Source organism: Chelonia mydas, chromosome 23 (assembly GCF_015237465.2).
Source record: "Chelonia mydas isolate rCheMyd1 chromosome 23, rCheMyd1.pri.v2, whole genome shotgun sequence".
Classification (NCBI taxonomy): domain Eukaryota; kingdom Metazoa; phylum Chordata; order Testudines; family Cheloniidae; genus Chelonia; species Chelonia mydas.
Genome location: NC_051263.2, coordinates 14,134,180 through 14,196,102, shown reverse-complemented (window position 1 = coordinate 14,196,102; position 61,923 = coordinate 14,134,180). Strand labels below are relative to the sequence as shown.

Below are 61,923 nucleotides of genomic sequence, written 5' to 3'. Positions count from 1 at the left end.
AGCACTGCAAAGCAACATACAATTATGTTAAGGCCCCTTCTTGCATCATGTGCACCAATCACCTCCTAGCCTTACAAGCATTGCAATCCCGAGCATAGCAACAAATATTAGTGGCTTTCAGCTTCAAATTTCTGCCTCAAAGCATCCCTGATCCTTATGGCCCCGCGCTGTACCCCTCTAATAGCCCTGGTCTCTCGCTGGTCAAACTCAGCCTCCATGCACTGAGCCTCTGCGGTCCAGCTCTCAGGGAAGCTTTCACCCTTCCCTTCACAAATACTATGGAGCGTACAGCACATGGCTATAAGCATAGGAATATTGTCATCGGCCATGCCCAGCTTCCCATACAGGCTTCACCAGTGGCCTTTTAAACAGCCAAATGCACACTCCACAATCATTCTGCACTTGGTCAGCCTGTTGTTGAACTGCTCCTTACTGCTGTCAAGTTGCCCTGTGTATGGCTTCATGAGCCACAGCATTAAGGGGTAGGCGGGGTCTCCCAGGATCACAATGGGCATTTCGACTTCCCCTGTGGTGATCTTTCTGGGGAAAAAGTCCCTGCTTGCAGCTTCTTGAACAGGCCAGTGTTCTGAAAGATGCCCGCGTCATGCACCTTTCCAGACCAGCCTGCGTTAATGTCTGTGAAACGCCCACGGTGATCCACAAGCACCTGGAGAACCGTTGAGAAATACCGCTTGCGATTAATGTACTCGGTGGCTAGGTGGTCTGGTGCCAGAATTGGAATGTGCGTGCAATCTGTCGTCCCTCCACAGTTAGGGAAGCCCATTTGTGCAAAGCCAGCCACAATCTCACGTACGTTGCCCAGAGTCACGGCCTTTTGGAGCAGGATGCCATTAATGGCCCTGCACACTTCCATCAACAAAAGTCCAATGGTCGACTTTCCCACTCCAAACTGGTTAGCGACTGATCGGTAGCAGTCTGGAGTAGCCAGCTTCCACAGTGCAATCGCCACGTGTTTCTCCAATGGCAGGGCAGCTCTCACTCTCATGTCCTTGCACCGCGGGGCTGGTGAGAGCTCATCACACTGTCCCATGAATGTGGCTTTCCTCATGCAAAAGTTCTGCAGCCGCTGCTCATCATCCCAGACGTGCATCACGATGTGATCCCACCACTCAGTGCTTGTTGCCTGAGCCCCAAAGCGGCGTTCCGCTGTGGTCAGCACCTCCGTGAGTGCCACAAGCATTCTCAGGTCATAGCTACTACGTGTGGTGAGATCGATGTCGCACTCTTCTTGCCTTGGTAGTTTAAGGAATAACTCCACTGCCACTCGTGACGTGTTGGCCAGTGCGAACAGCATTCCTGTCAACAGCTCGGGATCCATTCCTGCAGCCAGAAAGAGGCTTGCGCAGTACACAAACCATTGAAAGATGGCGCCAAATGCGGACGGAAGCACAGGGATTTCTGGGATGTGAAGCAATGCATCATGGGGCATTGGGACAGGATGCACGATGCCCCGCGTCCCCTTCCGCCTTCCCACAAGTCTTAGCGGCAAAAGAGAAAGAGATGCTCTGTGGGGTTGCTGCCCAGAGTGCACCGCTTCGAATAGCGCCGCAAGTGTGAACATGCTATTGCACAGGCAGCTGCCAGTGTGAACATGTGACGCAGCAGGGAGGGGGGAGTGTTGACCTGGGAATGTGCCCTGGGGATGGGAGACCTGAGAGCCTGTAACCTGAGCCAGGAGGGGGAGGGGAAGGTAACACCTCTGCCCGGGAATGTGGAGAGAGGCTGCAGGACAGAGCCTGCTGGGGGATTTGGTTTTCAGTTTGGTGCTGGGTGGTGGAATGCAGGGAACCCCAGGGCTGGGGTCTGAGCTCCCTGCTCCCGCAGAAGGACTTGACTGAGGGGGTCCTGGGTGTACCCACAAGCTCTGTTTTAGACTGTGTTCCTATTGTCCAATAAATCTTCTGTTTTACTGGCTGGCTGAGAGTCACAGTGAATCCCAGGAAGAGGGGTGCAGGGCCCAGACTCCCCCACACTCCGTGACAGAACATACAACAGCGGTTTTCCTTCGGCGCTATCTGAGAAGCGCTGTAACTGCCAGCTCTGTAACTTTGTAGACGTGACCTTAGAATCAAAAGCATTGAGATACAAGTACATAGTCAGTATTCATAACTTCAAATACAAAAATGATACACACATACAGACAGCATAATCATAACCAGAAAATTGCAACCTTTTTGTAGACACCTTACTTGATCTCCTTTGTACAAGATTTTGGGCAACCATAGGACCTTGGTTGCAACACTGATCTATATGGTCACCGTTCATGTCAATAACATCACAGAGGGCCAATGGATTTGTAACACACAGCGACTCCCACCCCTGGGATTTGAGCAACTAACCTTGCGGAGAAGGAGATGTGGTTGAACCAAACCCAACAGGGCCTTTTGCGGGGGGGGGGGGGGGGGGAGGTTGGCAGTGAGATTTGGCCAGCCATGGTGGGCAAGTTCCTGCATTTTAACACCCAAGAAAAACCCTACCAGGAAAAAAGCAAAACATCCCGGCTCAAATGCCAACAGCCCTGGGTCACGGAGCCACAGGTCCAGAGCTCAGGGAGGCCCCTTCTTCACTGTGTCCCTAGGGGAAAGCGCATGGGTTCTCCACCTCCTTGGACCAAACCTCTGAGCCTCCAGCCCCCTGCCCTGTGCCCTGTCACCACCACCTACTACTGGCCCCCTTCCCTTGCCATACCCACCCCCTGCACTTCCCACAACATTCTGCTGTCACTGTCTGCCCCCAAGATCCAAGACCCAACCATACCTCACTCCCCCAGGGAATGGGGCCTTCCCCAGCTCCAGCCTGGCCCTCCTGCCCCAAACCAGCCCCCCTGTGGGTCTGGGACATCCTGTTCCCCCCGCCCTGGGTATATGGAACAGTACCTCCCCAGCTCTCCCAGACCACAGCACACCAAGTGTGGGGGAAGGCTAGGGCTGCTCACCCCATTGTGCAGGGAGGGAAACTGAGGCAGAAAAAGTGAAAGGGCCTGGCACAGCAGGGAATAGAACCCAGGAGTCCTGAGAACCAGGCTCTCACCTCTAGGCCACACTGCCCCCTGGATGGCTGCTAAAGGTGGCTTAGAAAGGGGCAATCCCACTGCCCGCCCCTTGCCAGGGTGCTTGGTTCCTCTCATTTCTGCCCACATGAGGCACCCATTTTCTGCCCTCCACAGTGCTAGAGGACCCTCCAGGGTCACCTGAACACCCACCATGGACCCAGTTCTGCTGCGTGCCCCTGGGCAGGGCCCTGATCCATGCCTCAGTTTCTCCATCTGTCAAATGGGCATTGCCAGCCCAGCCTCCTTTGTGAAGAGCAGGGAGAACCTTGGGATGAACAGTCAGGGCTCTAGCCACTGGGTGACACCACCCTGCATTGCAGGGGGTGAGGGGGTGGTTGGGCGGAACAGAAATCAGATGTTTAAGGGCTGAAGTCAGGCTCCCCGCAGAGCCTGGAGTGGACTGATGAGATCACAGGGCTGGAGAGGGGGAGAATGACTGGGGGATGGACTGGTTGGCTGATTGATCGATTGATTGGAAGCTCCTACAGCAGCCATAGATTATTGACCCAAGGGGGATATTGATGGGGGATTGATTGATTGTTAGCTCACATGGAAGCCATGGATTAAAGACCTGAGCAGGTTACTGCGGCAGGGATTGATTGATTGATTGATTGATTGGGTAGTGCACCCAGAGCTCATGGATTACAGACCCAGGGTGGTTATTGATTGATTGGTAGCTGATAAACAAACTATGGATTACAGAAGGGAGGAAGTTCTTCGGGCAGGGAGAAATTGATTGGTGGTGTTAGAGGGCTTTCCCTTCACCCTCTCTCCTGGTTCGTGTCACTCAGACAGAAAGCAAAAGACCAGGAGTGCAGGCAATGCAATGTTTATTGAGGTTAGTTTCCAGCAAACAGGTGTCCCATAACTCCAACGCCACAGAGCCTTGTTTCCCAGTGTCCCATCCCCCGCTCCTTAGCAGGCCTAATTATACCTGAAATATGCCCTGCGACACTCTGTATTTCAGGGGAACACCAAGCACCCCATGTTCATCCACGTAAAATGATTGTGTGGTATCCAATGCAAAGTTTGTCATGTTGGGTGTCTTCGGAAGGCTCATGATGCACTGAGCATGGTTGTTATAATGATGTTAATCATTGTTACAGTAATGTTATCGGCTGTAATTTCATGAATATAGTTATGAGGCTGAAAATGTGTCTTCATGACCTAAAATAAGCCCAGGCAAAAACTCTCCAAGAACAGAGAGACAGTTCACCCCTCACCAGGACATATATGGGACAAACCCAGCCCAGCCTCGCCTCACAGGAACAAAAGGATCTGTTGGACTCTCGAGTGAGTCACCCCCCTTCCTTTGGTCAGCTTGGGACTGCAATGAGGTAATGCTCACCTGACTCTGAAGCGGAGCAGGGGCGGGGGGGTTGAAGCCAAGGGGGAAGAAAGAACATGATAAAAGGAGAGACGTTTTCCATGCTCTTTCTCTCTCTTCCACCTCCATCTACAGACACCACCACCAAGTGACAGATCAAAGAGGACAGCCTGGCTGAAGGACAACCAGCCTGCCTGTGGTGAGAAGCATCTAAGTTTGTATGACAGGTTTCAGAGTAGCAGCCGTGTTAGTCTGTATTCGCAAAAAGAAAAGGCGGACTTGTGGCACCTTAGAGACTAACAAATTTATTTGAGCATAAGCTTTCGTGAGCTACAGCCCACTTCATCGGATGCATTCAGTGGAAAATGCAGTGGGGAGATTTATGTACCCAGGGAGCATGAAACGATGGGTGTTACCATACACACTGTAAAAAGGGTGATCACTTAAGGTGAGCTATTACCAGAAGGAGAGCGGGGGGGGGGGGGGAGGGGAGGGAGCTTTTTGTAGTGATAATCAAGGTGGGGCATTTCCAGCAGTTGACAAGAATGTCTGAGGAACAGTGCGGGATGGGAGGGTGGGGGATAAACATGGGGAAATGGTTTTACTTTGTGTAATGACCCATCCACTCCCAGTCTCTATTCAAGCCTAACTTAATTGTATCCAGTTTGCAAATTAATTCCAATTCAGCAGTCTCTCGTTGGAGTCTGTTTCTGAAGTTTTTTTGTTGAAGTATTGCCACTTTTAGGTCTGTGATCGAGTGACCAGAGAAATGCCCTGTGCTAGGAGGAAGCAGGCAACCAATAGCTCATGTTAGTCCTGCTGTCCTCACCACAGAACCCCCCCAAGCAATTGAAACCTACTATATTGGTTCTCTGAGGGTAGCCTCTGCAGAACCAGATATGGAGCTTGTTAAGGCTGTCCAAATTAACGGCAGGGAGTACTTGGGGCAGAAGGATACAGGGGCCCAGAACTCTCTGGGTAAGCAGAGTGTGGTCCCAAAGGCCCATATGTTACCTGGCCAAATGGCAGAGATTGTGGGGGTGGGCGAAAGCAGATTCCTTGTATCACTAGCTAAAATCTATGTGGTGTGGGAAGGTTTGGAAAGTGTTTTGACTGTGGGGGTAATGGAACACCTCCTATTTGACCTGCTCCTTGATAATGATTTTTTTCCATGGAGCTCAGGTTAAAGTATTTGCCTGCAGCAGGAGGGAGTTTTATGCTGGGACCCCTGAGAGAAAGGGTAAGGTCTCAGGAACTGCTGAGAGAATGGGAGAGAGTCTCCTTGATTCTTCTACAGCAAGGGGAAGCCACATGCTTCCAGGTGGGAGGTGGTTGAGACCAACTCCTGCACTGCAGCTGGAGGCAACACCACATCTGGAAGAGATAAGGGTGTAATGCCTGCCAGGGAAAGAACTGTCCGGTCTGTTAGCTGCCAGCAGGTTGCAGCTGAACCAGACACAGACCCCACTTTAGGGAGCATAGGGAAATGTGTCCCAGAGGAGAGCCCAGAGAAGGGGCAGGGGATCTCAGAAACCACTTAGGTGGATGAGGATTCCTGTGACCCTGTAACACAGGGAAGCAGTATGCTTCCAAGTATGGGAGGGGCTGAGACTAACTCCTTTCCAGCAGAAGGCAACATGACCTCAGGCTCAGGGGAAGGAGAAATGCTGTCAGGGATTAAGGAAACTGTCCCAGTTGTTAGCTGGCAGAGTTTTGCAGATGAACAAGGAATAGAACCCTTCCTAGAGAGCACAGAGAAATGTGTATTAGGAGGTGGCCCAGAGGAGGAAACTGGGGAAGGAATAGTGGGGGTACAGGAATGTCTTCTCACTAGTCATTTGGGGCAGGATGCCCAGGACACTATGAGGATGGCTGGGTCAGCATCTGTGCACCCAGGCACTCAGCCTGTGATCCAGGTTTTGAGAAAGAACTGTGTAAATGACCTCCTGGAGGGGAGCAGTCACACAGCTGACTTCTCAGGGACAAAGCAAGGGGTGGCAGAGGATACCCCAATCCAGGTTCCAGTTTTTCAGGGTGCTATTTCTGTTAAGTTTTTGGAAAATAACTGTGTCTCTTTATATCAAGATGCATCTCCAATGCCTGTGACAGCAGAGGAGTTGAGACCAGGATACTGCCAGGTGGTAGTTTGCCAGAATACAAATGACCCAACTGTGGGGGGGGGGGTGTTTTCCCCCAGGCTGGTGGGAGACAGGGAGCAGGTATGGGAAAGCTGCTGGGAAAAGGTGAATCTGATCGAAGGGTAAACACACCTAGCCCAGAGAGCACTGATCACAGCCCTCTAGGGGGCAGGGAAGGACTCAGTGCTGGGAGGGAGAAACACAGGGTAACCCCAAAAGGGGAGATGGATTTTCTACATATGTACAGTCCTGGGGTTGGGAGACCGCACCGCAAAGGGCCAGCCAATGTGCAGGATCCCCCTGAACACCTATCTTGCCCGACCCTGAGGCACCAAAATTCTAGAAACATGATTAAATTAAGAGCTCACACAGAGGGGAACACTGGAGGGAAAGAAAAGCCAGTGTTCTCAGTGGTAGCTGATGACAGAACAAGGAGTAATGATCTCAAGTTGCAGTGGAGGAGGTTTAGGTTGGATATTAGGAAAAACTTTTTCACTAGGAGGGTGGTGAAACACTGGAATGTGTTACCTAGGGAGGTGGTGGAATCTCCTTCCTTAGAAGTTTTTAAGGTCAGGCTTGACAAAGCCCTGGCTGAGATGATTTAGTTGGGGATTGGTCCTGCTTTGAGCAGGGGGTTGGACTAGATGACCTCCTGAGGTCCCTTCCAACCCTGATATTCTATGATTCTATGACTGATTACATGGGAGAGAGTCAAAGAACAGCATGGGTAAGGAACAAACTAACCTCAAACCAGACTATCTGAACAGAGGGCATGGCATCATAAAGATACTTGTAAATGCTCATCTGTGATAAAAAATTTTGGTATTAATGTTAAGTTTTGGGGATAAGAATTTTGACACGGATATTTAACCTTATGATAATGCTATTGTTCAATTAATACCTGTAAACAGGTTTAAAGCCTATCACAGCAGAGAAACCATAAAAACCCTGGTTTGCTGTGTGAATGGGGAAACTGAGGCATGCTGCCTCATGGTCTTAATGGCTGGATGCCAAGAGAACTATAACACAAACTGCCTTCGAGCTAGTCAGTGACTAACCCTCTTGCAGTAAACTAAGGGGGGAGGTGTGATGCTCTGTATCTCAAGGGAACACCCAGCACCCCCACGTTCATCGTTGTAAAATGATTGTGTGGTATCCAGTGCAAAGTTTGTCATGGTGGGTGTCTTCGGAAGGCTCATGATGCACTGAGCATTGTTGTTATAGTGATGGTATAGTAATTGTTGTTCCAGTAAGGTTACAGTAATGTTATAGGTTGTAATTTCATGTATACAGTTATGAGGCTGAAAATGTGTCTTCATAGCTTAAAATAAGCCCAGGCAAAAATTCTCTAAGAGCAGAGGGGCAATTCACACCTCCTCGGGGCAGGTATGGGACAAACCCAGCCCAACCTCACAGGAACAAAGGATGCTGGCCTAGGCAGCAACAAAGGGATCTGTTGGACTCTCGAGTGAGGGCATGGCTACACTTGCAGAGGTAGAGCGCTCTGAGTTAAACCAGCCCTCGGAGACCGCAGCAGGGAAAGCGCTGTCATGTGTCCACACTCTCAGCTGCAAGCTCCCTGGCGTGGCCACATTTGCGGCAGTTGCAGCAGCACTGGGAGCGGTGCATTATGGGCAGCTATCCCACAAAGCACCTCTTTGTGCTTCCATCCATATTTGGCGCCATCTTTCAACATTTTTTGTACTGCACACTCTGTCTTCCCTTTCAGTCTGCGAGAATGGATCCCGAACTGCTGAGTAATATGCTGATGGGTCTCACCAGCACGTCACGAATTGCAGTCGAGTTACTCCTTAATCTACAAACTGACAGTGAGGAGTCTGATGATGATGTTGACTCGCATAATGCATATGACACGAGATTCCTTGTGGCATTCATGGACATGCTCACTATGATGGAACGCTGCTTTTGGGCTTGGGAAACAAGCACTGAGTGGTGGGATCACATCGTCATGCAAGTCTGGGATGACGAACAGTGGCTGCAGAACTTTCGGATGAGAAAAGCCACTTCCATGGGACTGTGCGAGGAGCTCGCCCTCACCCTGTGTCGCAAGGACACGAGATTGAGAGCTGCCCTGCCTGTGGAGAAGTGGGTGGCTATTGCAATCTGGAAGCTGGCCACTCCAGACAGCTACTGATCGGTCGCTAACCAGTTTGGAATGGGAAAGTCGACTGTTGGAATCATGTTGATGCAAGTTTGCAGGGCCATTAATCACATCCTGCTCAGAAGAACCGTGACTCTGGGTAATGTGCATGACATTGTGAATGACTTTGCACAAATGGGTTTCCCTAACTGTGGAGGGGCGATAGATGGGACACATATTCCAATTCTGGCACCAGCCCACCTAGCCTCAGAGTACATAAATCGGAAGGGGCATTTCTCTATGGTTCTCCTGGTGCTTGTGGATCACCGTGGGTGTTTCATTGACATTAACGCAGGCTGGTCCGGAAAGGTGCATGACGTACGCATCTTTCAGAACACAGGCCTGTTCAGGAAGCTGCAAGCCGGGACTTTCTTTCCAGACCAGAAGATCACCGTAGGGGAAGTCGAAATGCCCACTGTGATCCTTGGAGACCCCCTTACCCTTTAATGCCGTGGCTCATGAAACCCTAAGCAGGGAGCCTTGACAGCAGCAAGGAGCGGTTCAACAACAGGCTGAGTCAGTGCAGAATGACTGTGGAGTGTGCTTTTGGCCATTTAAAGGGCCGCTGGTGCTGTCTGTATGGGAAGCTGGACCTGGCCGATGACAACATCCTCACGGTTATATCCATGTGCTGTACGCTCCATAACATTTGTGAAGGGAAGGGTGAAAGAATCACTCAGGCATGGACCTCAGAGGTTCAACACCTGGAGGCTGAATTTGAACAGCCAGAGAGCAGGGCTATTAGAGGGGCCCAGCATGGGATTGCAAGGATTAGGGATGCCTTGAGGGAGCAATTTGAGGCTGAAAGCCACCAATAATGTTTGGTGCCCTGCACGGGAGTGAAGTGAAGTGGTTCCAACGTTAGTAGGAATCTGTGTTTGCTACTTATGATGCACTGACTTTCAGTGCCTGTTGCTTTCCTCGGCTACAGTGTCTTTTACTTAATGCAATAAGGAAAATTGAAAGGTGGATAAGGAATTGGTCAAAGGGGAGACTACAACGGGTCCTACTGAAAGGTGAACTGTCAGGCTGGAGGGAGGTTACCAGTGGAGTTCCTCAAGGATCGGTTTTGGGACCAATCTTATTTAATCTTTTTATTACTGACCTGGGCACAAAAAGTGGGAGTGTGCTAATAAAGTTTGCGGATGATACAAAGCTGGGAGGTATTGCTAATTTAGAGAAGGACAGGGATACCCTACAGGAGGATCTGGATGACCTTGTAAACTGGAGTAATAGTAATAGGATGAAATTTAATAGTGAGAAGTGTAAGGTCATGCATTTAGGGATTAATAACAAGAATTTTAGTTATAAGCTAGGGACACATCAATTAGAAGTAACGGAGGAGGAAAAGAACCTTGGAGTATTGGTTGATCATAGGATGACTATGAGCCGCCAATGTGATATGGTTGTGAAAAAAGCTAATGCGGTCTTGGGATGCATCAGGAGAGGTATTTCCAGTAGAGATAAGGTGGTGTTAGTACCGTTATACAAGGCACTGGTGAGACCTCACCTGGAATACTGTGTGCAGTTCTGGTCTCCCATGTTTAAGAAGGATGAATTCAAACTGGAACAGGTACAGAGAAGGGCTACTAGGATGATCCGAGGAATGGAAAACTTGTCTTATGGAAGGAGACTCAGGGAGCTTGGCTTGTTTAGCCTAACTAAAAGAAGGTTGAGGGGAGATATGACTGCTCTCTATAAATATATCAGAGGGATAAATACCAGAGAGGGAGAGGAATTATTTAAGCTCAGTACCAATGTGGACACAAGAACAAATGGATATAAACTGGCCACTAGGAAATTTAGACTAGAAATTAGACGAAGCTTTTTAACCATTAGAGGAGTGAAGTTTTGGAATAGCCTTCCAAGGGAAGCAGTGGGGGCAAAAGATCTATCTGGCTTTAAGATTAAACTCGATAAGTTTATGGAGGAGATGGTATGATGGGATAACATGGTTTTGGTAATTAAATATTCATGGTAAATAGGCCCAATGGCCTGTGATGGGCTATTAGATGGGGTGACATCCGAGTTACCCAGGAAAGAATTTTCTGTAGTATCTGGCTGATGAATCTTGCCCATATGCTCAGGGTTTAGCTGATGGCCATATTTGGGGTTGGGAAAGAATTTTCCTCCAGGGCAGATTGGAAGAGGCCCTGGAGGTTTCTCGCCTTCCTCTGTAGCATGGGGCACGGGTCACTTGCTGGAGGATTCTCTGTTCCTTGAAGTCTTTAAACTACGATTTGAGGACTTCAATAGCACAGATATAGGTGTGAGGTTTTTTTTGTAGGAGTGGTGAGTGAAATTCGGTGGCCTGCATTGTGCAGGAGGTCAGACTAGATGATCATAATGGTCCCTTCTGACCTAAATATCTATGAATCTATGAAAAAGAATGTTTTCAAAGCCAAAAAATTCATTTATTGAAAAGAAAATTCATTTAATGAAAAGAAACACAGCTGCTTGGGAAACAGAAAGGGCATGACAAATCTGGGCTGTTTGGGATGAGGGAAGGGGTTGGGGTGGGGAATGGGACAATCACAGATTTGCGTATGTCCTGTTATCATACTCAGCCTTCCTGTCTGGAGTGCCGTGCAATGAGTGCTGCACTTCAGGCTGGCTAAAATGCATGGTGATAGGGGTTGAGTGCACTGGGTAAGAGTCGTAGTTTGCAGGGCTGGGTGGTGAAGCTACAGGTGTTGGAGGCAGCTGGTAGCGATAACAACCTGGATGTTGGGGAAAGTGGCTTGGCAGTGACATGGGGGCACAAGGGAAAGAGTTTTGGGACAAGGGCTGCGGGGGAGAGGGGCGGGGGCGCGGAAGTGCTCTGCCTGCATTGCTACAAGCGCCTGTATCGAGTCTGCTTGGCGCTCCATGATGCTTAGCAGCTACTCCGTGCTTTGGTGCCGGTGATCCGCATTCTGCTGGTGGATCCTCCTTTCACTTTCCCGCCACTCCTGGACTTTTTGATTTTCATTAAGGGACTGCTGCATTATTTCATGCAGCAAGTCCTCTTTGCTTCTACGCAGCTGCTTCCTGATTCTTTGGAGTCTTTCGGCCGGCGATAACAAGGATGTCTGGGATCTCAAGGTTGCATCTGTAAAGCCAAAATGCAACACTTAACAGGGGCAGCATTGATTCAGCCGTACTTAAAGACAAGCACAGTGTACATAATAGCAGAAATATCCTGTCCCAAAGCGAGCACACATAACCCACAGGAACCCCAAAATGGTGAGTAAGCACAGGGGCAGGGGGACGGATTGTTTCACGGCCGTACTGTCCTTTGGGGATCTGTGACTTGGGAAGAAGCAACAGCTGCAGGGGGCACCTATACTGAACACTGTCCCCACATTTTCCACAGGATGAGTTTGTCCTGGAAGATATCTCGCTGCTGAGGGTGACCTAGGAAGCAAGGGAGGGTCTTCTAGTACAATGCGGCTTCTGCCCTGGCCCATATGCAGCTTGTCTGTGTGCAGCAATGGTCCCCCCACCTGTCACAGCACAGTGGCGCGGACATGTTAGCCTTTCTGGGACAAGGAGCATAGTAGCTCTGCCAAGGAACCTGCACAAGCGGATTGCCCAGCTTCTGCATGAAATCTTTGAAGAGATCACTGAGGCCGATTACTGCGATTATGCCCTATTCCGTATCTAGGCATGCATGCGGCCCTAACCCTCCTTGCCCCAAGAGCCTGCACCGAACAACTTCCTCCCCAAAATAAAAGCCGCTTACCAGGCACCTCCTCTGGTGTCTGTTCTTCCCCAAGCACTGTCTGCTGTGACTGGCTACCTTCCTCCTGGCTTGAAAACAGATCCTGGATGCATGCGTCTAGGGATGCTGGGCTGTCTCCCTCCTCCTCAGCACCCTCGCTCCAGCTTTCCTCCTCCTCCTGCCTTGTTGCACTGGGCTCTGAAGTGTCCATGGTGGTCCCAGCAGTGGAGGTGGGGTCACCCCCAAGTATTGATTCCAGCTCTTTGTAGAAACGGCAGGTTGCGGGGGCAGCACTGGAGCAGCAATTTGCCTTGCGGGCTTTGCGGTAGGCATTCCGCAGCTCCTTCACTTTAACCCTGCACTGCAGTGCATCCCGGTCATGGCCCCTTTCCATCATGTCCCTTGATATCTGCCCGAAGGTATCATAATTCTTATGGCTGGAGCGCAGCTGGGACTGGACAGCTTCCTCCCCACAAACGCGGATGAGGTCCAGCACCTCGCCATTGCTCCATACTGGGGATCACCTGGCACATGGAGGCATGGTCACCTGGAAAGTTTCGCTGAGAGCACTCCACGCTTTGCTGAGCAAATGGGAAGAGGATTTTCAAAATTCCCAGAGAATTTAAAGGGTGGGTCTGATGGTTGATCACCTGAGGGCAGGGCAGTAGAGTTCAAAGTGATGACCAGAGTGGCTAGAACAGGCATTGTGAGACACTTCTGGAGGCTGATCAGAGCGCATCAGTAGACCAGGACATCCACATGGGAGCCATGGTGCCCCAGCCAGGGCGCAGCGAGTGTTATACTCCTCATGGAGGTGGTGAGAAGCATCTAAGTTTGGAAGGGCACTGAAAGTGTTAAGATCAGCTTAGAAAGTGTTTGCTTTTATTTCATTTGACCAAATCTGACTTGTTATGCTTTGACTCATAATCACTTCATTTTTTTTAAACTTAATAAATCTGTTTATTCTACCTGAAGCAGTGTGTTTGGTTTGAAGCGTGTCAGAGACTCCCCTTGGGATAACAAGCCCGGTACATATCAATTTGTTTGTTAAATTGACAAACTCATATAAGCTTGCAGCGTCCAGCGGGCATAACTGGACACTGCGAGACGGAGGTTCCTAGGGTTGTGTCTGGGTCCAGAGATATTGGCTGGTGTCATTCGGTTGCACAATCCAAGCAGCAGCTGACATGCCAGAGGCTGTGCGTGAGCAGCCCAGGAGTGGGGTTCTCACAGCAGAGCAGGGTAAGGCTCGCTCCAGGATTGGAGTGACCTAGCAGATCACTGGTCCAGATAACACCAAAGGGGAATGTCACCCGCCCTTGGTCCCACCCTTACAACTTATGGTCATGTTCCATTTTGGGGGGTCGTGGGTCTGGGGTCCTCTTTGTCCCACCGCTTTTGTACCCCATGGGAGGGGTAAGGAAGGAGGTTGTGCTATGGTCAGGGGCAGGCATTTATCTGGCCTTTTAATGTTTTACCTTCCCCCCAATCTCCCCTTGCCCCTCCCGACTCATTGCTTGATCTTAGAATCATAGAATCACAGAACTGGAAGGGACCTCGAGAGGTCCTCTAGTCCAGTCCTCTGAACTCAAGGCAGGACTAAGTATTATCTAGACCATCCCTGACAGGTGTTTGTCTAACCTGTTCTTAAAAATCTTCAATGATGGAGATTCCACAACCTCCCTAGGCAATTTATTTCAGTGCTTAACCACCCTGACAGTTAGGAAGTTTTTCCTAATGTCCAACCTAAACCGCCCTTGCTGCAATTTAAGTCCATTGCTTCTTGTCCTATCCTCAGAGGTTAAGGGGAACAATTTTTCTCCCTCCTCTTTGTAACAACCTTTTATGTACTTGAAAACTGTTATCATGTCCTGTTCTCTTCTCCAGACTAAACAAACCCAATTTTTTCAATCTTCCCTCATAGGTCATATTTTCTAGACCTTTAATCATTTTTGTTGCTCTTCTCTGGACTTACTCCAATTTGTCCACATCTTTCCTGAAATGTGGTGCCCAGAACTGGACACAATACTCCAGTTGAGGCCTAATCAGTGCAGAGTAGAGCGGAAGAATTACTTCTCCTGTCTTGCTTACAACATTCCTGCTAATACAGCCCAGAATGATGTTTGATTTTTTTGCAACAGTGTTACACTGTTGACTCATATTTAGCTTGTGATCCACTCTGACCCCCAGATCCCTTTCCGCAGTACTCCTTCCTAGGCTGTCATTTCCCATTTTGTATGTGTGCAACTGATTGTTCCTTCCTAAATGGAGTACTTTGCATTTGTCCTTACTGAATTTCATCCTATTTACTTCAGACCATTTCTCCAGTTTGTCCAGATCATTTTAAATTATAATCCTATCCTCCTTGCAACCCCTCCCAGCTTGGTATCATCCACAAACTTTATAAGTGTACTGTATGCCATTATCTAAATCATTGATGAAGATATTGAACAGAACCGGACTCAGAACCAATCCCTGTGGGACCCCACTCGTTATGTCCTTCCAGCACAACTGCGAACCATTGATAACTACTCTCTGGGAATGATTTTCCAACTAGTTATGCACCCACCTTATAGTATCTCCATCTAGGTTTTATTTCCCTAGTTTGTTTATGAGATGGTCATGTGAGAGAATATCAAAAGCCTTACTAAAGTCAAGATATACCACATCTACTGCTTCCCCCCATCCACAAGGCTGGTTACCCTGTCAAAGAAAGCTATCAGGTTGGTCTGACATGATTTGTTCTTGACAAATCCAAGCTGACAGTTACTTATCACCTCATTATCTTCCAGGTGTTTGCAAATTGATTTCTTGATTATTTGCCCCATTATCTTTCTGGGTACAGAAGTTAAGCTGACTGGTCTGTAATTCCCCAGGTTGTCCTTATTTCCCTTGTTATAGATGGGCACTATATTTGCCCTTTTCCAGTCTTCTGGAATGTCTCCCATCTTCCATGACTTTTGAAAGATAATTGCTAATGGCTCAGATATCTCCTCAGTCAGCTCCTTGAGGATTCTAGGATGCATTTCATCAGACCCTGGTGATTTGAAGACATCTAACTTGTCTAAGTAATTTTTGATTTGTTCTTTCCCTATTTTAGACTCTGATCCTACCTCATTTTCACTGGCATTCACTATGTTAGATGTCCAGTCACCACCAACCTTCTTGGTGAAAACCAAAACAAAGAAGTCATTAAGCACCTCTACCATTTCCACATTTTCTGTTATTGTCTTTCCGCCCTCATTGAGTAACTCTGTCCTTGGATTTCCTCTTGCTTCTAATGTATTTGTAGGCTGTTTTCTTGTTACCCTTTATGTCCCTAGATAGTTTGATCTCGTTTTGTGCCTTGGCCTTTCTAATCTTGCCTTGAGATAAGAGCTGAGGCAATCTGCAAGTGTGTGCTCATATATTACACTCCCACCATGTCCAGTAACTCTTTAATTGCTCTTATCTGTAACAAACCCATCTAGCCAGGCAGAAGCAACATACACAGTCTCTTTGTCCTTTGTTTGCATATATTAGTAAGCTTGTAAAAAATCAAAAGGCAAGCAAACTCAAAGTTCAGGAAAGTTTCCATCTGCCAGCTGCCCCACATGTAACAGCCGCCACCTGACCCCTCCTCAGTCCTTTGGTCTTCCAGGGAAACCTGTCCGGCTTCCTGCAGCGGGATGGGCCAGCCATGGTCCTTAGTTGCTAGGTACCAAATGTCCGGACAATTGGCCTGACCATTGTTTTTGCTTACTCTCCATAACCTTAGGGCCCTGGCCATCTGGGCGTCCAGCACACCTGGGTCTCTGCAGAGAGTAACCAACCTTTTCCCACCACCTAGTTAATGCTGCATACAGGGGAAACTGAGGCAGACAGGCTATTCATACAAAATATTACAAGAAATCCCCACTTCATCACCCCCCATCCCTCCCGCATGGATCCGGCTGGGTTCTCTGTCAGGTTCTTCAGGTGGGGGCAGTATATATATCCCATCAGCTCCCGCAGTGCTCTCCCTATGTGGGTGGGCTTTAAGACAGCTGATTCTACTCTTCTAGCAAGTCACTGTCTGACCGTGAGCAGACTGCAGATCCCCAAAAGGAATTAGGCACCTGGATTGCATGGAAACCAATGGGATTTAGATACCTAAGTGCCTTTGAGGTTTGAGGCTGCAGTGTGCCTCAGTTTTCCCCACAGCAAGAATTGATTTCTTGGTTGTGATGTAGAAGATCAGGGCTCAGCTCCCAGCACCACAAGACCTGGACAAGTCCCTCCACGTCCCCATAGCCCCTGTTCTTCAACTGTAGTAGGGGGAGGAGAGTTTTCCTTTCATCCTAGGTGCTGCCCATTAAAACTGTGAAATTCTGGGGTCAGGGACTGTCTCTGTACAGCACTTAGTGTGATGAGGCCCCGATCTCAGTGACTGTGTCTGGGCGGCGCCTGGCCTGACGGGGCCCCGATCTCAGTGACTCTGTGTCTGGGCAGCACCCAGGGCGACGGGGCCCCGATCTCGGTGACTCTGTGTCTGGGCGGCGCCTGGCCTGACGGGGCCCCGATCTCGGTGACTCTGTGTCTGGGCAGCACCCAGGGCGACGGGGCCCCAATCTCGGTGACTCTGTGTCTGGGCAGCGCCTGGCCTGACGGGGCCCCGATCTCAGTGACTCTGTGTCTGGGCAGCGCCTGGCCTGACGGGGCCCCGATCTCAGTGACTCTGTGTCTGGGCAGCGCCTGGCCTGACAGGGCCCCAATCTCGGTGACTCTGTGTCTGGGCAGCGCCTGGCCTGACGGGGCCCCGATCTCAGTGACTCTGTGTCTGGGCGGCGCCTGGCCTGACGGGGCCCCGATCTCGGTGACTCTGTGTCTGGGCAGCACCCAGGGCGATGGGGCCCCAATCTCGGTGACTGTGTCTGGGCAGCGCCCGGCATGAGGGGGCCCTGATCTCAGTGACTTTGTGTCTGGGCTGCGCCCGGTGTGACGGGGCCCTGATCTCAGTGACTGTGTCTGGGCAGCGCCTGGCCTGACGGGGCCCCGATCTCGGTGACTCTGTGTCTGGGCAGCGCCTGGCCTGACGGGGCCCCGATCTCAGTGACTGTGTCTGGGCAACACCCAGTGCGAGGGGGCCCCGATCTCGGTGACTCTGTGTCTGGGCTGCGCCTGGCCTGACGGGGCCCCGATCTCAGTGACTCTGTGTCTGGGCAGCACCCGGCATGACGGAGCCCCGATCTCAGTGACTCTTTGTCTGGGCAACACCCAGTGCGAGGGGGCCCTAATCTCGGTGACTCCGTGTCTGGGCTGCACTCGGCATGAGGGGGCCACAATCTCGGTGACTCTGTGTCTGGGCAGCACCCAGTGTGAGGGGGCCCCGATCTCAGTGACTCCGTGTCTGGGCTGCACTCGGTGTGAGGGGGCCGCAATCTCGGTGACTCTGTGTCTGGGCAGCACCCAGTGTGAGGGGGCCCCGATCTCAGTGACTCTGTGTCTGGGCTGCTTCCTCCCTGCCATCTCTACAACCAGTGCCCTTCAATCCCAACCTACAGCCCCTGCTATCCTAGCCCTGCTCCCCACACCCCCAGCTGTTGCAATGTCTCTCGTTATATCTTGTAACTCCCCTGGTAACCTGGTCCTGGTCTCCTTCCTCTCCCCCGACTCCATCGGTGCTCCTCAATCCTGACCCACAGCCCCCTCGCACTGCTTTTCCCAGCCCTTGGTGGCAGGAACCGTACACTGTGATGAATTCATTGTCACGGATGCTTTCCTCCTAAGCACCAGCTGCCAGACACCAGCTGCCAGGTTTGCTTGGTGGAAAGTAAATATACTCAGGAATTAGTGGGTGGGCATGTAAACAGACCTAGGTAGTGCTCGTGTTCCTCAGAATTGCCTGTTTGCCATGGAATGGTGCCAACTGCACCAAGGCCCCAAATTCTGGCAAGGAACCTGTGAAATGGGCGTGATCCAAGAAGGAGTGGCTCCTGGTGATAAACTGATTGTCAGAGATGCTGAGAGCAGCGTCAGTTGACTTTGACAAGTTGCTCCTTTCATGCAGGGGTATGGACAGTGGGTGGCATTCCTCCTTTAGGGCTGTAGAGAGGGTAACAACCTACTACAGCAGAAAGTTAACCATGCTTGCTCCTGTAGTTCGCTGGGGAGGGGAACATGGCTCAGTGTAAAACTGCTGAGGACCAGGGAGGGGTCGGGGAACCATGGTTGCTATATAGATGTGGTGCAGGAGTAGAGGTGGGAAGGCAATGGATTTCCCCTGCTGTGAAAATTGTAGATATTTTGACAAAATTTCCCATCCTGAAAAGTCAAAATCTCCCAAATACCCCATCCTGCAAAGTCGCCATCTCAGAACAATTTCCATCCTAAAAAATTGAAATCTTGACAATTTCTCCTATGCTGTTTCTCTTGCACGGGAGCTGTCTTTCCAGCTGGAGATTTGTGGCAAAAATTCCCGGCTGCCGTATCCTGGAGGGATTGAATCTCTCCCTTCTGTGGATCCACGTGGGTATTTAAGCAACTAATTTCCACTGATTTTGAATCCCTTTGTGGATCTGGTCCCCTGGGCTTTGGGGGTGGCTTTGGGGAGGATAATGAGACAGCCTGGCCAAGGAGTGAACTGTGGGCAAGGGGGGCTCAGGTTTCAGGAAATAGAGGGTTCATGATATGCCATGGGCATGGTAGGGTAGTGAGGTGGCAAACCATCTGGTGAACAGAGAATCCCCTGGGGAGCAGCCAAGGGGAGGAGCCCCCAAGGGAGGCTGTATATATGGGGCTGGGGCTCCAGGGCCGGGACAGTGAGGATGGGACAATGGCTTCGCTCCCAGCCACATGCATCCTGGCCTGGGCCCTGGCACTGCTCTGCAAAGGGACCCAGGGTAAGAGAGGCAGGGGCTGTCTCAGGTCGGTGTGTGTTGGTGTGTAGTGTGGTAGAGTGTGTGGCTGTGCAGCAGGGTGTTGGTGTGCAGCGGAGTGCATGTTCTGGAGTAGTGTGCTGTTGTGTTGTGGAGCAGTGTGCTGCTGTGTTGTGTTCTAAAGTATGAGTTGTGGAACAGTGTGTTGTGATGTGGAGCAGTGTGTTTTGTTGTGTAATAGAATGCATGTTGTGGAGCAGTGTGCTGTTGTGTTGTGGAGTTGACTGTTGTGTTGTGTAGTAGATTCTGTGATGTGGAGCAGTGTAGGAGAGTGTGAACTGAGGAGCAGTCTGTCGCTGTGTAGCTGTGTGGTGTGAAGTGTAACAAACTGTGTTGTGGAGCAGCGCATTGTGCAGTGTGGTGTTCTTCAGGGTACTGTTGAGTTGCAGAGTGTAATACACTGTGTGTAGTGGAGCAGTGTGTTGCTGATTAGTGGCATGGCGTGGGGGCTGTGGTGTAGTGGATGCCGTGTGGCAGTGCGCGTGTGTAGTGCAGTGGGTCATGTTGTCGTTGTGTAGAGTAGCACAGTGTGTTTTCGCAAAAAGAAAAGGAGTACTTGTGGCACCTTAGAGACTAACAAATTTATTTGAGCATAAGCTTTTAATGAAGTTAGATGCATTGGTGGTGAGCATAGCTGCCTTCCAAGCAGATGACCTGGGTTCGATTCCCGGCCAATGCAGGGATGTGATGTTTTGGGGGAGGGATAGCTCAGTGGTTTGAGCATTGGCCTCCTAAACCCAGGGTTGTGAGTTCAATCCTTGAGGGGGCCATTTGGGGCAAAAATTGGGGATTGGTCCTGCTTTGAGCAAGGGGTTGGACTAGATGACCTCCTGAGGTCCCTTCCAACCCTGATATTCTAAGTGAGCTGTGCCACAAGTCCTCCTTTTCTTTTTGTGAATACAGACTAACACGGCTGCTACTCTGAAACAGTGTGTTTTGTGAAGTAGTGCGTGACATACCAGGGGGTCGGAGAAGGACAGCAGGAGTTTCTCAGCCCGCCCTGCTCTGACCACTACACTCTGCTCCCTTCCCAGAGCCAGGGAGAGAACCCAGGGGTCCTGATTCCAGCCCCCCTGCTCTAACCACTACACTCCCCTCCCCTCTCCTCCCAGGCATCCTGACCCCCAGCCCAGGGCTCTCCCTGCTAGTCTTTGAGGGGCCTCCTGGTGGCCGTATCCCCCTTTTCTGATCTCTGCCCCTTGTTCATGGCCAGGCTCCGATTCTGCCCCCTGCGTCTTCCCCTTCACCTACAATGTCAAGGTCTACACGGCCTGCACAACCGAGGACAGCGACCGGCCCTGGGTCTGGCCCATGTCCAGGCGTTCGCCACAGTCTTCCTGGAACCCACCCCAGCAACTGGCATTTTTCCACATTAAAAAATCGTTTTGTTGGGAAAATTAGCACTCAGTTCTCCCAGCAAATTGCCCACCCTGCATCCTGCCTTCTGCCCTGTTTTAACCCTTTCCTCCCTTGCCTCTTTCTCCACCAGTGGTGGGGGGGTAGTTCGGAGAGCTCCCCTTGTGTCTTCCCTTTCATCTATAAGGGTAAGACCCACCACAGCTGTACGGCTGTCGATGACCAGATGGGAAGGCCCTGGTGTGCTACCACTCCCAACTACGACAAAGACCATCTCCGGCGCTTCTGCTTTAGCGAGGGTGAGTCCCAGCTGCAATCAGAGCACTCTGTGTTGGCACAGAGGTAAGAGTTTTTGGAGGACGTGCCGGTATGTCCCATCTCCCTCCCCTAGCACAGGGAGTGCTGTCACCCGGTCTTGCAGGCCAAATGGAGCTCACTGAAGGGGTTGTGTGCTACAAATGGCTTCCCCCATGCAGCCAAATTGCCTAGCACCTCCTTGTAATGTGGCCACCAGAGATGGGAGAGCAGGCTAGATGGACCCCTGGGCCGACCACAATGCCATTCATCCATTGTAAAAAATTATCTTTGGCTTTCACTGCAGCAGTGAGATGAGACACACATACACACACACCCACACACTGGCTTTTCTTTTTTGTTAAGAAAACTTTTTGGCATTCACTCTGCTTTGCTCATTGCCTTTGCAGCCTACAGGGGGGAACTCCAATGGCCAGCGCTGCACGTTTCCTTTTGTCTACAAAAAACAGCTATTTTACACCTGCACCAACGCTGGAGACAAGATGGGACATTTCTGGTGCGCCACAACCCACAACTACGACCGGAATAAGTTGTGGAGCTACTGCCCCGATACCAGTAATGTGTCCGTCCGCTTCCTATGTTCTCTCAGTTGGGAAAATAACTAATTTGTGGCTTGATGATGATTCTGAAAAATCAGGGGGGAAACTTGTGGGTTCCCATGAAAATGAATGTTTTTGAAATTATCAGTGAACCCAAAAACCAGAGGGAAAAAATCATTTCAGGTGGATCATGAAAGTTCTTTTTTTTAATTTTTTTAATTGTCATTCCATTGCAAAGTCAGGGAAATGGTTTCGAGCGGATGCCTAAGACGAAATGTCTGAAATTTTCAGCGAGCCCAAAAATTACAGAAATGTTTGTCTTGGGTTATCCAGAAAATGATTTTTTTAAAATTTTCATTGAACTGAAAATTTAAGGGAAAAAAATCCCTTTGGGTTGAGCAGAACATTTCATTTCAAGTTTGAGCATTTTTTAAACTTTCTACACTTGGGGTTTAAGAGAAAAGAAGGACATTTTGAAAGCAAAAGTCATTTCGAATTGGAGTATAGACTTTATAGACTTTTTCTGAATGTTTCTCATCGTTTTTCCGACACGAACAATCTGACAAAACTGACAGAAATTCACAACACATTTTGGTTTCACTGAATCTCTGCTGTGCTCCTGAGCCAGTGAGGAGTTGTGACACTTTGATGCCAATGGGAATTGGGCAATTGGAGTCTACGTGATTGATGGGTGGGATTGTGGCTTGCAACACGCCCTTCCCAGCACCTGAATGAGCCTCTAAGGATTCCTTCATGGAAAGTTCAAGGCCTTCAAGGTCTAGGAGAAGCCAGAAAATTAGATCTAGAACCGATAGGGTCAGTGGGTTTTGGGGAAGCCAGGTTCCTGTTGACCTTCCTGGAAGATGCTTTAGCCATGATGATATCTTCAAATCCAAACTGGATGCCGTTCTAGAAGATACTTTAGTGAAACCCAAGTCATTGGGTTCAACACAGAGAGAATTGGGGGACACTCACTGGCCTGTGTTCTACATGACTTCAGACTAGATGATCCCAGTGGTCCTGTCTGGTCTTGGGATCTATGAATCCATGAAAGCCTACATGAGATTTCTTGGCTGTTCGTGATGGGTCGCCGGGCCATACTGGGATGTAGCATCCGTTAGTCCGTAGGCAGGTGGGCTTGTTGGCGGTATCTATAACCACCTCCCTTTGCCTCCCTAGTCCTGGGTGGGAACGCGGCAGGAAAGAACTGTGCGTTCCCCTTCCTCTACAACAAACAAATGCACCACACCTGCACCAGCAACGGGGAGAGCGCGGAAAAACTGTGGTGCAGCACCACCAGGAATTATGACGTGGACAAGAAGTGGACTTACTGCTCCACGCCAGGAAAGGCAGGGGGCGGAGGAAGCTGAGCCTTGCGGTTAAGGTGTTCGGCTCACTGAGGCCTGGTTCAATTCCTGACTTTGCCATAGACTCCTTTGGTGAGTCAGTTAGGAACTGGTTGGTTGGTTTTTTGGTCCCCATCCCCAGCCCCTTAGGAAAAGCTGAGCAAGCTGAAGTTCATGGGTAGCAACTATTCAACAGTTCTTAAAACCATCTCCCAAATCGCCCTAGAGTGGTGGGGCTCCTTCTATTGGCTGTTCAGATTGGCAGCGCTTTGAGACAGGGATTTGCCATCTCTGTCTGTCTGGGCAGCGCCTGGCACAACCTCGATCTCAGTGACTGTGTATCCAGGCAGCGTCCAGCGCGATGGGGCCCCGATCTCGGTGACTCTTTGTCTGAATGGCACTCAGTGGTACAATCTCAGCAAACTTTTTACCTGGGCAGCACTCAGCAAAAGAAGCCCCAGATCTCACAGGAGTATCTAGAGGCCTTGACTAATGCACATAATAACCACAGAGGATGTACCCCCAAAACACATCTGGGGTATGGCTGTATCTAACCACCGGTGTGTGTATAAACTGGCTAAATGCACTTCCCCACGGACCCACAGATGATGAACACATTTCACATACGCAACCCCCGACAGCACAGACATTTTTTGCCTGTCCCTTTGGCATCTTTGGCTCGTTTGTTCCATGTTGCAGAAGTGGGGAAACTGAGGCATGGAGTTGGGCTGTGCCTTGCTAAAGGTCACACAGCAGAGCCAGGCATAGCACCCAAGTCTCCCATTGCTCTGTCCCTGTCACAGGGCCGCGCTCTCCCCTCTAGCCCTAAGCTGGGGAGAGAACTATCTAACAAAGTGTTTGCTCGTGGTCTGATGCCACCTACATTTGCTTTGCACTGCCTGTGATCCTGGCTACGGTGTTCAACCACTGCCGGTGTGTTTGGTCTGCAGACTACGACCGCCCCTCCCATGGCAAGCCCTGTGTCTTCCCCTTCATCTACAAGAAGTTTAAATTCCACACCTGCACCAACCTGGCGGAGGCCAGGGGGAAGTTCTGGTGTTCCAGCACAGACAACTATGACTGGGACCATCAGTGGAGCTACTGCCCTGCCTGAGACAGGTAGGACAGGGTGATGGGATGGCCTCTGTTTATAACATCTCCATCTGGACCAGGGGGAGATCCTCCTTCTTTTGTCTCTTTACATGGGGAACTCTTCTGGGCAGGGGTCCTCTGCAGCACCCAGTGCAAGGGAGCCCTGATCTCTGTGACTCTGTGTCTGGGTGGTGCCTGATGTGATGGGGCCCCGAACTCGGTGACTCTGTGTCCATGCATCTGTCACCACACATATCTATCCATCCATCCACTCCCGTACACCTCCATCCAGCCACTCATACATCCCTATCCACAGCCATCCAGCCAACCATCCCCATACACATGCAACCAGCCACCCAAGTATGGAATCATAGTGATATAAGGCTGGAAGGGACCTCAAGAGGCCATCTCATCCACCCACACTGTCCTTTTCAGGTGACAGCCCCAGAGCTGGGAGGAGACAAAATGAAGACATTTGAAATTAAATGAAAGGACTGAGCCCCAGTCTGCACACCTCTGCTCTCCCAGCAAAGATCGCTTCTGATCAACAGATGCCGGTGGCATAATCAGTCTTGAATCTAAACCCAAATGTGCTAATTTCTCTAGTTGATTTTAGTATATTCATATAAAGCATCTTTTGAAACATGGCATCTGCAAGTTCTGTGTCCGGGCAGAGGGCAGGAAACGACTCATTTCCCTGGGGCTCTTATGCATATTGGGCACTTCCCAATGAATGGGGCTTATTGGAAGGGTTATAAATCCTCATGCTTCGGGGTTGAAGATTATCACTCTTAGTGATCAAGAAGGGAGACAGATTACCCCACATTTCTCCAGTGCTTTCTCTGAAGCTTGTCATGCTTCCATTGCCAGAGATACTGAACTAGACAGATCTTGGGTCTGGCCTGGCCTGACCAGTTTTATGTTCATGGTTGATGCGTTGGAGGGAAATGACCCAAAATGCCCAGTGGAAATGGCTCCGTGTTCTTCCTGAGGTTGGGTGAAGTCCTGGCTCCATTGACATCAATGGCAAAGCTCTGGTCAAGTTTTCACCCCTTATTTCGAAGGCGACAATAACACACAATCTGAGTTTTCAGCAGCACTCAGGTCCTGTCATGAATCTTTAGGTGCCTTAACTGATCATTCCGTGCTTGCAAATGGCAAGGGGGCCAGATCCCCAGCTGGCCTCAGTGGGTGTGGGTCAGTATTTAAATGATGGAGTGATGCCGACTTGATGGCAGTAATGGAACAGCACCCATTGACACCAGCTGGGGGCCTGCCCCATTGACTCCAGTGGAACGATGGCTGATTCATACCAGCTGGGGGCCTGCCCCATTGACTCCAATGGAGCGATGGCTGATTCATACCAGCTGGGGCCTGCCCCATTGACTCCAATGGAGCGATGGCTGATTCATACCAGCTGGGGGCTCTCCCCATTGACTCTGTTGGAGCTGTGGCCTATTGACACCAGCCGGGGATCTGGCACTATTGACTCCAATGCAGCTGCAGCTGGTTTAAGTCCAAATGTTCATAGATCCCATAGATTCGAAGGCCAGAAGGGGCCATTGTGATCATCTAGTCTGACCTCCTGTATAACACAGGCCAGAGAACTTCCCCGAAACAATCCCTGCCTGAGCTAGCGCAGATCTTTTAGAAAAACATTCAGGTTTGTTATAAAAATCCCCAGTGATGGGGAACCCCCGTGACCCCTGGTAAATCATTCCAAGGGTTAATTACCCTCCCTGTGAAAAACGTGCGCCTTATTTCCAGTCTGAATTCGTTTAATTCAACTTCCAGCCATTGATCTTGCTAGAGCTTTGTCGGCTAGACTGGCAAGTTCATTATTTAATATTTGTTCCTCGTGTAGGTCCTGATCCTCCCCCCTCCACCTCCTCTGTGTTAAAATAAACCAACTCAGCTCCTGGAGTCCAAGTTTTCCCATCCTTTCATCATGCTTGCAGCTTTTCTCTGAACACTTTCCAACTTCTCAGCATCCTTCTTTGAATGGTGGCTCCCATGACTGGCCACAGGATCCCAGCAGTGGTTGCCCCAGGGCCAAATGCAGAGGGCACGTAACCGCTCTGCTCCTCCTCGAGATTCCCATGTTTACATCTCCCAGGATCACATTTGCCTGTTAGTTATTCTCAGTGGTCAGCGTGGAGGTCTTGGCCCAGGGTGGGGAGGGGAATACTCCAGGAAGAGCCTTGAAAGTGAAGACCACAGAAGTCTGATGTGCTAGAGAAGGGGCAGCCAGTGGAGGGATCCAAAATTGAGGGAGAAGGGTGATCTCTTTGCTTGAATTGGCATCCTGGGTGCTGAAAACCAGGGCTGAGATGTCTGGAGGTGGGCACCAAAACACCAGCCAAACCCAGAGGCCACCTCTGGCCATGCTGATGCCTGGCCCAATGTAGAGTCTAGAAGCAGACCCACAACTCCCTCCCCATGGGGGAAGACGTGAGCCTCGGCTGCCTCATTAAAGGCAGGTAACCAAAGCAAATTCCACCAGGGCTTGTTAAAAAGGAACTGTGAAGTGGCTCCGCTGGGCATCGATAATGGTCGTGCCTGGGGGATTGCGAGGAGACGCAGGCAGCAGATAGACAATAACAAAATTAATTGGAAAAAAGTGGGGGGTGGCTGAGAGTGAGGCGAAGGTGATTTGATTTGTTTTCGGGGGATGCTGCGATATCCCGGTCAGTGTGGGAGTTGGGTGGCACGGTGTCACAGACAGGCTGGGGTGAGACCACGTTCCACCAGGGGGTTTTTTTGCAGCAAAAATTTCCTTCGGTGCCTATGTTTCTGCCTCCGGGCCTGCGCTCTGTACCCCCCTGAGCCACGATGTTTTTCTCCAAGAGCTATTCACAGCCTTGCGGAGCCCGATGCGGTGGGCATGTGCAAAGGCCGCCCACTGGCTCGGGAATCTCAGGCAAGTTCATGCAAGGAGGAGCTCCTGTAAAGCTCTCCCACAGGGCAACTAGCCGCAGGGCATTTTGGGAAGGGCTTGCAATGCCTCATGGGACCAAAACATTGCTTCATGGGGGGAATGGGAACATGGCTTCCAGGGGAGTTCTCCTACCTCTGGGCTCATAGTTGAGAGGGCCGCTACTCGCCGAAACACCAGAGGTACCGAGCTCCAGAGAAAAGCTCCTGGTTGTGGATTCCAAGCAGAAAAGGGCACCTCCCTGCTCTCTGGCCCTAGGCCCCTCCCTCTGAGAGAAGGGTGGGGGCTTAGCACACCCCCCCTCTGATCAGCAGCTCCCATCGGCTAGCTTAGGCAGCTCCCCGCCTAGTGTCCTGGCTCTGGCCGCTCTTATTCTCCAGCTCCTTTCTCCCTGCATTCATTGTGCAGCCACCTAGGCACAGTGCTCGGGCTTTGTGAATCGCAGCGCGTTCCTGTGATCTCCCACGGCCCACTGCGTAGGTCCTGCAACGCTCAGCATTGCAACAGTTAAATCCCTCTGTGCATCCAGGCCCATAGTGCCTAGCCCTTAATCCAGCCCTTGGCGTGGGCCTCGAGTGCCTGCAGAATCGGAGACTATAAAGTAAGAGGGGACCATTGTGATCATCTACTCTGACCACAGGCTTTAGAACTTCCCTGAATTAATTCCCGTTTGACCAAGAGCAGATTGTTTAGACAAACAGCCTGTCAAGCTTTCCAAATGACCACTGATAGAAAATTCCCCTGCCCCGCACTTGGTAAATTGTTCTGATGTTTAATTACCCTCGCTGTTAATAATTTACTTATTGCCAGTCTGAATTTGTCTCGCTTCAACTTCCAGCCACTGGATCACGCTGCCTGGCATAGCCTTGGTTGATCCGACCCCGGGCTGTCCCCCAAGGCCACAGGGGGCTCAGCGAGAGGAAGATGCTGTTGCCGTGGTCTAGGGCCCAGACCACAGATGCCCTGGTGGGGCCCGGGGGTGCGCAGCATGTGAGCGCCCACATGTGGGGCAGATCCCAGCGGCCTGCGATGTACACTGTCCCCCAGCACAGTCAGAGCCAGGGCATGGGGAAGCGACACCCTCAGACCCCATGCCCTGCTCCCACCGGGGCTGGAGGCGGGGCAGAGGGGCCAGCGCGGCGGGGGTGGGACGGACCGAGCTGTGCCCAGAGGAGGGGCAGAGCAGAGGGGGTGGGTATCAGAGAGGGGAGCGGAGTTGGGGGGAACCCGCTACCCAGCAGTCCGAGGGGACGTATCGAGTGGCTGAAGGCACCCTGACTCCCCCGAAATATTCTATGCATGTCTGATTGCAGCCAGCAGGAGGCAGCGGGCTCACACCCACGCCCCTCGGCCTAACAAATTCTTCATTCTCCTGCATGTGTTTGGTGCTCAGAATAAATTCCTGGTCAGCCTCCGGAGGTGGGACCCGCCTGCGCCCAGCCTCGTAGCAGCTCACAGATTGGGTGTCTCTCCTGTGCTCGTTGCCCGACTGCTCAGTATTTTCGCCCCTTAGACTTTATCCAGGTATTGGTTTATTTACTACCCCCTGCTGGGGAAAACCAGACCCGTTTCCCCCCACCCCATTCCACCCTGCCCTCAGCTGGGTGCAATTCACTCAGAGTGAATCCAGAGCTGGAAAATAAGGCCAGGCGCTGCTGAATGGTAGCCATGAGTTGATGCACCGGTGTGGATAATAATGCCCGTCTCCATAGGGTGAGCGCTGTAAAAACCAGCAAGGCAGCAGTCCGGGCCCTGAAGCACTTGCAATCTGAAATAGACACCAAGAATATTGTAACAGACCGGCCTTTCGATGCTGAAAGGCAAACATTATGAACGGGAGTTAGGAGAAGGCAAAATGCCTGGTGCTTCTGGATATAAATGTGGCTTGTTACAGCTTTTCAGTGTTACAGGATTTGGAACTCTTGTGACTTTATCACAAGTCTCTTGCTGTTTGGTGTTTTACTAAAATCCCCACCTCCTGGAGTCATGTTATTTTGTGGAAGTCTTTGAGATGTTGGGCAGGAAGGGGCCTTGTGAGTTCATAAGACTATAAGAACAACCACACTGGGCCAGAGCAATGGTCCATCTAGCCCAGTGTCCTGGCTTCTGACAGTGACTGGGGCCAGGAGCTTCAGAAGGAATGAACAGAACAGGGCAATTATTGAGTGATCCATCCGCTGTCATCGACTCCCAGCTCCTAGCAGTCAGAGGCTAGGGACATCCAGAACATGGGGTTGTGTCCCTGACCATCCTGGCTAATAGCCAGGAACTTCTCTCTTTCTCTTTTGAATCCCATTATGGTTTTGGCCTCACAACATCCCCTGGCAAGGAGTTCCACAGATTGACTGTGCGTTGGGTGAAGAAATACTTCCTTTCCTTTGTTTTAAACCTGCTGCATGTTAATTTCATCGGGTGCCCCCTGGTTCTTGTGTTATGTGATCAGATACCCCCTCAGTCGTCTCTTTGCCAAACTGAACAGTCCCAGTCTTATGACTCTCTCCTCATATGCAGCCTTTCCAGCCCCTAATCATTTTTGTTGCCCTTTTCTGAACCTTTTCCAATTCCAATGTATCTTTTTGGAGATGGGGCGACCACATCTGCACCCAGTATTCAAGATGTGAGCGTACCATGGATTTATATAGAGGCAATATGATATTTTCTGTCCTATTTTCTATCCCTTTCTTGATGATTCCCAACAGTCTGTTGGCTTTTTTGACTGCCGGTGTACATTGAGTGGATGTTTTCAGAGAACGCTCCACAATGATTCCAGGATCTCTCTCTTGAGTGATAACAGCTCATTTAGACCCCATCATTCTGCATGTACAGTTGGGATTATGTTTTTCAATGTGCCTTACTTTGCATTTATCCACACCATCATCTAGCCCAGCCCCCAGCGCTGACAGGCTGCCAGCCCAGAGAAATTCCTTTGTGGGGAAAAAAAAGCTACTTTTCCTCAGTCGATCCCGCTCTGTGTTCCCTTTTCAATATCTCCATTTACCTGGAATGGATTTGACAGTACCTCGGTTTCCATGATGGAATGGCTAATGGGGTTTCTACCCCACTCGGTATTGCTGGGACCGGCTGTGGCAACACGCAATTCCCAATGCGTTACAAACCTCTTTCAATGAGTCTTTATTTCCTGAATCACAGATCTACAGTAACAAATATACACATGCCATTACCGAGTGCATCTGCCCCAGTCCTCACCCACCCTGTGCTCACCAAAGGGGGCTGTGGAGATGGGGGTGTCCAGCAAGGCCCACCCCCACCCCTGGTTCCCTGGTGGCTCAGGTCAAAGCCAGAGACGTGGACGATGGGGGTCAGCGTGGAGCTCACCTCCTCCATGGAGGAGCTGGAGCAGCAGCCAGGCAAGATCGCACTTGGGGGCGGGGAGCTTTCAAATGCAGGGCCTGCAAACCAGACCCCTCAACTTCTGGCATCAAAAGCCTGAGCTGACTCTGCGCCTGGAGCTGAGAGCTCTGAACCAGCCTGTGCAGCGAGACAGGCCGGGCTGCTGGGTGAAGGCGGATCCCTGTGTTCAGAACTCCGTCAGGATGGTCCATGGTCCAGGGGCGGCATGTGGGACTCAGGTGGAGTGGGGAGGGTGTCACATTGCCCCCACCCCCTGATTTCTGCAAGGATTTATATGCTCTGCCCTGAGCCCCACTAAATACCACCAGCACCTTTCCATTGTGCCCCCCGCTCTCAACCATTACGCATCGTTTCTGCAGGCGGGACAGGGGCTGGGGGTTATTGGCGCCTAGCTAAGACAAAGCCCTGAATATCGGGACAGTCCCAAGAAATCGTGACGTCTGGTCACCCCAGTTCCAGCAGAGCTGTTGAGGGACAGGGCTCATCCCTCACCCTCTTCCAGTCCCCCAGTGTTTAGCATTTCAGTGCTGCAGAGAAGTTTCCACAGTCAGCGCGGCCGGCCAGTCTGCACTGCTGGTGTCCTCCGGCTGCCTCAGCTCTGCTGGCTCCACATTTCCTGCATGGGGCCTGCGTCCCTGGGATGGGGCAGCCCTGGCAGGGAAGCCAAGACAGCTGCGGAACGAACACATGTAGCGAGCAATATTATTTTTCTGCCATATCAGCAGCGCCGCCACCATCACCAACACGACCACTGACCCCACCGCCGGCACCACAACCTCTGCAATACAGCCTCTCTACCGTGCTCAACGTTCCACTCTGGTGTGCACAAAAGGGGTTTTCTGGTTCGAGGTGCTCCGCAGTCCCCAGCTAATCGTGGGTTTGCCGATTTCCCTGGGTTCAGAGGTGCTACCGTAACACACCTAAGCAATAATGTACAGCACCTAGCGCAGTGGGGTGCTGGGCCATGACTGGGCCTGCTAGGCACTATACACTTTAAATTAAGGTTCACTTGATAGCTGGTTTATAAGGCGTTTGTACGTGGTGAATATATGTTCTCAATATGCTAAAGACACAGGTAAGGAGTGTGCTTGTCTACACAGGGCCACTCAGGAAAACTAATCCAAATTGACTTTTAACAGCATTAAACCCCTGTGTGGACACTTTTCAGAGTAACAGCCGTGTTAGTCTGTATTCGCAAAAAGAAAAGGAGTACTTGTGGCACCTTAGAGACTAACCAATTTATTTGAGCATGAGCTTTCGTGAGCTACAGCTCACTTCATCGGATGCATACATTATGCATCCGATGAAGTGAGCTGTAGCTCACGAAAGCTCATGCTCAAATAAATTGGTTAGTCTCTAAGGTGCCACAAGTACTCCTTTTCTCTTTGTGTGGACACTCTCCTTCAAGATTAAAGTGGCCTGAATTCAATTTAGCTTAATTCACTTCCAAAGTGAATCAAATTCAGGCCACTTCAGCTCTAAATAAGTGTGTCCACACAGGGGAAAGTCAATACAGTTTAGCGAATCCACTTTAAATTCAGGGCAAATCTATACTACAAAATTAAGTCAACCTAAGTTACGTTGACGTACAGCTAGGGTAGTAATTAAATCGCTTTTGTGTGTCCACACTACTCTCCTTGTGTTGGCAGTGCGCGTCCTCACCGGGACCGCTGGTACCGATTTAACTGCCAGTGTGGGGCATTGTGGGATGGCTTCTGAAGGCAGCAATGGTTGATGTCAGTAGCGCAATGTCTACACTGACACTGCATCGATCTAAGTACCTTCACGCAAGCGCTACGCCTCTTCCGGATGTGGGTTATTAAGTCGGTTCAGCGGGCGAGTTCCACAGATGGTAGCTGCCTTTTAGTGTAGACACTTACAGAGTCGGGGCGAAGTAAGCTGGCTTATGTAGTCTTAACTCTGTAGTGTAGACCAGAGCCTGCACTTTGTCTTAATTCGGATTAATTTTCCTGAGTGTCCCTGTGTAGACAAACCCTGCAACCACCATTCAACCCTTTCTAAATTACTTCTACATGGAACCTCAATATAAAGTGTCACCCAAGAAATCAAGTCATAGATGGGCATGGACTTGGGGTTGGGAGCCAAGCGGTCAGTGCCCGGAGGTTCTGCCCCTTGCACTCTGCTCCATCGGCCAGTAAGGCGAGGAGAAGTGATGTAAAGCCATGGAAGGCTCTCTTGGGAGATGGAGATATGACCCCGCTACTCCCAGCCCTGCTGGGACCAGGGAGCACGGAGACCCTCCCTCCTGGCTGCTTCTTCGTGTCTAGCTGACACCGCGCTGTTCCTTGCTGTCTGGCCTGTCCATGCCCGACAGGAGCCCGGCGGGACAATCTGCTGGGGAGCTGGGCAGCAGCCAGAATTAGCTGGCGATCCCAGCAGCTCAGCAGCCTGTTCCCAGCCCCATCACTCACCCACCGCTGCCATCCCTATTGCTGAGCAGGGCCACCTGGGAGGCCGGAGCGGAGGTTGGCACAGGCTCTGGAATGAGACAATGCAGAGGTGGTGGCAGTGAGTGGATGCAGAGTCCCAGGAGGTCAGAGCAGAGGGTCCCATCCACTCCAACCCCTTAACTCCCCCTCCCCCCTGCAATGTCGCTGCACAGAGTCAGAGCACGGTGGGGCTGAGAGGGACCTCGAGAGGGCATCTGGGCCAGCCCCCTGCGCTGAGCCCAGACCAGTAACCCTTGATCAGCCCTGGCAGGGGGTTTGTCTGACCTGTTCTTAAAAACCTCCGATGACGGGGATTCGCCATCCTCCCTTGGAAGCCTGTTCCAGAACTTCACCAGCCCTAGAGTGAGAAACTTTTTCCTCCTGCAGAACCAAAACCTCCCTTGCTGCAGATTATCATGGAATCATAGAAGATTAAGGTTGGAAGAGACTTCAGGAGGTCATCTAGTCCAACCCCCTGCTCAAAGCAGGACCAATCCCCAACTAAATCATCCCAGCAAGGGCGTTGTCAAGCTGGGCCTTAAAAAACCTCTAAGGATGGAGATTCCACCACCTCCCTAGGTAACCCATTCCAGTGCTTCACCACCCTCCTAGTGAAATATTGTTTCCTAATATCCAACCTAGACCTCCCCCACTGCATCTTGAGACAGTGCTCCTTGTTCTTTCATCTGCCAGCACTGAAAACAGCTGAGCTCCATCCTCTTTGGAACCCCCCTTCAGGTAGTTGAAGGCTGCTATCATATCCCCCCTCACTCTTCTCTTCTGCTGACTAAATAACTCCGGTTCCCTCAGCCTCTCCTCATAAGTCATGTGCCCCAGCCCCCTAATAATTTTCGTTGCCCTCCGCTGGACTCCCTCCAATTTGTCCACATCCTTTCTGTAGTGGAGGGCCCAAAACTGGACACAGTACTCCAGATGTGGCCTCACCAGTGCCGAATAAAGGGGAATAATCACTTCCTTCAATCTGCTGGCAATGCTAATACTAATGTAGCCTGTCACAAATATAAAGGGAAGGGTAACAACCTTAATGTATGCAGTAACATAAAATCCCTCCTGGCCAGAGGTATAGAATCACTTACCTGTAAGAGGTTAATCAGTTCAATTAATCTAGTTGGCACCTGACCAGAAGGACCGATGGGGAAAGAAGATACTTTCAAATCGGTGCGGGGGCGGGGGGGGGGGGGGAGTTTTTGTTTGTGCTGTCTTTGTTTGTTCCCTCTCAGGACAGAGAGAGAGAGACCAAGCAGGTAAACCAGCTCCTAAAAAGACACCTGAAATGATATATCTAAAAGTACAGAAATTGTAAGTAAAGGCAAGGAAATGCGTTAGATTATCTTTTGTTTTAGCTTGTGAATTTTCCCTATGCTAAGAGGGAGGTTTTATGCCTGTTTTTGTAACGGGGAAGTTGAGCTTAGAGGGGAAGTCTCTGTGTTTTAACTCTTTTTATCACCCTATAAAACTACCTTCTATCCTGATTTTACAAGGGTGCTTCTTTTACTTTTTTCTTTAGAATAAAGTTCTTCTTTTAAGCACCTGATTGATTTTTAGTGTCCTATAAACAAAGGTTCTGGTTTGTACTTTTGTTAAAGGCAATTGCTTGATATAGTATTCTCAAGCCTCCCCAGGAAAGAGAGTGAAAGGGCTTGGGGGGATATTTTGGGGAAATAGGAACTCCAAGTGGTCCTTTTCCTGAATCTTTGTCTAAATCACTTGGTGGTAGCAGAAATACTGTCCAAGGACAAGGAAAGGATTTGTGCCTTGGGGAAGTTTTTAACCTAAGCTGGAATTTGTAAGCTTAGGGGGTCTTTCATGCAGGTCCCACATCTGTATCCCAGAGTTCAGAGTGGAGAGGGAACCCTGACACAGCCCAATATGCCGTTAGCCTTCTTGGCAACAAGGGCACACTGGTGACTCATATCCAGCTTCTCATCCACTGTAATCCCAGGTCCTTTTCTCAGAACTGCCACTTAACCAGTTGGTCCCCAGCCTGTAGCAGTACTTGGGATTCTTCCTTGCTAAGTGCAGGACTCTGCACTTGTCCTTGTTGAACCTCATCAGATTTCTCTTGGCCCAATCCTCCAATTTGTCTAGGACACTCTGTATCCTATCCCTACCCTCCAGCATATCTATCTCTCCTCCCAGCTTAGTATCATCTGCAAACTTGCTGAGAGTGCAATCCATCCCATCATCCAGATCATTAATGAAGATGTTGAACAAAACTGGCCCCAGGACCGACCCCTGGGGCACTCTGCTTGATACCGGCTGCCAACTAGACATCAAGCCATTGATCACTATCCATTGAGCCCGACGATCTAGCCAGCTTTCTATCCACCTTATAGTCCATTCATCCAATCCACAGTTCTTTAACTTGCTGGTAAGAATACAGTGGGAGACCGTATCAAAAGCTTTGCTAAAGTCAAGATGTATCACATCCACCGCTTTCCCCATATCCACATAGCCAGTTATCTCATCATAGAAGGCAATCAGGTTGGTCAGGCATGACTTGCCCTTGATGAATCCATGTTGACTGTTCCTGACCCACTATAAGGTGGGTAGAAAGCTGGCTAGATTGTCGGGCTCAACGGGTAGTGATCAATGGCTCCATGTCTAGTTGGCAGCCGGTGTCAAGTGGAGTGCCCCAGGGGTCGGTCCTGGGGCCGGTTTTGTTCAATATCTTCATAAATGATCTGGAGGATGGTGTGGATTGCACTCTCAGCAAATTTGCGGATGATACTAAACTGGGAGGAGTGGTAGATACGCTGGAGGGGAGGGATAGGATACAGAAGGACCTAGACAAATTGGAGGATTGGGCCAAAAGAAATCTGATGAGGTTCAATAAGGATAAGTGCAGGGTCCTGCACTTAGGATGGAAGAATCCAATGCACCGCTACAGACTAGGGACCGAATGGCTAGGCAGCAGTTCTGCGGAAAAGGACCTAGGGGTGACAGTGGACGAGAAGCTGGATATGAGTCAGCAGTGTGCCCTTGTTGCCAAGAAGGCCAATGGCATTTTGGGATGTATAAGTAGGGGCATAGCGAGCAGATCGAGGGACGTGATCGTTCCCCTCTATTCGACACTGGTGAGGCCTCATCTGGAGTACTGTGTCCAGTTTTGGGCCCCACACTACAAGAAGGATGTGGATAAATTGGAGAGAGTCCAGCGAAGGGCAACAAAAATGATTAGGGGTCTAGAGCACATGACTTATGAGGAGAGGCTGAGGGAGCTGGGATTGTTTAGTCTGCAGAAGAGAAGAATGAGGGGGGATTTGATAGCTGCTTTCAACTACCTGAAAGGGGTTCCAAAGAGGATGGCTCTAGACTGTTCTCAATGGTAGCAGATGACAGAACGAGGAGTAATGGTCTCAAGTTGCAATGGGGGAGGTTTAGATTGGATATTAAGAAAAACTTTTTCACTAAGAGGGTGGTGAAACACTGGAATGCATTACCTAGGGAGGTGGTAGAATCTCCTTCCTTAGAGGTTTTTAAGGTCAGGCTTGACAAAGCCCTGGCTGGGATGATTTAACTGGGAATTGGTCCTGCTTCGAGCAGGGGGTTGGACTAGATGACCTTCTGGGGTCCCTTCCAACCCTGATGTTCTATGATTCTATGATTCTATGATCACCTTCCTCTCTTCCAAGTGCTTCAAAATGGATTCCTTGAGGACCGGCTCCATAATTTTGCCGGGGAATGAAGTGAGCCTCACCGGTCTGTATCTCCCTGGGTTCTCCTTCTTCCCTTTTTTAAAGATGGGCACTATATTTGCCTTTTTCCAATCGTCCGGGACCTCCCCCGATCACCATGAGTTTTCAGCACCGACCTAGAGTTTGGGCCACACGTCTCTGCAGAACACAGATGCTGAGATCAGATCAGCTCAGCTCTGGGGTTTCTCAGTTAAAAAGGGACTTGCCCCAGCACCCAGTGTACAGACTTTCTGGGAGTTTGAACCCCATATAAACTCATCTCACACTGTATCAAGTTTTATTTAGTGTGAGTTCATATTATTCACCCTCTTTCCTGAAGTAAAGAGAGATATGCACAGACTGTTTGCCCCCTCAGGTAACAATTACTTACAGTGGGTTTTTTAACAAACAAAAATGATTTTATTAAGTATAAAAGGTAGGTTTAAGTGATCATAAAGGATTACAGATGGAAAAAAGTAAGTCACTAATCAAAATAAAACAAACACGCAAGGCTAAGATCAATACACTGAGAAACTGGTTACATGTAATATCTCACCCTCAACTATGTTCCAATAAGCTTCTTTCACAGACTATGCTCATTCCTAGTCTGGGCCTAATCTTTCCCCCTGGTTCAATCTTTGTTAGTTCCAGCAGACAGCCTGGGTGGTAAGCAGGGGGTTTCCTCATGACTGGCAGCAGCCCCCTTTGTCCTGTTCCACACCCTTATATAGATTTGGCAAAAGGCAGGAGCCCTTTGGCTCAGTTTGACCCCCTTCCCAATTTCTCATGGAAAAGTACAAGGTTTAAGATGGATTTCAGTATCAGGTGACATGGTCACATGTCTCTGTAAAAACAACGAGGAGTCCTTGTGGCACCTTAGAGACTAACATATCCATTACAATCTACATACCACACAGACTATGCTGACAGCTTGTGCCACACGCTCTCAAAGAAACTGCGGAATCACCTGATCAACATCCTCTACAGCAAACAGGGAAAGATTAAGAATGAGCTCTCAAAAATGGATACTCTCATAAAAAACCAACCTTCCACACAAACTTCCTCGTGGCTGGATTTTACTAAAACTAGACAAGCCATTTACAACGCACACTTTACTTCTCTACAAAAGAAAAAGGACACTAAACTTTCTAAACTACTACAGGCTACAAGGGGCCACAGCAATGGTTCCCTCAACCCACCCAGCAATATTGTTAACCTATCCAACTATACTCTCAGCCCAGCAGAAGCAGCTGTCCTATCTCGGGGTCTCTCCTTCTGCCCCTCCACCCCCTCGAACATGATACAGTTCTGTGGTGACCTAGAATCCTATTTTCGACGTCTCCGACTCAAGGAATATTTCCAAAATACCTCTGAACAACATAATGATCCAACAGAGGCCTGCCTACCAACATTACAAAAAGAAGGATTCTAGGTGGACTCCTCCTGAAGGTCGAAACAGCAGACTGGACTTCTACAGAGAGTGCTTCCGCCGACGTGCACGGGCTGAAATTGTGGAAAAGCAGCATCACTTGCCCCATAACCTCAGCCGTGCAGAACACAATGCCATCCACAGCCTCAGAAACAACTCTGACGTCATAATCAAAAAGGCTGACAAAGGAGGTGCTGTTGTCATCATGAATAGGTTGGAATATGAACAAGAGGCTGCTCGGCAGCTCTCCAACACCACTTTCTACAAGCCATTACCCTCTGATCCCACTGAGAGTTACCAAAAGCATCTACAGCATTTGCTCAAGAAACTTCCTGAAAAAGCACAAGATCAAATCCGCACAGACACACCCCTGGAACCCCGACCTGGGATATTCTATCTACTACCCAAGATCCATAAACCTGGAAATCCTGGGTGCCCCATCATCTCAGGCATTGGCACCCTGACAGCAGGATTATCCGGCTATGTAGACTCACTCCTCAGGCCCTACGCTACCAGCACTCCCAGCTACCTTCGAGACACCACTGACTTCCTGAGGAAACTACAATCCATTGGTGATCTTCCTGATAACACCATCCTGGCCACTATGGATGTAGAAGCCCTCTACACCAACATTCCACACAAAGATGGACTACAAGCCATCAAGAACACTATCCCCGATAATGTCACGGCTAACCTGGTGGCTGAACTTTGTGACTTTGTCCTTACCCATAACTATTTTACATTTGGGGACAATGTATACCTTCAGATCAGCGGCACTGCTATGGGTACCTTCAGATCAGCGGCACTGCTATGGGTACCCGCATGGCCCCACAGTATGCCAACATTTTTATGGCTGATTTAGAACAACGCTTCCTCAGCTCTCGTCCCCTAACGCCCCTACTTTACTTGCGCTATATTGATGACATCTTCATCATCTGGACCCATGGAAAAGAAGCCCTTGAGGAATTCCACCATGATTTCAACAATTTCCATCCCACCATCAACCTCAGCCTGGTCCAGTCCACACAAGAGATCCACTTCCTGGACACTACAGTGCTAATAAACGATGGTCACATCAACACCACCCTATACCGGAAACCTACTGACCGCTATTCCTACCTACATGCCTCCAGCTTTCACCCTGACCACACCACACGATCCATCGTCTACAGCCAAGCTCTGCGATACAACCGCATTTGCTCCAACCCCTCAGACAGAGACAAACACCTACAAGATCTCTATCAAGCATTCTTACAACTACAATACCCACCTGCGGAAGTGAAGAAACAGATTGATAGAGCCAGAAGAGTTCCCAGAAGTCACCTACTACAGGACAGGCCTAACAAAGAAAATAACAGAACGCCACTAGCCGTCACCTTCAGCCCCCAACTAAAACCCCTCCAACGCATTATTAAGGATCTACAACCTATCCTGAAGGATGACCCAACACTCTCACAAATCTTGGGAGAAAGGCCAGTCCTTGCCTACAGACAGCCCCCCAACCTGAAGCGAATACTCACCAACAACCACATACCACACAACAGAACCACTAACCCAGGAACCTATCCTTGCAACAAAGCCCGTTGCCAACTGTGCCCACATATCTATTCAGGGGACACCATCACAGGGCCTAACAACATCAGCCACACTATCAGAGGCTCGTTCACCTGCACATCCACCAATGTGATATATGCCATCATGTGCCAGCAATGCCCCTCTGCCATGTACATTGGTCAAACTGGACAGTCTCTACGTAAAAGAATAAATGGACACAAATCAGATGTCAAGAATTATAACATTCATAAACCAGTCGGAGAACACTTCAATCTCTCTGGTCACGCAATCACAGACATGAGGGTCGCTATCTTAAAGCAAAAAAACTTCAAATCCAGACTCCAGCGAGAAACTGCAGAATTGGAATTCATTTGCAAATTGGATACTATTAATTTGGGCTTGAATAGAGACTGGGAGTGGCTAAGTCATTATGCAAGGTAGCCTATCTCCCCTTGTTTTTTTCCTACAACCCCCCCCCAAGACGTTCTGGTTAAACTTGGATTATTGCTGTGCACATTGTAAGATGAGCTATTGCCAGCAGGAGAATGAGTTTGTGTGTGTGGTATTTGGAGGGGGGTGTGGGGGGGGGGGGGTGAGAAAACCTGGATTAGTGCTGGAAATGACCCACGTTGATTATCATGCGCATTATAAAGAGAGGTTTCAAAGAGGGATGGGCTATTACCAGCAGGAGAGTGAGTTTGTATGTGTGTGTGTGCTGGGGGGGGGGGGGGGGGGGAAGGGTGAGAAAACCTGGATTTGTGCTGGAAATGGCTCTACTTGATGATCACTTTAGATAAGCTGTTACCAGCAGGAGAGTGGGGTGGGAGGAAGTTTTGTTTCATGGTCTCTGTGTGTATATAATGTCTTCTGCAGTTTCCACGATATGCTATGCATCCGATGAAGTGAGCTGTAGCTCACGAAAGCTCATGCTCAAATAAACTGGTTAGTCTCTAAGGTGCCACAAGTACTCCTTTTCTTTTTACGAATACAGACTAACACGGCTGTTACTCTGAAATATGCCTCTCTGTGACCCCCGTCTCCATACTTCATGGGTTGGCCCACATGTCCATAGGAAGGCTTACAGGAGAACAAAACCATTCACAGCTCATGGTTTCTTGCTTAAGAGTCATCAGGTTTCTGAAGTACCGTTAAGGGCCCTCAATTTGCATAATTACATAACTAATACAAGTTTATACCTCACATTTCTAACTTCAGATACAGAAATAATACATGTGTAACCCTTCTACCAGGTGGAGCCAGCAGCAGCCAGGGCCAGGTTCAATATCTAGGGGTTCCTTTCCATTGATCCAACACAAAACCGTCTCGAGCTCTCACCCAGTAATCTGGGAAATTTACACATCACCCCTGGGTGCCTCTGAGAGGCAATACTTCCCCGCTCGCAAGCATGGACTCTGAGTGTAGAAAAGAAACTTTTAATAAAAGAGGGAAGTAACTCAGAATTAATTTGGGAAAAAACCGCAAACAGGATTAATAAACTTAAACCATAAGTTAAATAACCATCCCAAGTATGTTGGGCAGTGTCTTTTTCCCATCGGGTTCTTAAATCCAGCAACCAAAAGTCCAGTTCACATGCCTGACCCTTCTCTGCACCCCACTCACAGTTGCTGCCCTTAGTCAATGCAGCCCCAGAGTTCAGAGGTGCATCTGCAGAGTTCACCTCCCACCCTAGTCGGGGGGTAAAGAGGCATCTTATTCGCTCTGCTAGCCACCTCTCCCCCATTGCCCTGCTGGCCACTCATCACGCCTCTCTGCCGCTGTCCTGCTGGCCATCAGTAACCATCTGCTGCCATCCGTCTCTCAGCTATGACTGCTGCACATCAGTCTCTTAGTAACTTTCAGCTCTGTTGCAGGCTGGACAGAAACAGGCTGGCTCCAACTCAAGTGATTTCAGCTCCCAGTGATTTTAGCTCTTAGCAGGCAGGGCATACGCAGCTCTACCACAATTAAAATAACAAAGCAGCTCCTAAGGGAGCCTATTAACTCTATTCTTTGAACAGTAGGTACAACAGATCAAACCAGTCTAGGGAATGTCCCTGGGAAGGGCCTACACTCTCCTGACCAGAATACCTGCCCCCACCTTTCTTAGGCCTGGTCTACACTACGAGTTGAGGTCGAATTTAGCAGCATTACCTCGATTTAACCCTGCACCCATCCACACAATGAAGCCCTTTTTTTCTACTTAAAGGGCTCTTAAAATCGATTTCTTTACTCCACCCCCCACAAGGGGATTAGCGCTGAAATCGGCCTTGCCAGATCGAATTTGGGGGTACTGTGGATGCAATTCGACAGCATTGGCCTCCGGGAGCTATCCCAGAGCATTCAGTTGTGACCAATCTGGACAGCACTCTCAACACAGATGCATTGACCAGGTAGACAGGAAAACGCCCGTGAACTTTTCACTCTCATTTCCTGTTTGGCCAGCGTGGTGAGCTCACCTGCACAGGTCACCATGCAGAGCTCATCATCACAGGACGCCATGCAGTCCCAGAATCGCCAAAGAGCTCCAGCATGGACCAAACAGGAGGTACGGAATCTGATCGCTGTATGGGGAGATGAATCCGTGCTGGCAGAACTCCGTTCGAAAAGACGAAATGCCAACATATTTGAAAAAATCTCCAATGGCATGAAGGACAGAGGCTATAACAGTGCCACATGAAACTTAAGGTGCTCAGGCAAGCCTACCAAAAAACAGAGAGGCAAACAGCCACTCCGGTCCAGAGCCCCAGACATGCTGCTTCTATGATGAGCTGCATGCCATTCTAGGGGGTGCAGTCACCACTACCCCAACCCTGTGCTTTGACTCCATCCAAAGAGTGGGAGGCAACACGGAAGCAGGTTTTGGGGGCAAGGAAGATGATGATGAGGAGGAGGAGGTTGTAGATAGCTCACAGCAAGGAAGCAGAGAAACCGGTTTCGCCAACAGCCAGGATCTGTTTATCACCCTGGACCTGGACCCAGTACCCCCCGAACCCACCCCAGGCGGGCTCCCAGACCCTGAAGGCGGAGAAGGGACCTCTGGTGCATGTACCTTTGTAAATATTATACATGGTTTAAAAGCAAGCATGTTTAATGATTAATTTGCCCTGGCATTCGCGGCCAGTACAGCTACTGGAAAAGTCTGTTAACGTGTCTGGGGATGGAGCACCGCTTTCCCCTCATCCACAGAGCCAGTTATCTCATCATAGAAGGCAATTAGATTAGTCAGGCATGACTTGCCCTTTGTTGAATCCATGCTGACTGTTCCTGATCACTTGCCTCTCCTCTAAGTGCTTCAGAATTGATTCCTTGAGGACCTGCTCCACGATTTTTCCAGGGACTGAGGTGAGGCTGACTGGCCTGTAGTTCCCTGGATCCTCCTTCTTCCCTTTTTTAAAGATGGGCACTACATTAGCCTTTTTCCAGTCTTCTGGGACTTCCCCCGATCGCCATGAGTTTTCAAAGATAATGGCCAATGGCTCTGCAATCACATTCGCCATCCAGCTCCATGGACTTCTGCTTGTCCAGCTTTTCTAAATAGTCCCGAACCACTTCTTTCTCCACAGAGGGCTGGTCACCTCCTCCCCATGCTGTGCTGCCCAGTGCAGTAGTCTGGGAGCTGACCTTGTTCGTGAAGACAGAGGCAAAAAAAGCATTGAGTACATTAGCTTTTTCCACATCATAGAATCATAGAATCATAGAATATCAGGGTTGGAAGGGACCCCAGAAGGTCATCTAGTCCAACCCCCTGCTCGAAGCAGGACCAATTCCCAGTTAAATCATCCCAGCCAGGGCTTTGTCAAGCCTGACCTTAAAAACCTCTAAGGAAGGAGATTCTACCACCTCCCTAGGTAACGCATTCCAGTGTTTCACCACCCTCTTAGTGAAAAAGTTTTTCCTAATATCCAATCTAAACCTCCCCCATTGCAACTTGAGACCATTACTCCTCGTTCTGTCATCTGCTACCATTGAGAACAGTCTAGAGCCATCCTCTTTGGAACCCCCTTTCAGGTAGTTGAAAGCAGCTATCAAATCCCCCCTCATTCTTCTCTTCTGCAGACTAAACAATCCCAGCTCCCTCAGCCTCTCCTCATAAGTCATGTGCTCTAGACCCCTAATCATTTTTGTTGCCCTTCGCTGGACTCTCTCCAATTTATCCACATCCTTCTTATAGTGTGGGGCCCAAAACTGGACACAGTACTCCAGATGAGGCCTCACCAGTGTCGAATAGAGGGGAACGATCACGTCCCTCGATCTGCTCGCTATGCCCCTACTTATACATCCCAAAATGCCATTGGCCTTCTTGGCAACAAGGGCACACTGCTGACGCATATCCAGCTTCTCGTCCACTGTCACCCCTAGGTCCTTTTCCGCAGAACTGCTGCCTAGCCATTCGGTCCCTAGTCTGTAGCGGTGCATTGGATTCTTCCATCCTAAGTGTAGGACCCTGCACTTATCCTTATTGAACCTCATCAGATTTCTTTTGGCCCAATCCTCCAATTTGTCTAGGTCCTTCTGTATCCTATCCCTCCCCTCCAGCGTATCTACCACTCCTCCCAGTTTAGTATCATCCGCAAATTTGCTGAGAGTGCAATCCACACCATCCTCCAGATCATTTATGAAGATATTGAACAAAACCGGCCCCAGGACCGACCCCTGGGGCACTCCACTTGACACCGGCTGCCAACTAGACATGGAGCCATTGATCACTACCCGTTGAGCCCAACAATCTAGCCAACTTTCTACCCACCTTATAGTGCATTCATCCAGCCCATACTTCCTTAACTTGCTGACAAGAATACTGTGGGAGACCGTGTCAAAAGCTTTGCTAAAGTCAAGAAACAATACATCCACTGCTTTCCCTTCATCCACAGAACCAGTAATCTCATCATAAAAGGCGATTAGATTAGTCAGGCATGACCTTCCCTTGGTGAATCCATGCTGACTGTTCCTGATCACTTTCCTCTCATGTAAGTGCTTCAGGATTGATTCTTTGAGGACCTGCTCCATGATTTTTCCAGGGACTGAGGTGAGGCTGACTGGCCTGTAGTTCCCAGGATCCTCCTTCTTCCCTTTTTTAAAGATTGGCATCCTCTGTCAGTAGGTTGCCTCCATCATTCAGTAAGGGGCCCACACTTTCCTTGACTTTCTTCTTGTAGGTTGCCTCCATCTTCAGTAAGGGGCCACAGGTAAAAGAAAAGAGAGTGGGCACCTGACCAAAAGAGCCAATGGGAAGGTAGACCTTTTTAAAATTGGGAAAAAAACCTTTCCCTTTGTCTGTTGTTCTCTGGAGAAGGGGGCATGGAGCAGCAATGCTGTAAGCAGGAGCGCTGTGTAAAACTTGAACCAGGTATGAAAATTCAATAGATCATACCTAGAATTACTTATTTGAAAACCCCCAAATATGTAAGTAAATTAGGAATGTTTAGTAAGACACAATCAGGTTTATTTCTTTATTTGGGCTGGTGGATCTTGTCTGTGTTAACCCCAAATGCTTTTGTTTGCTTGTAACCTTTAAGCTGAACCCCCAAGAAAGCTAGTTTGGGTGCTTAATTTTTATAATTGTTGCTTTTAAGATCGAGCAAAAAGCCTAAGTTCCAAATGTATTTTCTTTCTTTCTTTCTTTCTTTCTTTCTTTCTTTCTTTCTTTCTTTCTTTAATAAAATTTACCTTTTTTGAGAATAGGATTGGATTTTTGGTGTCCTCAGAGGTTTGTGCATATGTTTAATTAGCTGGTGGCAACCGCTTAATTTCCTTTGTTTTCTTTCTCAGCTCTTCCCCAGAGGGGGCGTGAAAGGGCTTGAGGGTACCTCACAGGGAGGAATTCCCAAGTGCTCCTTCCTGGGTCCAAGGGGCTTTTTTTGCATTTGGGTGGCAGCAGCGTTTATCAAGCCAAGGTCAGAGAGAAGCTGTAACCTTGGGAGTTTAATACAACCTGGAGTGGCCAGTATTAATTTTTAGAATCCTTGTGGGCCCCCACCTTCCGCACTCGAAGTGCCAAAGTGGGGATTCAGCCCTGACAAATGGGGACTCACCTAGTTTTCCATAGGGCAGGAGGAGGCAGGGGTGACTCACTAGGGTTTCAATGGGGCAGGAGGAGGCAGGAAGGACTCACCAGGTTTGCCATACGGGAGGAGGTGGGGGGGAGCAATGGGGACTCACCAGGGTTTCCATGGGGCAGGAGGAGGTGGGGGACTCACCAGGGTTTCTATGGGGCAGGAGCAGGGGGTGCCGTCACTCACTGACAGATACTCACACCGGATCCCCAGTGATGGGCTCTCAGCTCCCAGACCCTCTTCTTATAGCTCCTTTCCCCTCTCTTCCCCCTCCCATGCTGCAGAGGGTGGTGCTCACTCCTGCTGTCCCCATGACTGGGCCAGCAGCAGGGAAGGTGGTTCTCAGCTACTTCATTCAATATTGCCATGAAAGGAAACTCCATGGGGCTGAGCCAAGAGGGGTGGGGCAGATGGGGGAATGGGATGGGAGGTTGAAAGGGGTGGGCAGTTGGGGAGAGGGGGGGAGGTGGTGAGGGCCAGGGCAGACAGCAGTGCAGGATGGGAGGTGGCGAAGGCCAGGCAGACCCCTGGCAGTAGCGTTAGCCCTGTCCAGGTGGGGTTGGTTTGTCTCACGCTGGGGGTGATGGGATGAGGTTCCCGATTCTCTGCCTCATGAGCAAAGCCAATAAAGCTTCAAAGCATCCCGGGGCCTCACATCTCTGTCCCTGTGTCTGGTGCTGTGGGCCTCTGTGCTCCAAAGCAGTACCCTGGCTTCCCCATATTTACATGGTAATATCATTATGCTGTGTTTTGTACCCAGCATGCCTTGTTAGGCATCATTTGAAAAGCCTTGCTCTGTTGAACATTAATATCCTGTTGGATTGCATGCGCTATCACTGTATTATATGGGAAGTGATGAAGTTTGGCTTGGTGTGTGTCACTGGAAGATATTGTGAGGTTGGGAACACCCACAACCAGCCTTTCAGGTACAACAATGGAGAAGCTGGACAGCACTGATGGCCCATTAAGGGGAATCCATGACTCCCAAGGACCATCTCAGGATCTGTGTACAATGAAGGCTTCTCAGAGGGAGCCCCTGGACGATGGACACGGCTTGACTCATGTCATAGCAAAAGATCTTTCCAGAAAGCTGGAAGACCCTATAAAGGAAGGGACATGACTTTTGGCCTCTCGCCCCCCACAACTCAACACCTGGAAGCAAGTTTGTAGAACAAAGACTGTGAACAGGAGAGGTGGTCCTGCAAAGAAGAATCCCAGCCTGTGTATTAAGGCACTCTAGCATCTGTCGGGGGGAGACACTGCCTGGTTCAAATCCGGTTTAGTTTATAGAACTCAGACTGCAAATTTGTTTTATTTCTTAGGTGACTAACTTTGATCTCTATGCTCACTACTTATGATTACTTAAAATCTGTCTTTCTGGAGTTAATAAATATGTTTTATATTTTACCTAAGACAGTGTGTTTTGCTTTGAAGTGCTTGAGAAATCTGCTCAGTGTACAAAAACATGTTCTCTCCACATTAAGGGAGGAATGGACTGGATTATAAATGTACACAGGGTGATACAGTCCAAGGGTCCAAGGCTGTGGAGCTGGGGGAATTGGCTAGATCCTCTCTGTTGTTGGTTCATGAGCGGCTGGGAGAAGAATTCATGTAACTCAGCTGGGGGTGTCCCTGCCTCTGGATGGTTGTGTAAGTGTAGGACCTGGAGGGCTTTGCAGCTTGTCACAGCATCACAGTGTGAGAGGGAGCCCAGGTTGGTGGCACACAGGGTTAGAGGTACACTAGTTCCAGGTCGCACCCCAGGAAAACCATCACAGGCTCCCGTGTCTCTGTCCGTGTGTCCAGCTCTCTTCCACCTTGTCAGGCCTGTCACAGATGGCTGGGGATGGAGGCCGAACAGGCCCATCTGTCGCTCAGCAAGATTGCATAGCCGCTGTCAGTGCCGGCAGCATTGTGCAATGAAATGGGATGTTGGACAGGTCCCAGCATGTGCTAATAGGCCCCGAGCCGCCATTGGAGTCAGTGGGGCAGGTCCCAGCCAGTGCCAATCAGCCCTGACATCAATGGAGCTGCTCCAGCTGGGAATCCTCTCTCCAAGGTCACCCTGGGGTGGGGAGAGGTTCCAGTGGAGAACTTAGACCAAGCTCAGAGTGGGGGATCTAGACAGCGAGGGTGTCTATGGGGTGGGGTACTTCTAGCCTGGAGCTCCCCAGGAGGGAGTCATGATCCATGAGGGTCCTTTCCCCCATCTGGTTGGAGCAGGGCCACAACTGCTGTCCAGGGCTCCAGGGTGCTCGTGTCCTTGGGGAGCCAGGTCCCCAGGGGCCAGTGGGGGGAATCGGGGCTGGGGTGGCTCCCCAGAGGAATGGGGTGATACCCTGTTGCTGGGGCTCCATGTTGCTCTTGCTCTGGGAGTGTCCAAGGCCTGGGCTGGATGCTGGGGGTGCAGGCCCGGGATGCAGGATTCCAGCTGGATGGTCTCAGGCTTGTCCTGGCTGTGGACCACACACTGAGAGCAGGACACTGGCTGGGCTCCCTGCCAGCCCCCTGCCCTCCAGGAGCTCCCGGTGTCATCCCTGCCAGCCACGGCCTCGTGGGGATGGGCTGGACGTGTGGCTGAGGGGAGGCCATTTGAGGTCAGGGCTTGGGAGGGAGGCACTGAGCCCCTCACAATCGGGGGAGCCATCGCGCTGCGTGTGCTGTCTTCGCCCAACTGGTGCCACCGCCCCAGGAAGGCTATGTGTGGGAGCAGAACTCCGCTGGTAACAGGTTGTGTCACTTGTTGGCTGGGCTTGGGCCTGTCCCTGTGGGGCGCTTGCCCTGGCAAAGGGATTGATGGCCCAGGCTGTCTGGATGACACCCCCCGAACTCCCCACACCTGGCCAAGCACAGGGCGTCCCTGCTGGCTGAGTTCCCCCCGCTGTCGCAAATGCGGCTTGGGAAATAAATTGCCCCTTGTGGTGAAGGCACAAGAACTGTGTGGAGGGGACGGGAGGCCTCGCTCCTGAGTCTCACACCTACCAGTCACCTCAGCCCTGGCTGGGCTTCCCCCGTGGGCATAACAGCGGCTTGAGAAATAAATGGCCCTTGCGGCCTTGATAGTGGCACAAGGGCTGCAGGGCCGCCGGCCTCCAGCCCCCAAGGGAGCAGCTGCTGGCAGCCTCATCTCTGGCAGGGAGCAGGCGAGGGCCTCCCTCCCGAGTCCCTCACCCTTTCTCTGGGGGAAAAAGGGACCTCCCTGCCTCTGGCTAGGGCTGGATTAACCTTTTGTTGGCCTGGCACCAAACATATTTGTGAGCCCCCATGGGGCTCCAAGAGATGGACACAGGCTTGGACCCCAACCCTGACTGCACCCCCCACCCTGGGAACCCCCATGCCAACTGCACCCCCTGCCCTTGGACTTCTGCCTCAGTGCACCTCCTTCCCCAGGATCCTCATCCACTTGTCTGGAGACCACTCCCCACTTTGACTATCCCCACGCAGACTCTGACCCCTGCCTGGGATGCCCTCCTCTACTTCAGCCGCTTCCCCAGGACCCCCCCAACCTGACTGTGCCCCCCACCCCAGAACCTTCATCCCCAACATGGCCTCACCCTCAGGTGTCATCCACCGGGCTCAGGGAGCAGTTCCCCGAATCCAGATTCATAACCCTCTCCCCTGCCCTAGCGCTGCAGGGTTTGATCACCTCCCTTTGCACCAATGGAAGGGGCACTGGTCTTGCAACAAAGATGGTGAGCAGCGGCTAGCGTGGCTGGAGAAGCTGCTGCTGGGCAATGCCCAGCAGCTGGCCCCAGGTCCTGCCCTAGCAGCAACTGGTGCCGCTAGCCCCATGGACGGATGGAGCAGTGGCCAGTGGGGCTGGCCCCGGGCCCCCCGGAGCAGCAGCACCCGGAGGCCCCACACAGGCCGACCAGAGCAGAAGCCCCAGGGGTCCCCCAGGTAAGGTTTAGTCAGGGGTATTTATAATAAAGGTCATAGATAGGTCACGGACCATACATTTTTGTTAATTCCCCATGACCTGTGCATGACTTTTACTAAAAGCACTGTGACAAAATGGGCTGATGTTGGTGTGGTGGGTCCCGTGCTTTTCTTGGCACAGGGCTAAGACATAATTCCTTGTCCCTGCTCTTAGGGTGCCAAGGGCCCTGCTAGTGGCCCAGGAAGGTAGTAGAGAAAGGAAACAGGGTCTGAGCCCCAGCCCCTCTCGACCCCTGCAGGTTTCTAACCCTCTTCCCCCCTGATTAGGGTTCCCCTCGGTCACTGATGCTGTGGGAGGGAGTCTCACTGCTCTGCTGGGATGGGGTCTCCCTTCCTCCAATTCTCTGGTCTTTCAAATCTCAGCAACACACCTCCAAACTCCAGTCCTCTCCCCTTCCTCACTCTCCCGTCTGCCTGAAACAGAGGGAAAAGGGGGTTAATTAGGTTCCTGACAGGGCCTTAATTTGCTACAGACACTTCAATTCACTTACAGGGAACCACGCCTTAATTAGGCTGCTGTGTGACATTAGGTTCCTGACTGGGTCTTACTTGGCTACAGCTGTAGTAGCCTTCCCTAGTCTCTAGGGAACCACCCTTAATCTCCCCTCTTGCACTCTCCCACTGCTCTCTGGCCCTGCTGTATCACATATCTCCCTCTCCCACCCACCCCCCTCCACCCCCCAACAACAACACTGGGTTGGGCTACTTGGGACAAGAGACAGTATTGTCGTGACAGGCCGTCCGCATTACCGTGTTGGCTTCCGGCTCTGCGCTGTATCCAGAAGAGGAAAGATTGTAGGGATAGGAACCATCTAGTCACTCGTGTATTCCTCTTCTTGTTTTTGTGCCTCTATTGGAGTGGGGCGTCACAAGGGTGAACTGCCGCCCCAGTAGATAGTACCATAGCATCTCCATGGCCCATTTAACCACTAGGAATTCCTTTTCTACTATGGCATACCATTGCTCCCTGGGCAGGAGCTTCTGGCTGAGGTAAAGGATCAGGTGCTCCTCATCCTCCACCATCTGTGAAAGGACGGCCCCAAGGCCTACCTCCGAGGCGTCTGCCCTCATGGCGAAGTGATGGATGAACCGGCAATAGTACCCCACTATCCCTAAGAACACTCTGCCTTGCTTCTTGCGGATTGGTCAGGGCCATTCCTGTATTGCCTCCACTTTGTTCCATTGGGGTTTCACCAGGCCCCTTCCAACTATATACCCGAGGTATCTGGCCTCGGCTACCCCTATTGCACATTTGGAAGGGATAGCTGTGACGGTGAACCCCATAAGGTTTTAGGGAAATATGCTTATGAATGTATATATATGACATAACTGGAATATGTTTTATGCTACATATGCCATGTAACGTGTTTCTGTAAAGGTTATGAACTACTGAATCTATTCATCCTATCTGTATGCATGTATCATCCTTGTATTCAAAGTTATGAATATTGGCTGTGTACTGACTTGATTTTTAAGTAGCTTTTGTAAAGCATTTGGTCAGCTTCTTGAGAAAGGAATGCGCAAATTCAGTGCCCAATCAAGAAGCACTTAACGCACAATGGATCTTGGAAGGCTCCAATCCACATCAGAAATCTACATGAGGACGTTCAAGGTAGCATGCAAACAATGGCTGCTGCCTGTAAAAAACTGAGTCATGCACGGACATATGTCTTGCCCAGGTGACTCCAAAACTCCACCTTGGAGCTGGACTTTGCATAGGAGAGAGGAGGGGGTCTCCACCCACAAGAGAAAGTCTATTTAAGCCTGTGGGAGACCCCTCCATTTTGTCTTCAGCTGGATAAAGAGAGAGCCTCTCCACCCCCAAGGATACCTGAAAAAAACTGGAATAAAAGAGAGTAACTACAGGGGCTGTGAGTGATTGCTGGACCCAGACTAGAAGGAGACTAGTCTGTAAAAGGAAGCTGACTGGGTGAGGTTTTTATTTGTATTCAATTTTCTTACGATATTAGACATAGACTTGTGTGTTCTATTCTATTTTGCTTGGTAATTCACTTTGTTCTGTCTGCTATTACTTGGAACCACTTAAATGCTACTTTCTGTATTTAATAAAATCACTTTTTACTTATTAATTAAATCAGAGTCTGTATTAATACTGGGGGAAGGGGGGGAGAGCTGTGCATACCTTTCTATCAGTGTTATAGAGGGTGAACAATTTATGAGTATACCCTGTATAAGCTTTATACAGGGTAAAACAGATCTATTTGGGGTTTGGACCCCACTGAGAGTTGGACATCTGAGTGTTAAAGACAGGAACACTTCTTAAACTGCTTTCAGTTAAGCCTACAGCTGTTAGGGGACGTGGTTCAGACCTGGGTCTGGGTTTGCAGCAGGCTAGTGGGTCTGGCTCAAACCAGGCAGGGCACTGAAGTCCCAAGCTACCAAGGCAGGAAAGCAGGGGCAGAAGTAGTCTTGGCACATCAGCTGGCAGCCCCCAGGGGGTTTCTGTGATCCAACCCGTCACAATAGTGCTGAGGTTGGCTTGTATAAGAGTGTCTATTACCACTTCCAATTTCCCCATGTGCGTCTCCCAGACAGGGCTATGGATTACCATAGCGTTTAAATAGGTGGCTCATACTTGGCATGGGGTCAAAGTAATCTGTCCATCAGCCGTTGGAAAGTTGCGGGGGCCCCATGGAGCCCGAAAGAGGGGACGGTATATTGGAAGAAACCATTGGGTGTAGAGGAGGCTTTTTTCCCATGGCATCCTCAGGCAGGGGGATCTGCCAATAGCCTTTTGTTAAGTCCAAGGCGGTCAAGTATCTGGTCTTGCCTAACCGATCCACCAGCTTATCGATATGTGGTATCGGGTAGGCATCGAACTGAGATACTTCATTTAACTACCAAAAGTCAGTACAGAATCACAGGGTGCCAACAGGCTTGGGGACCAAGACTACAGGGCTGGACCACTGGATGTGGGATTCCTCAATCACCCTGAACTCCAGCATCTTCCTTACTTCCGCCCTAATTTCTTCTCTTTTTGCCTCTGGTGTACGATATGGTTTTATCGTCAGCCTTGCTCTGGGACAGTTGACGATGTGATGTTGGATCAACGTTGTATGGCCTGGTTGTGTGGAAAACATGTCTTGATTCCACTGAACCATCTCAATGACTTCTGTTCATTGTTCTAGGGCTAGTTCGGAGGATATCCTTACCTGTCCTTGTGGGCCATCTGCCTGGGGTGGAGCTGGCAAGATGGCCACACACATTTCCCAATCACGCCATGGTTTCAGTAAGTTGATATGGTAGATCTGCTTTGGCCTTCGCTGCTCTGGCTGCTTCACCTTATAATTTCACCAACAGCTTCCACGATCTCATAGGGTCCACACCAGCTGGCCAGCAGTTTGCTTTCTGTTGTTGGTATCAGCACCAGCACTCAATCTCCTGGTTGAAATTTCCATGTTTTTGCCTGACGGTTGTAGTAGATTCACTGGGCCTCTTGTGCTTTCTATGAAGGTCACTCGGGCTATTCGTTCTTTCATTTGGGCCATGTGTGTGATGACGTTCTTTCCTGGGTTGTGTTGTCCCTCCCCTTCCTCCTTCGTAACGTCCAATATGCCACGTGGGTGGCGTCCATACAGTAACTCGAAGGGGGAGAATCCAGTAGATACCTGGGGAACTTCTCGTATCGCAAACATCAGGTATGGTAGAAGGGTATCCCAGTCTTTTCCGTCTTGGGCCACCACCTTTCAGATCATGCTCTTGAGAGTGTGGTTAAATCCCTCGACCAGCTCATCTGGTCATGCCAGCTGCTTCTGGGAGTAGCACGGGGCCAGGAGAGGCAAGGAGCCTGCCTTAGCCTCTCTGCACCGCGGACTGGATCCACCTGAGGTAAGCGCCCCAAACCCCCTTCCACACCCCAACCCCCTGAGCCAGCTCTCAGAACAATCCCAGATCCTGCACCCCAAACCCCCTCCCACATCCCAACTCCCTGCCCTGGCTCTGAGCCCCCTCCTGCACCCAAACTCCCTCCCAGAGCCTGCACCCTCTCCTGCACCCCAACCCCCCGCCCCAGCCCAGTGAAAGTGAGTGAGGGTGGGGGAGAGCAAGCAATGGAGGGAGGGGGGATGAAGGGAGCTGGGTAGGGCTTGGGGAAGGGGAAGGGCAGGGAGCAGGGCAAGAGTGTTTGGGTTTGTGTGATTAGACAGTTGGCAACCCTATGTGTCACCTGCCCCATCCCCCTTCCACCCTCAGCCCCCATCCCCATCCTGTCTCCCGTCCCATCCCACCCTTCCCCCATCCCAGGTTATTCCCCTTCCCCAAAAAAAGACTTTTCTGGTTTGTCTCAGGTGTTTGGTCTCTAACAAGGGTTTTAGGTGAGAATAAGCTGTTCACAGTGACGGGGCCTCCCAGACCTGGCCCCACTAACCACATGTGGGGGGTGCTGGCTCCTGCCAGGCCTAGCCCAGCTCTGGCGTGAGCGGCCCAGCCCCACTGACCCCATGGGAGCAGTACTGGCTCCTAGCAGGGCTGGTCTGGGGTGGATCTGTCCTTTATGTAAGGGGACTGTGGGCCCCTTACTAAACTCGGTGCGGTTTTTGGTTGGGTAGCTCCCAGTACCAAGCAGAAGGGTGGATAAGAAATCAGGACCCTGAGCCCTGGTCTACACTAGGACTTTAGGTCGAATTTAGCAGCATTAAATCGATGTAAACCTGCACCCGTCCACACGATGAAGCCCTTTATTTCGACTTAAAGGGCTCTTAAAATCAATTTCCTTACTCCACCCCTGACAAGTGGATTAGCACTTAAATCGGCCTTGCCGGGTCGAATTTGGGGTACTGTGGACACAATTCGACGGTATTGGCCTCCGGGAGCTATCCCAGAGTGCTCCATTTTGACCGCTCTGGACAGCACTCTCAACTCAGATGCACTGGCCAGGTAGACAGGAAAAGAACCGCGAACTTTTGAATCTCATTTCCTGTTTGGCCAGCGTGGCAAGCTGCAGGTGACCATGCAGAGCTCATCAGCAGAGGTGACCATGATGGAGTCTCAGAATCGCAAAAGAGCTCCAGCATGGACCGAACGGGAGGTACGGGATCTGATCGCTGTTTGGGGAGAGGAATCCGTGCTATCAGAACTCCGTTCCAGTTTTCGAAATGCCAAAACCTTTGTCAAAATCTCCCAGGGCATGAAGGGCAGAGGCCATAACAGGGACCCGAAGCAGTGCTGCGTGAAACTGAAGGAGCTGAGGCAAGCCTACCAGAAAACCAGAGAGGCGAACGGCCGCTCCGGGTCAGAGCCCCAAACATGCCGCTTCTATGATGAGCTGCATGCCATTTTAGGGGGTTCAGCCACCACTACCCCAGCCATGTTGTTTGACTCCTTCAATGGAGATGGAGGCAATACGGAAGCAGGTTTTGGGGACGAAGAAGATGATGATGATGATGAGGTTGTAGATAGCTCACAGCAAGCAAGCGGAGAAACCGGTTTTCCCGACAGCCAGGAACTGTTTCTCACCCTGGACCTGGAGCCAGTACCCCCCGAACCCACCCAAGGCTGCCTCCTGGACCCAGCAGGCGGAGAAGGGACCTCCGGTGAGTGTACCTTTTAAAATACTATACATGGTTTAAAAGCAAGCATGTGAAAGGATTACTTTGCCCTGGCATTCGCGGCTCTCCTGGATATACTCCCAAAGCCTTTGCAAAAGGTTTCTGGGGAGGGAAGACTTATTGCGTCCTTCATGGTAGGACACTTTACCACTCCAGGCCAGTAACACGTACTCGGGAATCATTGTACAACAAAGCATTGCAGTGTATGTTTGCTGGCGTTCAAACAACATCCGTTCTTTATCTCTCTGTGTTATCCTCAGGAGAGTGAGATATAATCCATGGTCACCTGGTTGAAATAGGGTGCTTTTCTTCAGGGGACACTCAGAGGAGCCCATTCCTGCTGGGCTGTTTGCCTGCGGCTGAACAGAAATGTTCCCCGCTGTTAGCCACAGGGAGGGGGGACGGTTGAGGGGGTAGCCACGCGGTGAGGGGAGGCAAAATGCGACCTTGTAATGAAAGCACATGTGCTATGTATGTAATGTTAACAGCAAGGTTTACCCTGAAAGAGTGTAGCCAGTGTTTTATAAAATGTGTCTTTTTAAATACCGCTGTCCCTTTTTTTTTCTCCACCAGCTGCATGTGTTTCAATGATCACAGGATCTTCTCCTTCACAGAGGCTAGTGAAGATTAGAAAGAAAAAAAAACGCACTCGAGATGAAATGTTCTCCGAGCTCATGCTGTCCTCCCACACTGACAGAGCACAGACGAATGCGTGGAGGCAAATAATGTCAGAGTGCAGGAAAGCACAAAATGACCGGGAGGAGAGGTGGCGGGCTGAAGAGAGTAAGTGGCGGGCTGAAGAGAGGGCTGAAGCTCGAATGTGGCGGCAGCATGATGAGAGGAGGCAGGATTCAATGCTGAGGCTGCTGGAGGACCAAACCAGTATGCTCCAGTGTATGGTTGAGCTGCAGCAAAGGCAGCTGGAGCACAGACTGCCACTACAGCCCCTGTGTAACCAACCGCCCTCCTCCCCAAGTTCCATAGCCTCCACACCCAGACCCCCAAGAACGCGGTGGGGGGGCCACCGGCCAACCAGCCACTCCGCCACAGAGGATTGCCCAAAAAACAGAAGGCTGGCATTCAATAAATTTTAAAGTTGTAAACTTTTAAAGTGCTGTGTGGCATTTTCCTTCCCTCCTCCACCACCCCTCCTGGGCTACCTTGGTAGTCATCCCCCTATTTGTGTGATGAATGAATAAATAATGCATGAATGTGAAGCAACAATGACTTTATTGTCTCTGCAAGCGGTGATCGAAGGGAGGAGGAGAGGGTGGTTAGCTTACAGGGAAGTAGAGTGAACCAAGGGGCGGCGGGTTTCATCAAGGAGAAACAAACAGAACTTTCACACCGTAGCCTGGCAAGTCATGAAACTGGTTTTCAAAGCTTCTCTGATGTGTACCACGCCCTCCTGTGCTCTTCTAACCGCCCTGGTGTCTGGCTGCGCGTAACCAGCAGCCAGGCGATTTGCCTCAACCTCCCACCCCGCCATAAACGTCTCCCCCTTACTCTCACAGATATTGTGGAGCACACAGCAAGCAGTAATAACAGTGGGAATATTGGTTTCGCTGAGGTCTAAGTGAGTCAGTAAACTGCGCCAGCGCGCCTTTAAACGTCCAAATGCACATTCTACCACCATTCTGCACTTGCTCAGCCTGTAGTTGAACAGCTCCTGACTACTGTCCAGGCTGCCTGTGTACGGCTTCATGAGCCATGGCATTAAGGGGTAGGCTGGGTCCCCAAGGATACATATAGGCATTTCAACATCCCCAACAGTTATTTTCTGGACTGGGAATAAAGTCCCTTCTTGCAGCTTTTGAAACAGACCAGAGTTCCTGAAGATGCGAGCGTCATGTACCTTTCCCAGCCATCCCACGTTGATCTTGGTGAAACATCCCTTGTGATCCACCAGAGCTTGCAGCACTATTGAAAAGTACCCCTTGCGGTTTATGTACTCGGCGGCTTGGTGCTCCGGTGCCAAGATAGGGATATGGGTTCCGTCTATGGCCCCACCACAGTTAGGGAATCCCATTGCAGCAAAGCCATCCACTATGACCTGCACATTTCCCAGGCTCACTACCCTTGATATCAGCAGATCTTTGATTGCGTGGGCTACTTGCATCACAGCAGCCCCAACAGTAGATTTGCCCACTCCAAATTGATTCCCAACTGACCGGTAGCTGTCTGGTGTTGCAAGCTTCCACAGGGCTATCGCCACTCGCTTCTCAACTGCGAGGGCTGCTCTCATCTTGGTATTCATGCGCTTCAGAGCAGGGGAAAGCAAGTCACAAAGTTCCATGAAAGTGCCCTTACGCATGCGAAAGTTTCGCAGCCACTGGGAATCATCCCAGACCTGCAACACTATGCGGTCCCACCAGTCTGTGCTTGTTTCCTGAGCCCAGAATCGGCGTTCCACAGCATGAACCTGCCCCATTAGCACCATAATGCCTACATTGGCAGGGCCCATGCTTTCAGAGAAATCTGTGTCCATGTCCTGATCACTCACGTGACCGGTCGCCTCCTCGCCCGGTATCGCTCTGCCAGGTTCTGGTGCTGCATATACTGCTGGATAATGCGTGTGGTGTTTAATGTGCTCCTAATTGCCAAAGTGAGCTGAGCAGCCTCCATGCTTGCCTTGGTATGGCGTCCGCACAGAAAAAAGGCGCGGAATGATTGTCTGCCGTTGCTCTGACGGAAGGAGGGGCGACTGACGACACGGCTTACAGGGTTGGCTTCAGGGAGCTAAAATCAACAAAGGGGGTGGCTTTACATCAAGGAGTATTTCAGGCAGGACTTCACGGAGGGTTCCAATAAGAAATGGTGCACCTAAGTTATTGTTCTTATTGGAACAAGGAGGTTAGCCTGGCCTCTGATTGATACATGGCTAGATTTACCTCGCTGCACCTTCTCTGTGAGTGACTGCAGTGTGACCTAGAGAAATGAGTCCCCTAGATGGGGGAGGAGGCAAATGAGTACAAAACAAATCTGGTCTATTTCTTGTTTTGATCCACTCCATCTATCTTTTACATCTTTGGCTGGCAGCAGACGGTGCAGAAGGACTGCATGCCATCCACATCTCATGGCTGCTCGGCAGAAGATGGTACAGTACGACTGCTAGCCATCCTCATCTCTTGCCTGCCCGGCAGAAGATGGTACAATACGACTGCTAGCCATCGTCATCTCTTGCCTGCGCGGCAGAAGATGGTACAGTACGACTGCTAGCAATCCGTATCACCTGCCTGCTCACCATAAGACGGTTCAATAGGACTGACTGCAGGACTAAAGAGAATGACCTGGTAAAGTCACTCCAAATTTAGTCCCTGCGCCCATGTCTGCCCAGGCGCTCCCAGCCGACGCGGCCAGGAGCACCTTGGACATGACAATGACGGCTACCAGTCGTACTGTACCGTCTGCTGCCAGAAGGCAATGGGTTGCTGCTACTGTGTAGCAATGCCGTACCGCATCTGCCAGCACCCAGGAGACATACGGTGACAGTTACCTGAGCGGGCTCCATGCTTGCGGTGGTATGGCGTCCGCACAGGTAACTCAGGAAAAAAGGCGCGAAACTATTGTCTGCCCTTTCTTTCATGGAGGGAGGGAGGGAAGGGGGGACTGACGATATGTACCCAGAACCACCCGCGACAATGTTTTAGCCCCATCAGGCATTGGGATCTCAACCCAGAATTCCAATGGGCAGCGGAGACTGCGGGAACTGTGGGATAGCTACCCACAGTGCAATGCTCCGGAAGTCGACTCTAGCCTCGGTACTGTGGAAGCACTCCGCCGAGTTAATGCACTTAATGCACTTAGAGCATTTTCTGTGGGGACACACACACTCGAATATATAAAACTGATTTCTAAAAAACCGACTTCTATAAATTCGACCTTATTCCGTAGTGTAGACATACCCTGAGTGTGACAATCCCCAGGGGCAATGGGGAGAGGCCAATGCTCCAGGTCAGCCTGATCAACAGGACAGACAGGCTAATCAGGGAGTCAGGAGGGTCCCATCTTCCTTGTGAGCTGGTGGAGCCGCCTGGGCCAGAACAGGGCAGAGCTACGGAGAGAGCAGGAGCCTGGGCTGGGCTGAGCTGGGAGCAGGGCCGTGCCAGCCAGGGAGAACCAGAGAAGCAGGCCAGCAAGCAGATCCGTGCTGGGAGCAGAGCTGCAGCACTGCTGGGGCTGGAGCAGTCCAGAGCCAGGTGCAGAGAGCAGCTGGAGAGAGCGCGGGGGACACGGAGCAGAGGGCCCAGTGCAGGGAGACTCCCCTAGCCAAGAGACCTTGCAGGCCGGCCTAATACAGCATTATGCCAGAGAACTCTGCCTATGTGCCAAATATTGCTGCAGGTGAGACATGAGGTTTTTTATTAAAACAGTCTTGTTTATTGGTCAGTGTTGGAGGCTGGCAGTCGGGACTCTTGAGTTCTCTAACTAGCAGTGATACTTGATTTACTTTGTGCGTGACTGAAAGCAATTCACTTGGCCGCTGGGTGTTTCACTCTACCCAGGTTTACAATGTCGGGGGTGGGGGGGGAAGGACTCGGGGGGCCAGCGCCACATGGGAAGGCAGGGGGAATATTCTCAGCCTACCACAGGGGAGGAGCAGGGTGGTGGGGCTGGAGTTCCAGTCTGTGGGAGTACCCAGTTGGTTGGGGCCCCTGGCCACAGGCCCCTTCAGACCACACAGTAATCCAGACACATCTGTCTTGCCATGAGTTTAAAATGTGCATCAATAAAGCACACATTAATTTTTGTTCAAGACTTTTATTTACACCTTTAACCACTTGGGTCTTCTTTTTTCAGCCGGTACATTTCTAAGAGGGAAAGTGAAAAAGTGATTCCCATTGTTTATTGTGCTGCTTATAAATGTAGCCCGCAAAGTAAAAAGGACCTTTTTATCATATAACTTGTTTTGGTTTGGGTTTTACTTCTGCAAGAGAGCTGAATCGGGAAAGCGTAAGGGATAAAAATTACACAAAACGAAAGGTGCTACAGCCCTGTGACACTACACACCATATTCCTCATAGTGGTATGATTATGATATAATTCTGACATCATTATGTTGTATCTTGTACAAGGTATGTCTTGTTAGGTGTCTATGGAAAAAGACACGATTTGCTGAATATGATTATCCTATTTGTGTGCATGTATCCATTTTGTTTCTAAAGTTATGAATATTGACTATCTATCTGTATGTCACATGTAGACACAACTGGGTGCCACCCACTAGGCAAGATGCTTCCAGTCTAGACAGCTGGCTGTGAAGGGCCTATTCAAGGTAATGGCCCATTAGGGGAAACAATAGGCCTTTGAAGAAGCTTATCCCACACTTGGTGAGCCTTCCTGAAAATGCTCCAGATAGCCTGTGGATAATGGCTGCTATGACATGCAAGGGCATGTGACCAGACCATATAACACTAAACTCCATATTGGTACCTGTATTTTTCCACAAACTGGCCTGGGAACTGAGTTTGAAACAAAGGGTTCCTGCCATATGGAAAAAAGATTGAAGGCAGGATGTGACATCATCTCAGGGCCTCACTCCCCACATATGAGAACTCCTGGAAACACCTGAGGACCAAAGACTGAACTGGGGGACTTGCTGGTCGCAGGCTAAAGGAATTTCTAGCCTGTGTATGAAAACTTGGTGGACTGCTTGGACCATTAGTCAGGGTGAGAAATTGCTAATTCAAATCCTATTCATCTAATTACGTATGTTAAGCTGACTTGGCGTTTTTGTTTTTTTGCAAGATAATCTGCTTTGATCTGTTTGCTATCACTTACAATCCCTTAAAATCTATTTTTCTGTAGTTAATAAACTTCTTTATGTTTTCTCTTTATCAATGTGTTTTGAATGAAGTGTCCGGGGAAAATCTCAACTTGGTTAACGCAAGCTTGTTGTGCATAGCTTTCCCACACTGAGGGAACTATAGAGCAAACTATATTAATTCACCACATTGTACAGATCCTTGTTCAGTGCAAGACAGTATAATTCTGGGTTTATATTCCAGCAGGGGTGCCAGGCTGGGAAGCTTGGCTGTATGTCCTGGAGTGGCTCAGGTAAAGCACTCAGTTAACTCAGTTGGGCTTGTGGCACTACCTGCTGTCGTGTTGGGTGACACACTCAGCCTCCCCAGGCCCTGTTATCTCCAGCAAAGCCCACAGTGGTTCCTGCACCTCCCAGACTGCACCCCAGGGGTGATAACCTATCACAGTGGGGATAGGGCACAGTGATGGGAGGGGGGATTATGGATGGGGGATAAATGGGCAGGCGTGGGTAGGAGAGGGGTGGTGGGGTCAGGTGGAGTGGGACCTCATTTGAAGTACTATCAGCAATTTTCCCTCTAATTTTTTCCAGACTTGTGCGGAATGAATTTTGTTATGTGCACTGTATTGAGGTAATGCGCAGAAAACTCACGTGATTAACTCAAAAAAAAAAAAGCAATGAAAAAAATTAATCGTGAATAAACTTGCTACTAAACAATAGAATACCAATTCAAATTTATTAAATATTTTTGGATGTTTTTCTATATTTTCAAATATATTGATTTCTATTTCAACGCAGAATACAAAGTGTACAGCGCTCACTTTATATTATTATTTTTATTACAAATATTTGTACTATAAAAATGATAAACAAAGAAATAGTATTTTTCAGTTCACCTCAAACAAGCCTTGCATAACTCAAATTTTGCGTAAGTCGGAAACATATACCCGTATGTTACACAAAAATTTCCGCAACTTGAAAATCCTATTTCTGGCTTATGGAGCTTTTTCCGTAAGTGTGAATTTGTGTAAGTGGGGTCTTGTGTAACCCAGGGAGCGTCTGTAGTGCAATCTCTTTATCGTGAAAGTGTAACTTAGAAATGTAAGGGGGGGTAGTTACATAACTGCACTTAAAAACAAAACAATATAAAACTTTAGAGCCTATAAGTCCACTCAGTCCTACTTCTTGTTCAGCCAATCACTAAAACAAAACACAT

At 50.1% G+C, this 61,923-nt stretch overlaps 1 long non-coding RNA gene across 1 annotated transcript; it reads left to right on the top strand.

Annotated features, from left to right (window-relative positions):
* The first annotated feature begins 33,903 nt into the window (after positions 1 to 33,903).
* LOC122463621 lies at positions 33,904 to 61,472 on the top strand. Its single transcript, XR_006287165.1, has 3 exons — positions 33,904 to 33,913; positions 51,126 to 51,306; positions 61,299 to 61,472. It is a non-coding gene; the product is annotated as an uncharacterized LOC122463621 (long non-coding RNA).
* The last annotated feature ends 451 nt before the right edge of the window (positions 61,473 to 61,923 follow it).